General features: G+C 42.7%; 1 pseudogene; it reads left to right on the top strand.

The window, feature by feature from the left end:
* The first annotated feature begins 38,456 nt into the window (after positions 1-38,456).
* Positions 38,457-48,136, top strand: LOC147465004 (uncharacterized; annotated as a pseudogene).
* The last annotated feature ends 23,953 nt before the right edge of the window (positions 48,137-72,089 follow it).

Here is a 72,089-nt window from a genome sequence, read left to right as displayed (position 1 = left end):
GTTGCTTTTGATTTTGTTCCTCCTCTCCTCTCTTCTCTTCTGCTCTGTTGTGCGGTGTTTCCGGGTGTGTGTAGGCAGGTGTGTCCCCCCGAGGGTGTGATGTGCAAAGAGAGAGAGAGAGAGAGAGAGAGAGAGAGAGAGAGAGAGAGAGAGAGAGAGAGAGAGAGAGAGAGAGAGAGGTGACTCGTGTGCAAGGGAAACATGAAATTGATGTGTTTATGGGTGTGAGGTAGATTGTGGTCTGCGCGAGTGTGTGCGCATTGATTTGGGTGTACTTGCAAGTTCGTTTGAGAAAAGTGTGTATCTGTGTGTGTGATTCTGTGTGGTTAGGGGTGCGGATTAATCCTTGGGCAATAGAGAGGCAAGTTTGGAGTGTACTGGGTTTGTTCCTCCTTTCCATCAATGGTGCCCCCGCTGAGGAGCTATCTGAAGCTCCTTGGTAGAAGCTAAAAACAGAGTTTGAAGTCGCCAAATGCTTGGCAAATGGTCAATGTAAAGAGTGCAATTGCAAATTGATCGAGATGGCAAAGCCAAGCATTGGCCCCATTTTCACAGGTATTGAAGATCCAGAGGATTGGGCAACAGATTTTGAATTGTGGATGATGTCAATGCGTAGATTGATAGATGCAAAAAAGCTGTAGATGGTACCATTATTGCTACAAGAACAAGCAAAGACATGGTTTAATGGTTTAGGTAACGATGATTGAAGTTCATGCCGAGAGCTACGAATGCAGTTTTTGAAGCGATTTCGGCAAACGATCTCTCCTGAAGAAACCGGTGCTAGGTTGAAGGCGATGCATCAGAATGTCAGTTAAAAAAATTCCTTTTTTTTTAGCAATTTGAAGCATGTTGGAAGCCTGAATTGGTAAATTGGGGATCATCGAGCTTGTTCATAAATAAGCTCAAAAATTTGGAACTTCCGATATTCTAGCACGGGGTCTTCCTGCAACACCAATGCAAGGAATTTGGATAAGCTACCTACGTACCTTTAGTTCCTTTTAAATATTCAAACAATACGACTTTATTTCCCAGTCTAACCTAAGCTTAGCTCTGATACCAGGTGTGAGGTCCCCACCCCATCGTCTCAAACGACGGATCTGATGGTAAACCTGGTGGCCACTAGATCTGTTACGAAATAAGACGTAGCTAAATAGATAATTGAGTAGATTACTTAATGGAGAGAGACAGATTTATATACACGAGATTATAGAGTAGAGAGAGAGAGAGAGAGTACACACGATATATGTGGTTCACCCAATGTGGGCTACGTCCACGGGAAAGCAGCCACTCAATGGATTTAGTACTTCAAAACAAGAAGTAGATTACAAAGGGATTATACCCTTAATAGAGCTCCCGCCTTGCTTCACTCTCACCACCTCACACTCACCTTGTTGCATCAACTTCACACTATGAAATGTGTGTAGAAATGGCCTCCTTTTATAAGCCAAAAGGGTTGCCCTCTCTTATGAGAGACAGCCATGTGTAGCCGCCCTTGTGCGAATAAGTCCAAATCGGACCCTCCAATCCGCCCATGTGTGGCCGCCCTTGAGAAGACAAGTCCGCTTTTGAATTCCGCCACCGGCCATTGAATTCGGCCATCGGCCACCGGCCATTGACTTCCGACCACCGGCCACCGGCCATTGAGTTCCAACCACCGGCCATCGGCCATTGACTACCGGCCACCGGCCAATCGACCGGTTGTTTTCTGACCACTTTCCGGCCGCCGTCCGGCCATAATATTCCGGCGAAAAAGAATATTCCCGCGAAAAAAAAGTCTCGCGGGCCTTCGCCCCTGAGGCCTTTAAAGTTGCCCCTGATTCTTGTCCGTGAAAATTTTGGTTTCCGGTGAGTGATTTTCCTTCACGCACGATGGCTTCTCCTCATAATGGGGGCCTTACAAATGTGCGCTTTTACCACAGAAAATTACAAGGGTAAATTAGGCTCCATACTTAACAATCTCCCACTTGGAGACTGATCTCCAAACCAAACCTGTGACTGCTTTGCATTCTGGCTTCTTATCCTTGAATGCCCCTTGAAGATGAGCAAAAGCTCAACTTCTCCTTGTTGACCACCTTTGTAAACATGTCTGCAGGATTTTCACTTGTATGCACCTTTCCTAGCTTTAGTTGTCCCTCTTCCAAAAGAGTGCGTATGAAGTGATATCTCACCTCAATGTGCTTTGTCCTTGAATGAAAGGCTGAGTTCTTCGCAAGATGGATAGCGCTTTGGCTATCACTGTACAAGACACAATTGTCTTGTTTGAATCCAAGCTCTTCTAAGAATCTGTGAAGCCACAGAATTTCTTTGCTTGCCTCCGTCATTGCTACATACTCTGCTTCTGTGGTAGAAAGTGAAACCACTTTCTGCAGCTTTGAAGCCCAGCCTACTGATGTGCCTCCAACCGTGAACACATAGCCAGTAGTGCTCCTTCGAGTATCTTTGTCACCTGCCATATCTGCATCAACATACCCTTCTAGAAAAATATCAGTTCCTCCAAAATACAAAGCATTTGTTGTTGTCCCTTTTAGATACCTAAGTATCCACTTCACAGCTTGCCAATGCTCTTTACCTGGGTTGTCCATGAACCTACTCACAACTCCCACTGCATGTGCAATGTCTGGCCTTGTCCAGACCATAGCATACATTAGAGAACCTAACGCTGCAGCATATGGAACTTTAGACATATAGGCTATCTCCTCTTGTGTCTTTGGACACATATCCTTCGTTAGTTTAAAATGACCAGCCAAAGGTGTAGAAACTGGTTTTGCATTTTGCATTGCAAACCTTTCTAGTACCTTCTTGATGTAATCTTCTTTAGATATCTTTATTGTCTTCTTCGTCCTGTCCCTTGATATTTTCATACCAAGTATCCTCTTTGCAAAACCTAAATCTTTCATTGAAAAATATTTGGACAGCTCCTCTTTTAGGTCTTTGATGTCCTGCATGTTAGCACTTGCAATCAACATGTCATCAACATACAACATTAGGATGATGAATTTCCCATCTCCCAAATTCTCCGTGTAGACGCAGTGATCCGAGTTGCATCTTGTGAATCCATGATCCAACATCCATCGATCAAACTTCAAGTACCATTGTCTTGATGCTTGCTTTAAACCATACAAGCTCTTCTTTAATCTGCAAACCATTTTCTCTTTACCTTTTACTTCATACCCCTTTGGTTGAAGCATGTGGATTTCCTCCTCTAAGTCACCGTGAGGGAATGCCGTATTTACATCCATTTGCCCGAGATTTAGATCATGAGCAGCCACAAGGCTTAAGACAAGCCTAATTGAGTTCATTTTTACAACAGGAGAAAATATTTCATTGAAGTCAATACCTTTCTTTTGAGAAAAACCTTTTATTACAAGCCTAGACTTGTACCTTTTCTTCCCACCTTCTTCTTCCTTTAGCTTGTACACCCATTTGTTTTGAAGTGCCCGCTTACCTTTAGGCAGCTCAACCAACTCCCATGTTTGGTTGCGATGTAGTGAGTCCATCTCCACTGTCATGCTCTTCGTCCATTCTTCTTTGGATTCATGTTGCATAGCTTCTTCATATGATTCCGGCTCTCCAGAATCTGAGATCAAGAGATGGTTGAAGGAAGGAACAAACCTTTCTGGAGGTCTACTTGCTCTTGTAGATCTTCGGGGAATAGGTTGAGGCTCCTCATTTGGTTGACGTTGTTGCACATTGTCACCGTTTGCAGTCCTTGAGTCTTCACCGTCCTCAAGCTCCATGTATTCATCACCTGTTTCTTTTGTTTGTTTTCTTTCCAAGTAATCTTTGTACATATTTTGTTCATTAAAAATTACATCCCTACTCCTTAAGATTTTACCATCTTCAGGATTCCATAGGCGATACCCAAAGTCTCCTTCTCCATAGCCAATGAAGAAACACTTTTTGGACTTTGCATCTAACTTTGATCTTAGGCTTCTATTTATGTGCATGAAATCCTCACACCCAACCACTTTGAGAAATGCATAATTCACCGGTTTACCTGTCCATGCCTCTTCTGGAACTCCCCCATCCAATGCCGTTGAGGGTGACCGATTGATTAAGTACACAGACGTACTTACAGCTTCCGCCCAAACCTCAAGCGGTAGGCCTGCATGTAGCCTCATGCTTCGTGCTCGTTCCATGATTGTCCTATTCATCCTTTCCGAAATCCCATTTTGTTGAGGTGTCCTTGGGGTTGTCCTTTTCCTCCGAATGCCATTGCTAGTACAAAAGCTTTCAAAATCTTGGCTGCAATATTCGCCTCCATTGTCGGATCTGAGGCATTTAACCTTGGTACGTGTTTCATTCTCCACAAAGGCTTTCCACCTTTGAAATATGGAAAATACATCGGATTTATTCTTCATGACATAAACCCATGTTTTTCTAATCACATCGTCTATGAATGTTACATAGTACAATGAGCCACCAAGTGATGGTGTACTTGTAGGACCCCAAACATCATAATGAACCAACTCAGGTTTTTTATTTTTTCTTTCATTTCCTGATTTTTGAAATTTTACCCTCTTTTGTTTACCATAAACACAATCTTCACAGAACTCTAAGTCCACTTCTTTCAAACCTGGTAGAAGCTTCTTTGTTTGAAGGATTTGCATTCCTTTGGCACTCATATGCCCAAGTCGGTAGTGCCACACCGCACTGTCAACTTCTGTAGTTGCTGCACAAGCTGAAGGTTGCGTGCTAATAGTACACAAGTAAAGTGTACCGACTTTTTCACCCTTGGCAACCACCAAAGATCCCTTTGAGATCTTCCACCGTTTGTTTCCGAATGCAATGTTGTGACCTTCATCGTCCAATTGTCCTGTAGAGATCAAATTTTTGCGAAGAGAAGGAACATGCCTAACATCTTTAAGCTTCCATTCATTTCCGTTAGTAGTTTTGACAGAAACTGTACCTTTGCCGACAATCTCACAAGCTTCATCATCTCCCAAGTATACATACCCAAAATTACCTTTGGTGTATTCTTGGAAATGTTGCTTGTGTGGTGTCGCATGGAATGAAGCCCCGGAATCTACTATCCAGGAATTAGACACATTGTCTAATGAGAGAATTAGAGCATCTTGCTCTACTTTACCTGCCACATTGGCCTCCAATGTTGGCTTGTTGTCTTGAGACTCTGTCTCCTTCTTCTTCTTGGACCAGCAATCCTTCTTTACTTGGACCTTTTTGCCACAGTTCCAACATTCAAGAACTGACTTTGTGCGTGACTTGCTCCGCCTTGAGCGATCACGACCCTTTTGGTTTTTGAACCTCTCCTTAAGCCTTCCTCTTGTTTCCACTGATAGTGCAGCACTTGATGATTCTCCTGTGCTTCTCCTTCGCATTTCCTCGCTTAGGAGAACACCCACAACATCATCAAACTTAAGAGTATTTGTGCCAGAGATAGAATTACTTAAAGCCATCACAAGGCTGTCCCAACTATCCGGTAGAGATGATAATATAAGGAGAGCTCGCACTTCGTCATCGAAATTGATTTTCACTGATCGAAGTTGACTTATGTTTGTGTTAAATTCATTTAGGTGTTCTGCAACTGAACCATTCTCTGCCATCTTTAGATTGAACAAGCGCTTCATAAGATATACCTTATTGGATGCCGATGGTTTCTCGTAGAAGTCGTCAAGTGACTTCATCAAGTCCTCCGTGGTCTTCATCTCCGAAACATTGAAGGCCACCGTTGACACCAAGCTTAACCGGATTGTTCCCAGTGCCTTTCGATCAAGGACAATCCATGCTTCATCTGCCATTGTTGCGGGCTTCTTCGCAAGACCGCCTAGTGGCAAATATAGGTCCTTCTGGTAGAGATAGTCTTCAATCTGCATCTTCCAATGTTGGTAGTTTTTTCCGTTGAACTTCTCAATCTTGAGCTTCCCTTCCTCCACCATAACTCCCACTCAATTCAAGGAATCCTTTCCTTGAGATAATTTATCTACGAGCAAACCTTGCTCTGATACCAGTTGTTAGGAAATAAGACGTAGCTAAATAGATAATTGAGTAGATTACTTAATGGAGAGAGACAGATTTATATACACGAGATTATAGAGTAGAGAGAGAGAGAGAGAGAGTACACACGATATACGTGGTTCACCCAACGTGGGCTACGTCCACAGGAAAGCAGCCACTCAATGGCTTTAGTACTTCAAAACAAGAAGTAGTTTACAAAGGGATTATACCCTTAATGGAGCTCCCGCCTTGCTTCACTCTCACCACCTCACACTCACCTTGTTGCATCAACTTCACACTATGAAATGTGTGTAGAAATGGCCTCCTTTTATAGGCCAAAAGGGCTGCCCTCTCTTATGAGAGACAGCCATGTGTAGCCTCCCTTGTGCGAATAAGTCCAAATCGGACCCTCCAATCCGCCCATGTGTGGCCGCCCTTGAGAAGACAAGTCCGCTTTTGAATTCGGCCACCGGCCACCGGCCATTGACTTCCGACCACCAGCCACCGGCCATTGACTTCCGACCACCGGCCATCAGCCATTGACTACCGGCCAACCGACTGGTTGTTTTCCGACCACTTTTCGGCCGTCGTCCGGCCATAATATTCCAGCCTTTAAAGTTGCCCCTGATTCTTGTCCGTGAATATTTTGGTTTCCGGTGAGTGATTTTCCTTCACGCACGATGGCTTCTCCTCATAATGGGGGCCTTACAAATGTGCGCTTTTACCACATAAAATTACAAGGGTAAATCAGGCTCCACACTTAACAAGATCTACAGCGGAAGCAAACAAAGTGGTTTATGGTTCATCTAGCGGACGACCTCTCATCACAAAGTGAGTCGAGTTTGAGCCTACTAGCATCGAGATCTAGTTCCACCCCGCAGGGGAAGCGTGATTAACTTATCTAGCGATCCAAGAGGAGAGACGTCCCGAGTGCCTTTTTTCCCATGTTTCAGAGGCACGTACACTTGAGGCTTTGCCGCTCTTGGGGCAATGAGTAATACTAGCGTCGATTTATAACACTATTGGGACGGAGAGTTCCCGACCAATCAGGACCACCCTTCTCATAGGCATTGTCAACCCGAGCCAAGGCCCCACTTTCCACCCCATACTCACACTTCCTTTGTTACCTAATTACTACCACAATGGTTGTTCAACATATAAGTTCTTTGTTTATTTTTCTGATTCACAAGTTCTTTAATACAGCCCTTCAACCAGTATTGCAAAGCGGCACCAAGACAGTAATCTAGTAAAAATTCACTTAAAAACTCATTCATTTAAAGTTCCAATGCTCTGGAGGCACGAAATCCCCCAGCGAGTGTTTTCTCCACCCTTTGTCGCCTAGTAGCCCATACAACTAGGTTGTCCACCGCTTAACCAGCAGTCGTGGATTCAAGAGCCCTTAACCAGGAACTCTAGCTCCTGTGAATAACAGCTGGTCCCTGTGATCAAGAGGGGGTTCGGGCTAGATCAACATTGGAATTGAAAATGAACTAGCTGAGCTAAATTTTCCCTAGCAACCAATCTGTCCTACTTCAGACAGTATATTTCGAAATCATTCTTTCCTACTTGAATATAAAATACAATTAATTTAAATGCGGTGGTTTTCGTTGGTTTCCAACATGTTGGGAAATGTGTTTTTCATCTTACCTTATCGAATGCAAAGTTCCTTTAACAAACTTGAATTAAAACTTGACCTACCTCCACAATTTTCTCGTCATTGCTCCGTGAGATGGCCCGTACTTGGTCGACCATGGGAGCTTTTCCCTTTCCATTATTGTTGCTTGTCCCCGCCTCGCGGTCGTGGGAACCACCGAAACGAGTTCTCTTTATCGGGGCCATTTTATACTCACTACTTAATTGACAACTTGGAAAAAGAGAGCTAACATTTGAGAGTAACATACAACCATGATGACGGATTAGTTTCAATAAGCAAATCCCTTGTACGAGAGGTTAGACTTACTTCAAGACATAGAGAATCCCGATAGCACCATATGGGAATAGGCCCTAAGGTTAATTACTTGACCTAAATAATTATGAAATTCAGATTTTTACTCAATCAGTTCTACTAGAGATGAAATAGACGTGCTTAATCACTTCTTAATGCAAGTAGAGAATTGCAGATTTACTGTATGCATAAATGAGAGGATTTCTCCCTTCTTAATAATTAATGATGGATTAATTTCCCCTAATTAAATCCTAATCCATGAGAAATTGATCCTAAATTAATTATTTACACATTATGGAGTAATAGAATGCAATGGACCATTCCCACCTCAAGGCTGACTTGATTTTTAATCACAACGGTGACTAGTGGATGATTCCTTAAATATGCATTAAACTATGATAAGAGTGACTAATTGCTTGCATAATTACTAATTAGATTAAGATTTATGCAATAGACCATGGATACGGAAAATTAGAGAGTATCTAATGAGTATTTTGACTATGATTATGCATACTAGATGCGGAATTGAGAGGATATTAGAGAGGGAATTACAACAAGCATGAATTAAATCGAAAATTACCGAGGTTACGGCTGAATTCCTCTCAAAATTCTGATGCAAGGGCCTCCTTGAGACGAGAAATGGGCAGCACTAGCTCCTCTTCCAAAGACTATGTCTGCCGGCAGCACCTCCTCAAGGTGTGTGTGTGTGTGTGTGTAGGAGTGTGTGTGTGTGTGTGTAGCATATATGTGTGCTTGTGTGTGTGTGTGAGCATGATCTTATATAGGTTCACAAGCTGAAAAATTCAAATTTGCCTGCTATATGCATCTGGAGGAGTACTCACTTCATGCATGGCAGCTCTAGTTGCATACTTACCAAGTGTCCCGACCTGCATAAGAGCTCTCTTAGTCTCTCTCTCTCTTGCATGGGAAAGTAGCCCATGAGTCCTGTGAGTGTGTGAGGGCGCCCTCTTATTGCCAAACTCAGTCTACAGTGGCCTGGAGCCAGTTCCCACACAGCCCCCGAGTCTCGGTGCCTCCCCGTACAACTTTAAGAAAATTTAATTTTAGCCTAAGACGGGCAATATGAATCAGAATTTAATGTCGAAACTTGCTATACTAAGCTCTAACTAAGGTGTATTAACTTGGGTACCTGCCATATTTAGCAGTCCCCGGCGTCCGAAAATGCATTTTTTTCAAATTTGGGGTATGGGTGCAGTTTTTCGAGACGGTCAAAACTGACTGGTCGGGTGACCAAAAACTTACTATTTTTGGAAATTTTCCACAAAAATTATTTTAATTCACTTTTGGAAGCTTTATGACATTCTAAACATCATGGCATCGACAAATTTTGGAAAACTGCTAAAAATAGTAACTTTTTCATTATGATTGTTTCATGGTACAATGGTGTTCTTTTAGCCCGGGGTCAGAGACCTTATATCCTCCCCAACGTGAAAAATTTGAGATGTCCTCATCTCAAGAATACATCTAGATAAACTCTGTGCTAACTATTTAGTTACATATATCCTTTGTCTAAAGTAAAAACATCCTTTGATAATAGAATAGTCTTTAGCTTTATGCGTCTTATTCTGTTGAACTTTGATGAGATCTTGGTGCTTGAATTATGGCTCACTAGGATTAGTAGTTGCAGCATACACAGCTGCTCTCTCATCAGCTTCATCGCCCACAATTGGTTGTCTCACTGCGGCATTAGCGAAAGCTCCGCTTCCTTGTCCTATGTTTCCTCTTCCTCGACCTCCTCTTCCGTTTGGTTGACCTCGCCCGTTGACGTTCAGAGGTACATTATTAGCACCGGATGTTTGGGAAATCCTTTTTGGACATCGGCTTTTGTAATGTCCATACTCCTGGCACTCAAAGCATCTTATATTGGGAAACTCGGTAGCTGCCGTAGTAGCTACTACCGGATGATGGTCATATGCAGGGTTGATTGGTCTGTTACTCCAGTTGTCTGGCCTGACCCTCTTTGACAAATAGTATTGACTGTCCTGGGTAGTCCTCTGAATCTCTTTAGCTAACGGTTTGGCCCTTAGCAAGGCATCTTGCAGAGTTGCTGGCCTGAGAGCTTCTAGTCGGTTGTTCAAGGGGTCGATGAGTCCTTGGCAAAACCGTGCTACTTGCTCTTCCAATGTCATCCTAGGAGCATATCTCCGAAGTGTGACGAACTTTGAGTAGTATTATTCGACAAAAGAAGTCAACTGGCGAAGTGAGAAAAACTCATTCATCTTCAAGGCTTTGTGAGCAGGTGGTAAGTATCGCTTCATCATAGCAGCCTTGATGTCTTCCCATGACTAGCAAGATCCCTTGATATGCAAGTCCCTGCAATGTTGCTTCCACCATATCTTGGCATCGCCAGACAAGCGGAACATTGCAAGCATGGTTTGATTCACGGGTTGGGTTCCCGCAACTTCAAAATAGTCGTCCATAGCCTCTATCCATACTTCCGCATCTCTTTCCACATTTGCCCCCTCGCCCTTAAAGAGTGGAGGTTGGGCTTGCTTAAGAAGGAGCTTCTTTTTCTGCGCCGTCGAGTAGAGAGCAGCAGGCGGTGCCTACATGGGTTACACGAGATTCTTAATACGATTACTTGGATTTCAAATAGACACGAGACTTAAATAAAATTCAAGATCCCACTTTATCAAGAGATAGAGACTCAGAGACAAAAACACTTTATTGATGAAGATTTATTATAATCAAAACCCCTCAAGGTTTAGGATAACTCATGATCAATTTATTACATGGCTTTTGGAATGCTTATAAGATACGCCTAGCAGGTTGCATTGTCAGGTTCACATGATACTCTACTTCATTCGTGAACTAGTTCCTATACTCATCTTTTAGTGGATAGTAAACTATGGTGTCGAGTTGGGATAATTCTTTTGGTACTCCAAAAGTTCTAACTCTGTTTGCTGGGATTTCATTAGTGACCTTCTCCAAAAGCCACTCGTTGAGGGTTTGATTGGTGCCGTCAGAGACAGTCATGTCCGTACATGCAGGCAGCAAGTAGAATATCTGCACCACCCTCAATTCTTATCCCCAACGTATTTTCTTCAAATCGGAAGCCAGGCATCCTAGCTTCCGAGCGTTGATATAGTAAACCCCTCCTTCATGTGTCCAATCGAGCCCCCATCCTCTCTCGATGCAAGTGGAGTGCGGTGTATGAACCTTCAGCAGCATCTCGATGACATCTCACCTGAATTGGTAAACTGGGGATCGTCGAGCTTGTTCAAAAATGAGCTGAAACACTTGGAACTTCCAATATTCTAGCACAGGGTCTTCCTACAACACCAATGCAAGGAATTCGGATCAGCTACCTATATACCCTTAGTTCCTTTTAAATATTCAAACAATACGACTTTATTTCCCAGTCTAACCTAAGCTTAGCTCTGATACCAGGTGTGAGGTCCCCACCCCGTTGTCTCAAATGACGGATCTGATGGTAAACCTGGTGGCCACTAGATCTAAAGAGGAAGCAAACAAAGTGGTTTATGGTTTATCTAGCGGACGACCTCTCATTACAAAGTGAGTCGAGTTCGAGCCTACTAGCATCGAGATCTAGTTCCACCCCGCAGGGGAAGGGTGAGTAACTTATCTAGGGATCCTAAGACCCACCTTCGAAGAGGAGAGAAGTCCCGAGTGCCTTTTTCCCCATGTTTCAGAGGCACGTAGACTTGAGGCTTTGCCGCTCTTGGGGCAATGAGTAATACTAGCGTCGATTTATAACACTATTGGGACGGAGAGTTCCCGACCAATCAGGCCCACCCTTCTCATAGGCATTGGCAACCCGAGCCAAGCCCCCACTTTCCACCCCATACTCACACTTCCTTTGTTACCTAATTACTACCACAATGGTTGTTCAACATATAAGTTCTTTGTTTATTTTTTCGATTCACAAATTATTTAATACAGCCCTTCAACCAGTATTGCAAAGCGGCACCAAAGCAGTAATTCTAGTAAAAATTCACTCAAAAACTCATTCATTTAAAGTTCCAATGCTCTAGAGGTACGGAATCCCCCAGCGAGTGTTTACTCCACCCGTTGTCACCTAGTTGCCCATACAACTAGGTTGTCCACCGCTTAACAAGCAGTCATGGACTTCCACCGCTTAACTAGCAGTCGTGGATATCCACCGCTTAACCAGCAATCATGGATTCAAGAGCCCTTAACCAGGAACTCTAGCTCCTGCGAATAACTTTGCGAGCTGCCCCCTGTGATCAAGAGGGGGTTCGGACTAGATCAACATTGGAATTGAAAATGAACTAGCTGAGCTAAATTTTCCCTAGCAACCAATCTTTCCTACTTCAGACAGTGCATTCTTTCCTACTTGAATATAAAATACAATTAATTTAAATTTCGTGGTTTCCGTTGGTTTCCAACATGTTGGGAAATGTGTTTTTCATCTTACCTTATCGAATGTGTTTTTCATCTTACCTTAACAAACTTGAATTAAAACTTGACCTACCTCCACAATTTCCTCGTCATTGCTCTGTGAGATGGCCGGTACTTGGTCGACCATGGGAGCTTTTCCCTTTCCATTAGTGTTGCTTGTCCTCGCCTCGCGGTCGCGGGAACCACCGAAACGAGTTCTCTTTACCGGGGCCATTTTATACTCACTACTTAATTGACAACTTGGAAAAAGAGAGCTAACATTCGAGAGTAACATACAACCATGATGACGGTGTGAGCGGGATGAAAACACACACAGCGCCTCTATAACGACCCGACACACACTCTTGGGATGATACACACACACACATTATGGGGCACCACTCGGCTTACACAACCAGCCTGGCCGAGACATTAACCACACAGACAGAGTGAGAAGAGAGAGATTTCCCACTTGCCCACTCAACACTCACACATACACACTCACACACACACTATCAATTCAGCTCAAAGGAGGAAAATTGCTATTGTTTAGACTCCATGAAGCTCAGCCCAACACCAATGGGGCAAATAGTTTACACAGTATTGAGGAAATACACCAGATACAACCACAAAGTTAAGCAGAGGCTTCACTCACTTGAGAAGATTACATAGAAAAACAACAGAAAATATGTGAGGAATTTCGCAAAATGGATAGCTCCATTGCGTCCGGAACGCCCAAAAACCCCACCCTACAATGTCACAGTGCTCAAATCCGACCTCGGATGAGCAGTTTAGGACCAAAAAATGCTCCAAAAACAGCAAAACACGCTTGCGGCTGTTCCTCCTCTCTTCTCCACGTTTTTTCTGGTCTTCTCTCAGTTTTTTCAGTTCCCACACTTAGATTTATTAGTTGGGCACTCGTGGCCTTTTAGATGACCTCAAACGGACCCCGAACAGGCCAAAAACTGACCTCGCAGTGCATAGTTGTCACCTTTTTGCATCATCCGCACACCTGGCACTCAGTTTTTCCAAATAATGCATCCTGCAACCACGTGAAGTGGTCCCAAAAAGTGTTCCTCATGATGACCTTTCTGCATAAGTATCACAAGAAAACACCCACGTCGTGTCCATACTTCTCCGCGTGCAAGTATTGACCCCGTTCGACCTCCTGACGCCACTCGATGCCATCTGACGTACCTGCTTACCTCATGTCATCGGCCCGCGGATAGCTTCCTCGAGAAGTTTTACGCACTACCAACTCCTCCTTATTGTAGAAAAAACACAGTGATACTGGTAATAGTGAAAATCGATGCACTATGTACACCCTGTCCTACCTGTACACATGTGGGCCCCACGTAACCACCTGGCTAAGGAAAATGGGCAAACCTTTATTCGATGCACCATGCATGTGTATGTACATATGCGCAATACCTTGCTCCAAAAAACTCCTAACATAATTTGCCCATTCCCTAGCCTGCTAGATCATTCATGATCAGCAGCAGCAAAGAGAGATATGAGACTCGCCGCATCACATGTCTCCTCATCCTTCACCAATATTGCTTACTCCACAGACAGCTCATCTTGCTCCACCATCATTAACCTGGCATGATATAAGTTAAGACGCAATCCATTTACCCTTGACTTATGTAGAATCCATTCCAGGTTAGCCAACTGATATGTACCATTTGGAAAACACTCCACTACCTTGAAAGGGCCTTCCCACTTAATCTGAAACTTCTTTTGGAAGGTGTTGTCCAGCTTACTGTTGTAGCGCAAAACCAAGTCATGTTTCTTGATACCCTTACTTTTGACCTTTTCATTTATCTTTGCTAAAGCCTTATCCTGCATCTGCCCATAATGCTCTAATGCGCTCATCCTATCCAATTGGACCTCTTGTAACTGCAAGAGCCTCTCTTTGAATGCATCACTAGGCGGCCCAAGCAACTTCTCTAACATCTTGACCGCAGGCAACTCTACCTCCACAGGCAATAGTGCTTCCTTTCCATACACCAAATGAAATGGAGTAAACCCTGTACCTATCTTCACCGAAGTACGGTAAGCCCATAATGCACTAGGCAATTCCAAATCCCAATTCTTTCCTTGCTGCTCTGTCACTTTAGAAAGAATTTGTACCAACTCACCATTGAATCTTTCATTTAAGCCATTACACTGCGGGTAATAAGGAGTGGTATGTTGATGCCTAATCTTCATCTTTGCACATAAAAAATCTAGTAGTTTAGCTCTAAAGCCAGGCCCCTTATCTGAAAGTAGCTCTAATGGCACCCCAAACTTGCAACATATTTCATCGTACACAAATTTTGCCACATCCTTTGCAGTGATCTGTTTTACTGCTATAGCCTCTGTCCATCTAGAGAGATAGTCGACTGTAGTCAAAATATAGCTTTTGCCCCTGCTTGTGATAGGTAACGGGCCTATTGCATCAATCCCCCACTTTTCAAACACATCAAACGCCATAATGGTTTTTCGTAGCTCTGGCTTCAACACTCTCTTCCCAAATGCTTGACACCTATTGCAAGACCTACACCAATGGTGAACATCCTTGTGCAAACTAGGTCATACATACCCCTCTTGCAAAATCTTATGCAAGGTGATCTTTAGAGCAAAATGGCCACCACATACGCCTTCGTGATTCTCTTCCAACACTCTGTAAAGCTCCTCCCGCAAGGTACACGTCTCAACACGAGATCATCCCCTTTCATGTATAAGACATCACCAATCAATTTGTACCTGTATGCTCTACGCACAAAGCCATACTTCTTAGACTTTTGAATCTCCTTTGGAATGATTCCTGTTAGCAAAAACTCCTCTTCTTGAGCCAAACTTTCTCAGCCATGATAAACATGTAAAGTGGTCCTCAACACAAATAGCTCCCCAATCATGCCTTGAGCTGCTTCATGTGCCTCTCCATTTAGAGCACGTTCAATGTGTTTGATGATCCATGCTTCGAAATTTTTTAACAAGCCTTTAATTCTGAAGCACATTTCCTTCAATGAGGTGTTCTTGCTCTTCCACACACCCAGCACTTGCTTCACCACTAACAAGGCATCACCTTTTATGCTCAACCTTCGAACCCCATGCTTCAAACAAATGTGTATTCCGACTTCCAAAGTAGCATATTCAGCCTCATTGTTACTATGAGCATCCAATTTGAACCCTCTCTTGCATACTAGCTTCCCCTCTGGATCATAAAGTGCTATACCCCCTGAAGCTGCATCATGGCTCTTTCTGTATGAACCACCAAAGAACAACACATGTGCATTGCTGATCTGTGGCACTTCTTCAACTACCTTTCTCACCACCTCTTCCTTAACAATAAGGGGATTCTCCTTGTAGGTCAACAAATCAGCTAGGGTAGCCCTTGTACTATCTTCCACTAGAAAAGAGAACTCAAACTCTTGCAGCTCAATTACCCATTTCTGTACCACATTTGACATGTTAGTACCATTAATTAACTGTGGCAAAAAGGCATAACTCGTCAAGAAAAAAAAAGGCCGTGGTAGCAAGTAATGACGAAATCGTCGACAAGCAAATATTACACTGGCCATCACTAGCTCTACTTTCGAGAACTTTCTCTCCGCTACCAACTTCACTCTGCTTGCACAATACACTGGCCTCATATAATGGCTGCCCTTCCCCTTTTGCAATAGCATGGCTCCAATGGCATCATCCCCTACTGATGGATTTACATAAAACACTTTCTCCCAATCAGGAGCCTGCATGGCTGACAACCCCCCTAACACCTCTTTCACCTCTTGAAACACTTCTTCACACTTGTCATCCCATTGCAATGGATTGTGCTTTGCCACTTGCTGTAATGGATAAAGAAGCTGCGAAGACAATGGAATAAACTGTGCCATGTACTTCACTTTGTGTATAAAAGTTTCCAATTGCTTCGTACTCGTAGGTGATGGAAGAAGAATAATAGACTTAACCTTGTCTGGATCAGCCTTAATGCCATTTTCTAACACCATGTGGCCCAATAACTTCACCCTTGGCTGTGCTAGATGACATTTCTTTGGATTTAGTTGTCCTCCACATTCATCATATCGAGCCAATACCATCTGCAACTTCTCATGGTGTTCAGCCCTACTGCTATAAACACTGAAGTCATCCATAAAAGCTTTAACACAACTACCAATGAATGGTTCCAACACCCAATTTGCTCTCTCTTGACAGAAGGAAGGTCCATTTGACAACCCAAATGGCAATACTGTGTAGCAATAGCAGCCCCACGGCGTAATAAAAGTGGTCTTTGTGCGGTCTTTCAGAGCAATCTTCAATTGAAAATAGCCTAAAAAACCATCACACACACTGTACCTCTCATAACCTGCCACTGAATCCAAGATCTGATCGATGAATGGAAGAGGATATGGGTTCTTCTTAGTGGCTGCGTTTAAGGGTTTAAAATCTACACAAATTCTCCACTTCCCATCCTTCTTTGGACTGACTACAACTTGACTCACCCATTCTGTGGTCTCCACAGGGACTATGAACCCTGCCTTCAACAACTTGTCCACCTCTTCTTGCAAGGCTTCCATTTGCTCTTGACCCATCCTTCTTAGCCTTTGCCGCACTGTCTTAGCACCTTCTTCCAGCTCTATATGCATCTCTTCGCCCTTGATCCCTCCGATCTCTTCATATGAAGTAATGAACAAATCAGGAAAACTAGCCAGCATGTGCAAATATATATCCTTCTCCATAGCTGAGAGGCCTCCACTGATCATTTGTGTCATCAAGTCCTGCTTCTTTGACAACTCAACCTTGGTTTGCATCAGCCCTTTAATCACTTCATAAGGGCCTTCACTTTCATCTTCAACCTCATTCGCAAATGCAACTAAACCAAACTCGTGGATTTCTTTGTCCATCAAAAGAAATGCAACATCAGCATCCTCATCACTGTTGGTAGTGCTATCACTGTCCTCATCTGTCACCATGGAAGAGTCTTCATCACTAGACTTATCCTCATCTTCATAAATCTCCTCTAATCGTTTCCTTGTTTCCATATTATAAAGCTTCTTGGTACCTGTCTTTCCATAGAGGCTAATCGTACCATGTCGCCAATCTTGAACAGCTCCCACTACACGTAACCATGGTCTGCCCAGTATAATAGGATATGCTCCCAACCCTGCTGGCATCACATGAAAATCAATCACTGCCTTTGCATCATATGCCTCCACTTCTAAGCTCTTTACAACACCCAAGCATTTTACTTTTTGATGGTTTGCCAATCTGATCCGAAAACCTGACACCCCAGCCACTGTGAGACCCATCTTCTCAATGCATGAGTGTGTTATGACACATATTTGGGCTCCGCCATCCACATAACCTTGTCCCAAAATTTTCCTTTTATGCCACACATCTACTATTGGACAAATGTCTGGTAGATCATCCATTGCCAACACCTTTACTGAACCTCTCTCTGGCTCTTTCTCCATTGGGTTAACCATCCTCTTCCACTGTCGCTTTAGCTTAGGCACCATCTCTATAAGCTGCCCAAAAGTAACATCTGCCTTCCTGCTCGTCAGATCCTCCTTCAAGTCATAGCTTAATTGCCCATCCCCTAGTGGAAAATCTGAAACATGAAACTTTCGACGAGCTCTCCTTTTCCTCTTGGCCTTGACATCCTCGCCTTCATGGCTCTTTCCTTTCTTCTTACTAGGACCTGGGGCACTTCTTCCTTCCTTATCCTCAGTGGTCCTCTTCCCAATAGGCATCACTAATGTATCCTCTAGCTTTGATGCCTTCTCCAAGGTGACTACACTTAGCACTTTTGTCTTTCCCTTTTCCTCCTGGGTCAGTCCACTGGTTCCTTCGTCTCCCTTAATTTCGATGCCATAATCATTTGACCTAGTTAGCACCTGTCTTGGCAATGGATACATGTCTCCCCCCATCCTTGGTGGCTTATCACATTGCGGGCTGATGTGACCCAACTCTCCATAATTATAACATGTGGGCGTCTGCCTCCAAAACCTACCATTGCTTTGTCCAACACCATTCCTAGGCCTTTCTTCACCTGCTGGCTGATTTGCAAACCTCCCTCGACCTCGATTATTTCCCACTTGACCTAGCATGTTTAGGCTGAGATTCTTCATCAAATCTACCATTTGCCTCATGTCTTGCCTTAGCCCATCATCTTACACTGCTGTAGTGACCACTGCTGGCATAACTTGAGTAGTAACAGGAACCACTGGTTCGTGATGAACCCCTGACATGCGACCTTGTAAAGACTCTATAGGCTGAAATTCAGACCTCATGGGCAAAGACTCCACCCCTAACTGGCTCATTTTCCTCAACTTCCACTCTTTGTTCCTTGCTACCTCTAGTGCATCTCCATATGTCCTAGGCTTCTTTAGCTCCACTCTCCAGCGTATATTCTCCCAAAGACCAGCCAAGAACCTGTCCTTCTTCATCATGTCAGGCGGGGGTACCTGTGGTGCTAAGGCCTTGCACATTCACTCCCATGCCAATGAAAACTTACGTATGTACGCATCTACTGGCTCACCTTCCTTTTTCACCAAAGCCTGTACTTCTTGCCACACTTTGTCAGGATCTTCTATCTTCACAAACTCCACTTCCAACCCATGTCGTAGATTGTCCCAACTCAATCTTACAGGTGGATCCGCTACACGCAACTCCTCTTCAAATGCTTTGGACCAAACTCATGCATCACTCTTCAAATAAATTTGGAGAACACGTAACATCTGCGCAGGGTCATGAATTTGGTTGCTAATGCAGGCAACCTCCATCTTTTCCAGAAAGTCTTCCACATCTTCATCACTTCTTCCATGAAACTCCGGATAAGAGAAAGCCACGGCTACCCAAGTTTCAATGCTTTGAGAACCCCTTTGAACACACGTGCAAGAACCCAAAACTTTTGACTACCCAATCCCCAGAAACTTCAATGGAGCTCAACTTTAGATAAGGACAAACACATGCACATCAAATGAGTTTTCATAGTTGATCATCGGAATTACAACAAGCAAAGGACATTCCAAGATCTCTCGTAATCTTCTTGGCCCGAACATAAAGACTATGCGCTGCTGGAAAAAAATCTTCCTGGACACATGAACATTTATCTGGATTCTTTGAGTTAAATGAAATGGAGTGAATTGAGGGCCATTTTGATCATCCATTAAAGCCAACCATGAAGCTCCCAAGAAGGCACACCTGACTTAACCTTTGATTTTGCCAAAATTTCAGCAGCATAACACCATAAATGGCTCAAAAGACCAAAAAACCAGCCATCATAACTTGGAAAAATTTTGGTAGAGTTTCCCCAGAAATAGAGCAGTAGACTGTATATGTATGCATAAATTGTCAACAATAGAACCCGAGAATCAAGTAGGACTCACTAGTACATAGCCTATGGCGAGGTCACAAAAAGGGTGCTCCAGCTACCTGTATCACCGAAAGGATCTCCACATTTGAGAATCACCCAGCTCAATAAAAACCTCACGCTATCGACCCTCACACGAAGGCTAATGCAAATCGCGTATAGTCAAGTCTCAGAAATGACTATCTTCCAGACCAAGTCTTAGAAATGGTTGGGACTGCCAAATACAACCAAGTATGGCTCCACAAATGCGTACAATGGCAGTTTCCACAAGTAACATACAATCCAGTAGACAATGCACTCAAATAGGCGCCAAGTGATGCATACCCACAACAACTACAAGTGACATCACTGCTAGTATATCACTGTACTCCAGCTACCTGTACCTGTGTGAATCACCTCTACCTGTACCTATCCCTATAACCTGTAACCTGTAACCTATAAGCTGTAACCTGTAATCCCCAATCTCGAAGCTCGAAGCTCGAAGCTCGAAGCAGAAGGTACTCGAAGAAGATCCTCCGTGGGGGCGCCAAAAGAATGTGAGCGGGATGAAAACACACACAGCGCCTCTATAACGACCCGACACACACTCTTAAGATGATACACACACACATTATGGGGAACCACTCGGCTTACACAACCAGCCTGGCCGAGACAGGAACCACACTGACGGAGTGAGAAGAGAGAGATTTCCCACTTGCCCACTCAACACTCACACATACACACTCACACACACACTCTCAATTCAGCTCAAAGGAGGCAAATTGCTGTGTCTAAACTCAATGAAGCTCAGCCCAACACCAATGGGGCAAATAGTTTACATAGTATTGAGGAAATACACCAGATACAACCACAAAGTTAAGCAGAGGCTTCACTCACTTGAGAAGATTACATAGAAAAACAACAGAAAATATGTGAGGAATTTCGCAAAATGGATAGCTCCATTGCGTCCAGAATGCCCAAAAACCCCACCCTACAATGTCACAGTGCTCAAATCCGACCTCGGATGAGCAGTTTAGGACCAAAAAATGCTCCAAAAACAGCAAAACACGCTTGCGGCTGTTCCTCCTCTCTTCTCCACGTTTTTTCTGGTCTTCTCTCTCGTTTTTCAGTTCCCACACTTAGATTTATTAGTTGGGCACCCGTGGCCTTTTAGATGACCTCAAACGGACCCCAAACAGGCCAAAAACTGACCTCGCAGTGCATAGTTGTCACCTTTTTGCATCATCCGCACACCTGGCACTCAGTTTTTCCAAATAATGCATCCTGCAACCACGTGAAGTGGCCCCAAAAAGTGTTCCTCATGATGACCTTTCTGCATAAGTATCACAAGAAAACACCCACGTCGTGTCCATACTTCTCCGCGTGCAAGTATTGACCCCGTTCGACCTCCTGACGCCACTCGATGCCATCTGACGTACCTGCTTACCTCATGTCGTCGGCCAGCGGATAGCTTCCTCGAGAAGTTTTACGCGCTACCAACTCCTCCTTATTGTAAAAAAAACATAGTGATACTGGTAATAGTGAAAATCGATGCACTATGTACACCCTGTCCTACCTGTACACATGTGGGCCCCACGTAACCACCTAGCTAAGGAAAATGGGAAAACCTTTATTCGATGCACCATGCATGTGTATGTACATATGCGCAATCCCTTGCTCCAAAAAACTCCTGACAACGGATTAGTTTCAATAAGCAAATCCCTTGTACGAGAGGTTAGACTTACTTCAAGACATAGAGAATCCCGATAGCACCATATTTGTTCTATGGGAATAGGCCCTAAGGTTAATTACTTGACCTAGATAACTATGAAATTCAGATTTTTACTTAATCAGATCTACTAGAGATGAAATTGTTACCATATATATGTGGTAGTGATGTGTGTGAACACACTAGGACCGCCGGGGCATTTTTTCCCTCTTTAGGAGGTTTTTTCCCCCGTGCATTGTATATACGCCCATCACTCTAGGGCTATCTATCTTTCCATTGCACACTAAGTAACACACTCTCTATTGTGTGCCTTGAGATTCCTTCGTCTTCTCCAAGCTGTGTGTGTTTCTCTGCAACCCTAATTCCAACAATTGGTATCAGAGCAGGTCACGTCCTCCCGGGCTTAGTCGCCAGCTGCTCCACCACACACCTGCTCACTTTCTCCGATTTCAGTGAGCTTTGGCGAGCGTTCGCAGCTCAGAATTTTGATTTGGGCTCATTTCGGCCTCCGTTTCCACTACAGGCAGTACTGCAGAGGCTATTTCGTCATTTTGTGCAGATTTTCTGTCAGTGCCGTTTTCTGCATAACAGGTGCCTTATAGTCTTCTACGGTTTGTGCTATATAGCACAAGTTGTTCCCGCTCCATTTCTCCTATTTTCGGACAGTTTTCACATCAGGTGCAGCATTTACCATGGCTGACAACAACAACACAGATGTGTTCAAGATGTTTGCTGCTGAGGACAGGTTGGATGGGGACAACTACCCTATGTGGGCTTATATGATGCAACATGTTCTTGTGTCAAAAGGTGTCTGGAACATTGTGTAGGGCATTGATGTACGTCCTGGTTCTGAAGATGTAGGCGATGTTGAGGATGCTGGAAGGATTGCAGCTGTTAGAGTTGTTTTGCCTATGGCAGAACAAGCTCGTTGGGATGTTAAGGATGCACAGGCTCATGCATTGATTGCGTTGTCTGTGAAGCGCACCATTATTCCTCACATCCGTTCAGCAAAATCTGCAAAACAGGCTTGGGATATTCTAGCAGGTCTTTATGCAAGCCGCAATGAGGCTAAAATTGCTTTGCTGCGTAAAGAGCTAGAGTCGAAGATTATGCATGAGGAAGATGATATGGACACTTTCCTTGCTAGTGTCAAGGATATCAATGAGCAACTCATTTCTGCAGGTAAAGTCATTTCGGACAGTTCCCTTGTGCAGACTGTTCTTGATGCCTTACCAGATTCCTACCAGACTTTTGCTAGTACTTGGAGACTCATGACCCAAGGAAATCCTGAAGTTGTCAAGTTTGATGCATTATGCACATTGTTGTTGCAAGAGTCACTTTCTAGAAAAAACAGGACTAGGCAGCGTGCAATTGAACAGGCTTTTATTGCTTCTCAAAGAAAGGGTGGTAACAGTAATGCAGCCACTTCTTATGGTTCTGCTGTGAGTGGCAAAAATTCTGTTCCTAATGCTTCTACTGGCAGCACTTCGTCTGGCAATTCTGGTGATAAGGGCAAAAAGAAGATGCGTTGCCATTATTGTAAAGCCAATGATCACTTGATCAAGTCGTGTCCTAAGTTGAAGGCCAAAGAGGCTAAGAAGAAAGAGGGTGGTTCCACTGCAAATGCTGGTTCCACTACAAATGCAGCCATTGTTGAGTCTTCTGTGAAAGGAGATTGTGATGCTGATGTTGATGCAGAATGGGCTTTTAGCGCAGAGTGCACTTACAATCCTGCTGTCCATGATGCATGCTTGTCAGTTGCTGCAGATTCACATGTGTGGTATTTCGACAGTGGTGCTACAAAGCACATTACCTCACATCGTGAATTGTTTACCTCTCTCGAGTCTGTCCCTCATGGGAATTCAGTCACTTGTGCCAACAACGCCTCTTATCCAGTTCAGGGAGTTGGAAAGATTGTGCTCACTGCTGCTAATGGCAGTTCCTTCACACTTGTTGATGCACTTTATGTACCTGGGATCAAGAAGAATCTCTTGTCTGTATCCGCACTTGCTAGACTTGGACTTGAAGTCAAATTTGTGGATGACAGATGTACAGTTCATGATCTCAGTTTTGGTGATGAAATTGTTGCATCTGGGCTTTTGTGCCGTGGGCTGTATAAGCTCACTTTGTATGACAAGTGTGGACAAAATTTTGCGAATGCTGTTGCAGATTCAAGGGCTATTTCAGATGCAAAACTTTGGCATGCACGTTTTGGTCATCTGAATTTTGCCAGTTTGCTGCGTTTGCAGAAATCTGATATGGTTGCCTCTTTGCCGCCTCTTGAAGCACCTGTCAAACATGTTTGTGAAGGCTGTATTCTGGGTAAAATGCAGCGTTCTAAGTTTCCAAAGGATGGTTCAGTTAGGGCCACATGCAGGTTGCAGCTTGTGCATAGTGATGTTTGTGGGCCCATGCAAACTCCGTCCTTGGGCAATTACCTGTACTTCGTGACTTTCATTGATGATTACTCCAGGCATGCATGAGTATTTCCGCTTAAAGCGAAGTCCGAAGTTTTTATGTGCTTCAAACAATTTTTGGCTATGGCTGAAAATGTCTCAAAATGTTCTATGGGCACCCTCCGTTCCGATCGAGGGGGGGAGTATATGTCTCATGAATTTAATGCATTTCTGGCTAGTCGTGGGATAAAACACCAATGTACAGTGCCTTATACACCTCAGCAAAATGGTGTTGCTGAGAGGAAAAACAGGTCACTAACGGAAATGGCACGATGTATGGTCAAAAGTCAAGCTTTGCCGCATTCCTTTTGACTTGAGGCCATCATGTGTGCCACTTATGTACTTAACAGGTGTCCTACGAAAGCTTTGCAGTCTATTACTCCATATGAAGCATGGCATGATAGAAAACCTTCTATTGAGCACATGCGTGTTTTTGGCTGTTTGGCATATGCTTTGGTGCCACAAGTGCAGCACAGAAAATTGGATGATAAGGCTTTCAAATGTATTTTTGTTGGTTATAGTGCTGAAAGCAAAGGTTACAGGTTGTATCATCCGCAAACAAAACGTATTCTGGTTTCACGGGATGTAGTGTTTGTGGAAGACTCTGTTCAGCCCTTGCTATCATGTACTAGAGACAGTAATGTAAGCTCACAGGACATTTATGACACTTTGTTGCCTCTTTTCAGTGGTGGAAATACGAATGTAAGTTCCAATGAGGCAAATGTACAGCCTATGGGGGTTTCTGAAAATGTTTTAGAACAGCCTATTACTGATGCAGATGTACATGATGTACTTGATGAGGAAAGGGCTGAAAATGAGCAGGCTAGAGGTATGCCAAAATGGCTGGTGCACACTTTGCGTGACAGTAAATTGGATGCACCTTTATCTAGTCGTACTTGTTCAGGCTTTTGATGAAGCACAGAATTCAGAAAATTGGATTGCTGCCATGAAATCAGAATATGATGCACTTATAGAGAATGACACATGGACTTTATGTGATTTGCCTCCTGGCAAAAAGGCCATTGGTACAAAGTGGGTTTACAAGTTGAAACGCAAGCCGGATGGTGAGATCGATCGCCATAAGGCTCGACTTGTTGCAAAGGGTTATGCACAACAAAAAGGCATAGATTATGAAGAGACTTTTGCTCCCACTTGTCGTATGACTACTGTGCGTTTTCTATGTGCATTGGCAGCTCATTTTGGTTGGGATGTACATCAATCAGACATTGTTACTGCTTTCTTGAATGGTGACATATTTGAGGAAGTTTATGTAACGCAGCCTCGCGGTTTTGTCATAAAAGGACAAGAGGACAAAGTGTGCAAATGTAAGAAGGCTTTGTATGGGTTGAAGCAATCTCCTCGTGCTTGGTATGAGAAAGCTGACACTCATTTGGTTAAACGAGGCTTTCGTAACAGTCCAACAGAAAGCACATTGTATGTAAAGCGTGAGGATGATGTATTTCTCATTGTGGTTCTTTATGTTGATGATTTGCTGATCACTGGACCAAATGAGAGACATATTGCTGAATTTAAGGAGGCTGATTTGAATGCTACTTTCAAGATGAAAGATTTGGGGCTGTTGCATCATTACTTGGGTATACAGTTTAAGCAGTGTGATGGTGGTATTGCCTTGTGTCAGAAAAGTTACATAGAGACATTGCTATGTAAGTTTGGACTTGAGGATTGCAAACCTATTGCCACTCCCATGGAAACAGGTTTGAAGTTGAGTCTACATGATGCTGGCGATCCTGCTGATGTCACTCTTTACCAAACTGCTGTTGGCTGCCTCATTTATGTATGCAACACGAGGCCAGATATTCAGTTTGCAGTCTCGCAGGTCAGCAGATTTATGCATAGCCCAGGGTCTAAGCATTGGCAGGCTGTCAAGAGGATTTTCCGCTACCTTAGTGGCACTTTACATCTTGGCTTGTTTTATCCCAAGGGGGGATCATTGCCGCCAAACTTACATGCTTTTTCGGACTCAGATTGGGCTGGTTGTTTTGACACGCGAGTGTCCACAAGTGGTTTTTGTTTCATGCTTGGCAGTTCATGTATATCATGGTTGAGCAAGAAGCAACCTACTGTGGCCACTTCGAGTTGTGAGGCTGAGTACAGGGCAGTCTTCACAGCTACGGTTGAGTGTGTATGGCTCAGACGCCTTATGGCTGACTTGGGTGTTGGATAGGACACTGCCAACACTATCTACACTGACAGTCAGAGCGCATTGGCAGTTGCGAGGAACCCAGTTTTTCATGCTCGCACAAAGCACATTGAGGTGCATTACCACTATGTCAGGGAGAGGCTCTCAGCAGGAGAGATCAGCTTGGCTTATGTGCCAACACAGGACAACCTTGCAGATCTTTTCACAAAGGCATTGTCTCGTGAGAAGCTTGAAGCTTTCCGCAAAGCTTTGGGCTTACTCCCCTTTGTGGACTGATCCTGTCCTCAGGGCATGGCACTTCCCTTTACTCATGTGCCAGCTCTCGTTCACCGCATCACTCCAAGGGGGATTTGTTACCATATACATGTGGTAGTGATGTGTGTGAACACACTAGGACCGCCGGGGCATTTTTTCCCTCTTTAGGAGGTTTTTTCCCCCGTGCATTGTATATACGCCCATCACTCTAGGGCTATCTATCTTTCCATTGCACACTAAGTAACACACTCTCTATTGTGTGCCTTGAGCTTCGTTCGTCTTCTCCAAGCTGTGTGTGTTTCTCTGCAACCCTAATTCCAACAGAAATAGACGTGCTTAATCACTTCCTAATGCAAGTAGAGAATTGCAGATTTACTGTATGCATAGATGAGAGGATTTCTCCCCTCCTAATGATTAATGATGGATTAATTTCCCCTAATTAAATACTAATCCATGAGCAATTGATCCTAATTTAATTATTTACACATTATGGAGTAATAGAATGCAATGGACCATTCCCACCTCAAGGCTGACTTGATTTTTAATCACACCGGGGTGACTAGTGGATGATTCCTTAAACATGCATTAAACTATGATTAAGAGTGACTAATTTCTTACATGATTACTAATTAGATTAATATTTATGCAATAGATCATGGATACGGAAAGTTAGAGAGTATCTAATGAGTATTTTGACTATGATTATGCGTACTAGATGCGAAATTGAGAGGATATTAGAGAGGGAATTACAACAAGCATGAATTAAATCGAAAATTACCGAGGCTACGGCTGAATTCCTATCAAAATTTTGATGCAAGGGCCTCCTTGAGACGAGAAACGGGCAGCACCTTCCCTCCTAGCTCCTCTTCCGAAGACTATGTCTGTCGGCAGCACCTCCTCAAGCCAAGCTCCCATACCCCTCTTCTCTCGTCCCCACCCCATGAAAACCCCCTCTTAGGGAGGGAGTGATAAAAGGCATTGGAAAAAGTAAGAAAAAAAATAAAGTATGATTACGTAAATATATGAGAAAAGTAAAATAGGCCACCTCATGCCTACGGGGTAGCCCATCCCCACCTTGCCTCCTTTTTCTTCACTACTGTCCCGCCGTTTGTCCCTTTTCCTCTCCTCCACTCAAAAGGTCAACCCCTCTCTCTTCCCCTTGTCCTTTCTCCTTTCTCTCTCCCCTCAAGCTACCCCACCTATCACCAATAATGCATTCTAACTCACCAATAATGCACCTTAACTCACATGCAACTTACCCTATCTTCCAAAATAGTATACCCCACCCCCCCCCTTTCTCTCTCCTATCATATCCCATGACCCAAATATCCCCCTCTCTCTCTAAAGGGCGCCATGTCTCTTGTCTTGTAGCTAAATAACCTCCCCCACACTCACACACACTCAGTTTCATTGAAAAAGGTGCCCACAGACCCATCCCCACCCGGTGGTTACCTGATTTTTCTTGTGTTCACACACATCTGCACACAGATTCACCTATGAACACACTCTCCTCTCTCCCCTCTTGTAATTACTTTATTCTCCATGTCACCTCTCACTTTTTTTCATCAACCCATCTCTCTCTCTTAGTCTCTCTCTCATGAGACTGCTGTTCTGGCACATATACACACAGCCAGACAAGTGGGGCCCACAATCACATGGCCTATGTAGATAATGATTTCTTCATTTCTAAATTCTAGAATTTCTCCCCCCTCCTCCCCTATATAAAGAGGGGTCACCATCACACTAAGCATACACACAACATCACCAAAGAGTACACTATATGCATTGTGTGTGCCTAGTGCACACACACACACACACACCCACACCCACACCATCACCATCACCGCAATCACCATGCTCGTCTTGAGCATGACCTCTACAACCTTGGGCTATGGAAGATGAAGGGCAACTAAATTAAGGATGATGGCCATAACCCTTGTGCGAGTCTTCGCCATCAACTCTCACCTATCCGCCATGTGCTCTACCACTCTCTCCCTTCTCATTCCCCTACCCTATGCTCCCCATTTCATCGCCCTATTCTCTAAATAAAGCTTGAGGTTTTGTGAGTATGTTTTCTTGCAATGTTTTGCCCATGTGAGGTGTGCGGAATCGCCACCTACTCTTGTGTTTGGAGTGAGCTTGTGTATGTGTGAAGGGTGTGCGGATTCGCCATCCTTTTGTGGTGCCTAAGTACTAAGCCGCTATACCCCCTCCCTTTCTCTCTCTCTCTCTCTCTCTCTCTCTCTCTCTCTCTCTCTCTCTCTCTCTCTCTCTCTCTCTCTCTCACTTGATCTCATTCCCTTTCCTCTTCATCATTACTCCCAAGCATCCATCTCTCTTGGATGAAAACTTTGTTATGGTGGTGTGTTGTTTGCGTCCTAGTCGCTGAAGCTAGGTGGTGCCCCCTGTTTGCTTTACCATGACAGGCTCGAGGCACGCCATTCGGTCCCCGGTGTTTTAGAGGCCGTCGGGGTTCGGGGTTCTCTTTGCTCCCATCATTTGGTGCCCCCACTGAGGATCTTTTCATGAAACCCTTCAGTTTACAAGACTGAAACCCCTAAACTATTGTGAATGGATGAATGGCTAGCAGGATTTGCTAACTGGACGACAGAAGAAGAAGAGCTCCAAGCACAACTAGACGAACTCCGCATCTCCACGAAGCTCGAGTGGCAGGCGTAACGGTAATCGATTTGCAGTGGGAGAGTCAACCAACACACCAAACCCAGTGAATATACATAGCCCAAGTGCCAAGAAGAAGAAGGAGAAGGTCGAAACCATGTACACAATCTACAACCAACCCACAACAACAAAATGGAAGGAGCTCTGCACAATACAGAATTAACACTATTCTACTTTGAGAATCGGGTAACTCAAGTCACCGAGGTAATTATCACAGTCAGTTTTCAAGTCGCACATGATGCTGCAGCACAGATAACGGAATCATTGGCTCACACTCTCACTATAGAAACTAGGGATCTACTAAGTTTGTTTCAGGAAAGAACACCACCCTCTCCCACAAGCTTGGACAGTGACTAAGCACCTATAAGCTTCACATGAATCAGTACAACCTACCTCGAGACAAATCACACATACCAACACGTGTACGCTCAATCAAGGTAATACTGGACTTGAAGGCTCACTATGAGCACATCATTGACACCATGCTAGGTGGGGAGCGGTTTTTTGAGGTTCTTGCATCAGATCAACCATTTGTCTTACCTTTGGTACAAGGCAATGTACCGTTTGAAGTTTTAATCTATGTCCTAGTATAAGAGGGTGTACACGCCTCCTTGTAAAGAAGAAAAAAACTTTTGCAAGTTAAGCAGTGTGTCTTTCTAGCTCTCTCTCAGTAATCATGGCAAGTGTAGCATTTCCAACATTTAAAGGAAAGAAGAGGGAGGATTTGGTAACAGACTTCCTAGATGACTTTGAAGTAGCATGTGTAGTAAGCAACAAAGATACGGATGAATCCCGGGTTAGAATCTTTAAGCATCTCATGAAGTTAGAAGCTAGATCATGGTACAATGCACTTCCACAAGCAACCAAGGATGACTAGGAACCCTTAAAAACCTCTTTTAAGAGGCGCTTTGGGGGAGGTACCACTTCAGAAAAGTTGTGGGACAAGTTGAGAGACTTGAAGCAGGAGGGTCTTTTAGAACATGCCACCTATGAGTCCAAATTTGTGGATTTGTGGGAACGGTGGGTTGAGTCACTGGCAAGGGGGGAAGCTGCACCCGATTTCCTAAAAAAAGATCGGTTCACGCATGGCTTATGGCCGCTTCTCAAGGAGAAGGTGAAAGGTAGATTCCCGGCTACGTACGAGTTAGCCGTTGAGATTGCTCGCCTTAAGGACAAGAAGCTGCGAATGAAAGCCAAAGAAACCGAGTCAACAAAAACAGCAACATCACGTCGACCAGTAACTACGACAACCACCATTCCACCACCACCACCGACTCTTGGGGTAAGAGATGACCAACAAGATATGTTGGCCCATATTACTGACCAACTGCAGAATTTTTCTGTCCACTTAATACAGCAAGGGAGGAGTCAAGAAAGTAATCAAGACCCTGGAAGAGCATGACGACAAAACAAGGAGTATCATTGCTACAACTGCGGAGAAGACGGTCACGGTATGTACTATTGTCCCAAACCACGACAAAACTATAATAGAGGAGGTAGGAGGAACAAATTGTCACCCCCTAGAGAAAGAACACCCCCACCTCGAGCACCAGCCCCACCAACACAAATTCTACGTCCACCCCAGACACCACTACAAGCATCCATTCCACCTCTTCCACCAGCCCCACCACCTGATCGCCCTGTAAACATCATAAGGCTAGAAGAGAAAGGAAAATCCATAGTAGTGGATCCACCCAGAGCAAAGGAGAGGGACAAGGGTAAGGAGAAGGTAACCTTTTTAGAACCCCTTGAAGCCATGACTGTGAAAAGAGCTAGGAGGGAGAAGGCTACACAATTAGATGATGAGAGAAGCATGAGAGGAGAAACTAGCAAGAGGCCATCCAGGCCACGACGGAAATTGGGCATCACCGACTTCCAGCTAGGGGAAAGTTCTAAGTCCTATGATCTAACATTGGATGTGGCAGAGCAAGGACTGAAGATTACATGGCCACAACTGCTACATCTTGTACCTAAAGTAAGGCGACAATGGTCTAAAATGGTAAGTACAAGACGCTCCAAAACAAAGGTAGCCGAAGCAATTTCGGGATGCAACATGGATGACATCCTTCCAATTATCGACGTAAACATAAAAGGAAAGAGGGTTGGAAACACCTACATTGATGGAGGTGCACAAATCTGTGTAATGAGCGAAGCTATGATGCTTCGATTAGGGCTCGAGGTTGACAGGCCTTCTCAATGCAAGGCAAAGATGGCAAACAACGCAAAAGTAAAGTGTGTGGGTGTGGTAAGTGCCGTGAAAATCAAAGCTTTCAACACTGAGGTAGAGGTAGATGTTTTTGTAATGCCTACTAAGGGGGAGGGCTATCCACTAATTTTGGGAAGGCCATGGTTGATGGCCATGAAGGCAAAACAAGACTGGGGTATTGGCCTTCTACGCATGACCAGTAAGAAAGGGGAGACAATCTACTACGACATGAGGATTGGCAAGCAGAAGCAAATGAATCTGGAAACATCGGCATATGAAACCACTAGCGAATCTTCCAGTTCTGAGGAGGAGACCACATCCACCGACGAAAGTGATAGTTCCATTGATGTGATGGGTATCGTTATGAAGAATCCACAAAGGGTAAGCACAACTGGTGATCCATCACCAAAAGGGCAACCCAATGAAGAGGAGAGAAAATCACCTGGCCTAGGAGGAAGTATGTTGAAGGGTATGTTGTCTACGGACCACATCCACCGACGAAAGTGATAGTTCCATTGATGTGATGGGTATCGTTATGAAGGATCCACAAAGGGTAAGCACAACTGGTGATCCATCACCTGGCCTAGGAGGAAGTATGTTGAAGGGTATGTTGTCTACGGAATTAACACTTGAGGAGAAAGATAGTTTTTTGCAAATGTTGATGGGATTTCCTAACCTGTTCATTGACAACTATGAAAGAATCACAGGCATTACAGTGGTGGAACATCGTATTAAGATGAAGGAAGGGGTAAAACCAGTTGTGCAAAAGCTACGACGACTGGGGGTCATACAAGAAAAGGCACTCTTGGCCGAGGTAAGGAAACTGCTGGAGGCGGGATTCATCTATCCTGTAGAAAACTCAGAATGGGTGTCACCCGTAGTGGTGACGCCTAAAAAGAATGGTAAGTGGAGGGTCTGTGTTGACTATAAACCACTAAATGCAGCTACAAAGAGAGACCACTTTCCTCTCCCTTTCTTGGATGAAATTCTGAATGAAGTAGCGGGTTTTGAATGCTATACCATCTGTGATGGTTATTCAGGATACTTTCAAATACGCATAGCCTTGGAAGATCAGCTAAAAACCACTTTTATCACGCCATGGGGTTGTTTTGCATACAGGGTTATGCCATTTGGTCTCACAAATGCACCCGCCACATTCCAAAGATATGTCACATATGTTTTTCAACCGTTCTTTGGAACATCCATAAGAGTGTTCATTGATGATTTTTGTATATATAGCTCCCGTATTCACATTTAGAAAAGGTAACTGAAGGTTTGGCCAGGTTGCAGAGCCTAGGTGGGCAATTAAATGTGGATAAATGCCACATTGGGGAGAGTAAAGTCATTCTACTAGGCCATGAAATTTCAGCAAAAGGTATCAACGCCGACCCAAGTAAGGTGTCCGCACTCATAGCCCTACCTTCACCAACGACCGCACGTCAACTGGTCTCTTTTCTACAGAAGGTGAGGTACTTAAGTAGATTCATACATCTACTATCACAACTTGTTCTACCACTGCAACAACTCACTCAAAGATCAACTTTCACTTGGGACGAGGAAAGCGAACATCATTACAACAAGGTAAAGGAGGTCTTAGCCACTCTACCAACTATCTCACCACCTAAGTGGGATGAAAAATTCTATGTCACCTCAAGTGTTGGTGATGACTCATTGGGGGCTGTGCTAATCCAAAAGGATATGACGACATCTTTCATGAGGCCAATCTACTTCTCTAGTCGAATGATGATAGCAGGAGAGAAAGGTTTCACCCATGTGGAACACTTAGTCCTAGCTCTTAGATTTGCAACTACAAAGTTTAGGTCATATTTGCTGCCTAAGCAATTTGTGATTCTAACCACGGATGAAATATTTCCCTATGTTGTACAACACATGGATGTGTCTGCTAGAATTACTAAATGGCTAGTTTGTCTGCAAGAGTTTGACTACACGGTACAGGTAGAAAGCACGACAAGGGCAAGTTTGGGGGGACTCATGACCTACCAAGTCTTTGAAGGGAAGGAGAAGCAATCTAAGGGAGGAGAAGTCCGATTACCTCCATTACCATCTCATTGTAGAAGGAGCATACTCTCTCTACTTTGATGGAGCCTACAAGCGAGTGTCTGACAAAGCAGCTGCAGGCATAGTGGTCTTTGATGACAAAGGGACAAAGGTATTTTTGTTGGGCCAATTGTTAGATTCACATTCTAACAATGAAGCTGAGTATGTAGCACTAACCAAGGGTCTACAATTGTGCGTCTCGCAAGGTGTACAACGCCTTAATGTATTTGGGGATGCTCTACTTCTGGTAAGGCAAGTAAATGGAGCATGGACATGCAAGAATCCTAGTTTAAGGACTCACTTAAGTGGTGTAAAAACCTTGTTGGGTAAGTTTGAAGAAGTTCAAATACACCATATCCCAAGGGCTCAAAACCAAGAAGCAGATGCCCTAGCAAGTGAAAGACTACAGGAAGTGGTGGTTGGAGCAATAAAGCTAAAGCTCCCTCTATTTCAAGGCAGTGATGCCTTGCCTGACATCATGCTTTTTTGGAAACAGGAGAATGCCCATTAGATTTAACAAAGGGACAAAAGCAATGGTTGACGCGGAAGGCCACAAGGTATCAACTCATCAATGACGGTTTGTACTGTAAGGGTAAGGACCAAATACTCAGGAAGGTCCCTCTCTCTCAGGAAATCACGGGAGTAATTGCTAGCTGTCGCGACAGGGTTTGTGGTGGTCACTTTGCCCTAGACATAACAAGTAGGAAAATCTTGCAAGCAAGCTTCATATGGCCTAGCCTCAACCGTGATGTACACCACTGGTGCAAAACATATAAGTTGTGTCAAAAGGTCCGCACTAGATCACTTATGCCTGAACCACAGACACCTATTCTCTCATATGGCCCATTTGAAAAATGGGGTATCGATGCCATTGGGCCATTACATAGGGCCAACTCAAGAAAATTCTACATTATCATGGGGGTCGACTACATGACTAGATGGCCAGAGGCTACAGCCACCACTAGAATCACAGCAGTAGAGGTAGCTAAATTTATCTACGAGCACATATGGTGTAGGTTTGGCACACCTTTAGAGATCATCTCTGATAGAGGGCCAAGTTTCAGAGTAGACTTGGTAGGAGAATTAATGCAAAAACTGGGCATTACAAGGAGGCACTCTTCACCATATTACCCTCAATATAATGGCCTAGTTGAAAAGGTAAATGGAATGGTTTCTAAAATTATTACCAAGCAGGTAAACAATCATCCTGGAGACTGGGATAAGTATCTACTACCAGCTTTATGGGCCTACAGAACTTCATTTCGTACATCCGTGGGATTCACACCGTATCATCTAGGATTTGGTAAGGAAGCAATCTTGCCCATTGAAGTGCAACTACAAAGTCTCAGAGTAATGGCAAGCCAGCTTCAACAACCCAACATGCATTTGAGAGATCACATCATCAACTTGGAAAGACTGTAGCTGGACAGAGAAGAAGCAATAAATTATTATGCAGCACAAGCAGAGCATAGACAGCTTAGCTTTAACGAGCATCTCCGGAAAAAAGAATTGAAGAAAGGAATGTTGGTGCTCCGCTACGACAATCGCTTCGACACGTGCAAAGATAAGAAACTCCTGCTCCGATGGGAAGGCTCTTTCATCATCAGGAAAAAGTATGCCAATGGAAGCTACCTGCTTATGGAGGCTGATGGAAAACTTCATAAAACCAGGGTAAATGGTTGGCGACTTAAACCTTATTTTCTTCGATTTGACCAGGCTCCACCAATTGACATTCCAGATGAGGACACACCATCAGCCGCCACCTTCGACGATAATGATACAACAGATGAGCTAGAGACATGAATGCCTCTAGCCAAAAGGGGAGGGCTAATGATGGGGGCTTTTCACAAGCCAAGCTCCCATACCCCTCTTCTCTCGTCCCCACCCCATGAAAACCCCCTCTTAGGAAGGGAGTGATAAAAGGCATTGGAAAAAGTAGGAAAAAAAATAAAGTATGATTACGTAAATATATGAGAAAGGTAAAATAGGCCACCTCATGCGTGTGGGGCAGCCCATCCCCACCTTGCCTCCTTTTTCTTCACTGTTGCCCCGTCGTGTGTCCCTTTTCCTCTCCTCCACTCAAAAGGTCAACCCCTCTCTCTTCCCCTTGTCCTTTCTCCTTTCTCTCTACCCTCAAGCTACCCCACCTCTCACCAATAATGCATTCTAACTCACCAATAATGCACCCTAACTCACATGCAACTTACCCTATCTTCCAAAATAGTATACCCCACCCCCCCTTTCTCTCTCCTATCATACCCCATGACGCAAATACCCCCCTTTCTCTCTAAAGGGCACCATGTCTTTTGTCTTGTAGCTAAATAACCTCCCCCACACTCACACACACTCAGTTTCATTGAAAAAGGTGCCCACAGACCCATCCCCACCCGGTGGTTACCTGATTTTTCTTGTGTTCACACACATCTGCACACAGATTCACCTATGAACACACTCTCCTCTCTCCCCTCTTGTAATTACTTTATTCTCTATGTCACCTCTCACTTTTTTTCATCAACCCATCTCTCTCTCTCTTAGTCTCTCTCTCATGAGACTGCTGTTCTGGCACATATACACACAGCCAGACAAGTGGGGCCCACAGTCACATGGCCTATGTAGATAATGATTTCTTCATTTCTAAATTCTAGAATTTTTCCCCCCTCCTCCCCTATATAAAGAGGGGTCACCATCACACTAAACATACACACAACATCACCAAAGAGTACACTATGCACTGTGTGTGCCTAGTGCACACACACACACACACCCACACCATCACCATCACCGCAATCACCATGCTCGTCTTGAGCATGACCTCTACACCCTTAGGCTATGGAAGATGAAGGGCAACTAAATGAAGGATGATGGCCATAACCCTCGTGCGAGTCTTTGCCATCAACTCCCACCTATCCGCCATGTGCTCTACCACTCTCTCCCTTCTCATTCCCCTACCCTATGCTCCCCATTTCATCGCCCTATTCTCTAAATAAAGCTTGAGGTTTTGTGAGTATGTTTTCTTGCAATGTTTTGCCCATGTGAGGTGTGCGGAATCGCCACCTACTCTTGTGTTTGGAGTGAGCTTGTGTATGTGTGAAGGGTGTGCGGATTCGCCATCCTTTTGTGGTGCCTAAGTACTAAGCCGCTATACCCCCTCCTTTCTCTCTCTCTCTCTCTCTCTCTCTCTCTCTCTCTCTCTCTCTCTCTCTCTCTCTCTCACTTGATCTCATTCCCTTTCCTCTTCATCATTACTCCCAAGCATCCATCTCTCTTGGATGAAAACTTTGTTATGGTGGTGTGTTGTTTGCGTCCTAGCCGCTGAAGCTAGGTGGTGCCCCCTGTTTGCTTTACCATGACAGGCTCGAGGCGCGCCATTCGGTCCCCGGTGTTTTAGAGGCCGTCGGGGTTCGGGGTTCGCTTTGCTCCTGTCAGTGTGTTTGTAGGAGTGTGTGTGTGTACTTAGTGTGTGTGTGTCTGTGTGTGAGCATATATGTGTGCTTGTGTGTGTGTGAGCATGCTCTTATATAGCCTCACAAGCTGAAAAATGTGAATCTGCCTGCTATATGCATCTGGAGGAGTACTCACTTCATGCATGGCAGCTCTAGTTGCATACTTACCAAGTGTCCCAACCTACTTAAGAGCTCACTTAGTCTCTCTCTCTCTCTCTCTCTCTCTCTCTCTCTCTCTCTCTCTCTCTCTCTCTCTCTCTCTCTCTCTCTCTCTCTCTCTCTCTCTCTCTCTTGCATGGGAAAGTAGCCCACGAGCCTTGTGAGTGTGTGAGGGCGCCCTCTTACTGCCAAACTCAGTCTGCAGTGGCTTGGAGCCAACTGGAGCCAGTTCCCACACAGCCCCCGAGTCCCGGTGCCTCCCCGTACAACTTTAGGAAAATTTAAGTTTAGCCTAAGACGGGCAATATGAATCAGAATTTAATGCCGGAACTTGCTCTACTAAGCTCTAACTAAGGTGTATTAACCTGGGTACCTGCCATATTTAGCAGCCCTCGACGTCCGAAAATGCATTTTTTTTCAAATTTGGGGTACGGGTGCAGTTTTTCGAGACGATCAAAACTGACGGGTCAGGTGACCAAAAACTTACTATTTGGAAAATTTCTACAAAAATTATTTTAATTCACTTTTGGAAGCTTATGACATTCTAAACATCATGGCATCGACAGATTTTGGAAAACTGTTAAAAAATAGTAACTTTTTTCATTATGATTGTTTCATGGTACAATGTTGTTCTTTTAGCCCGGGGTCAGAGACCTTACAGAGGTTTCCATTTTATGATGTGCCTGTGTCAGTGGTGGAAGAGCTTCTCAATGAGGATAAGCCTCTTGTCGAAGAGAGTCGGTGTGCTAAAGAGGTAGCAGATGTCGGGTTTCCAGAGCAGCATAAAGAGGTAAAGAAGTATGTTCTTACTGATATTGTCCATGAAAAAGTAGTAGATTGCAGTCAGTTTGCCGATACCAAAAGCTCAAAAGTGGACAAAGAGTGTGTGCCAAGCCAAGGTGGTGGCCAACTTTTCATGGAGCAGAAAAAAAAAGAGGATGAAGATGCAGACACAGAGTCAACCTATGGCAAGGATGATGATGATACAAGCTCCGAGTTTTGGGAGACTAGCAAAGAGGAAAGCCTGTATGAAGACTTCATATCCTATGGCGAGCAAACTGATTCCGATGAGGTCAAGCCGGTAAGAGTAAAGATTCCTGACTATGTGTATGAAGACATGTCGATTGGAAATGTAAATGAAGAGCAAATTGAAGAGCCGAAGTCTGCAAAAGAGGATATGCAAGTAAAAGTGGTGTGCGGTATCTTATTGGTATTTATGTTCCTAAAGGTAGCCATCGACTATGCTATAGTGGTGCAACAGGTACGAGGATTTTTCAAGAAGAGTGTTGTTGAGGTGACCAGTCTAACCTGTGATGAAGATGAAGTGGATCCATATTCGAGCTTGGTAGAGACAAATGGTGATGAAGCTGAACAAAGTGGGTATGTCCATTCCTACAAGGAGGAGGAGTCTATTGATGCTATGCTCCAGGATGAAATGGTATGGGGTGAGCTTCCTTCTTTTTTGTCTAAAAATATGACAATAGAGCATGTATTAGAAGAATTGGTTCATGAAGATGATGTGCGAGAGGAGTTAGTGGATCCCTATGTCTCTACTTTCTTGGATGGTCCTGAAGAGGAGGTTCTCGAGGCTGCTAACAGGTATGCAAGGGAAGATGAAACTGATGCAGGTAGAGAAGCCTTTGATCAAAGAGTTGGTATTGCTGCTTGTACCAAGTGAAGATCCACGTGCTATGGCTGTGAAAAAGCTTATAGAAGTGGTATGTGCTTCACAGGTGATGAGTATGTTTATGGATACAACTATGCAGTGGGCTATTCAACAAGTACAAGAGTTCGTGGAGGAGATTTCCATCTTCTATGGTTGGGAAGGTATGCCCGATAGGTTCGAAGCGGGTGACGATATGGATGGTTCATCTGTTGAACAAGATGGTGAGCATGATTGTGCTCAATTTGAAGAGGGTTGGGTGCTTATGGATGCATGGAGCAGTGAAGGAGTGATGTGTGCATTCTATATGTACCATTGGTTATGTGCATGGGTGCAGTTTTACAGGAGCTACTCCAGATGAATGGTTTCAATCAGGGTTATGTCTTTGATCCAGGCGGAGGCTTTGCTATGATGCAAGGGTTGGGCATGTTGGAATTAGGGTTGCAAAGAAACACACACAGCTTGGAGAAGATGAAGGAAGCTCAAGGCACACAATAGGGAGTGTATAACTTAGTGTGCAATGGAAAGATAGATAGCCCTAGAGTGATGGGCGTATATACAATGCTCGGGGGAAAAAACCTCCTAAAGAGGGAAAAAATGCCCCGGCGGTCCTAGTGTGTTCACACACATCACTACCACATGTATATGATAACAAATTCCCCCTGGAGTGATGCGGTGAACGAGAGATGGCACATGAGTAAGGAAAGTGCCATGCCCTAAGGACATGATCAGTCCACAAAGGGGAGTAAGCCCAAAGCTTTGCGGACAGCTTCAAGCTTCTCACGAGACAATGCCTTTGTGAAAAGATCTGCAAGGTTGTCCATTGTTGGCACATAAGCCAAGTTGATCTCTCCTGCTGAGAGCCTCTCCCTGACATAGTGGTAATGCACCTCAATGTGCTTTGTGCGAGCATGAAAAATTGGGTTCCTCGCAACTGCCAATGTGCTCTGACAGTCAGTGTAGATAGTGTTGGCAGTGTCCTGTCCAACACCCAAATCAGCAATAAGGCGTCTGAGCCATACACACTCAACCGTAGCTGTGAAGACTCCTCTGTACTCAGCCTCACAACTCGAAGTGGCCACAGTAGGTTTCTTCTTGCTCAACCATGATATACATGAACTGCCAAGCATGAAACAAAAACCACTTGTGGACACTCTTGTGTCAAAACAACCAGCCCAATCTGAGTCCGAAAAAGCATGTAAGTCTGGCGGCAATGATCCCCCCTTGGGATAAAACAAGTTAATATGTAAAGTGCCTAGACCCTGGGCTATGCATGAATCTGCTGACCTGTGAGACTGCAAATTGAATATCCGGCCTCGTGTTGCATACATAAATGAGGTAGCCAACAGTAGTTTGATAAAGAGTCACATCAACAGGATCGCCAACATCATGTAGACTCAACTTCAAATCTGTTTCCATGGGAGTGGCAATAGGTTTGCAATCCTCAAGTCCAAACTTACATAGCAATGTCTCTATGTAACTTTTCTGACACAAGGCAAATACCACCATCACACTACTTAAACTATATACCCAAGTAATGATGCAACAGCCCCAAATATTTCATCTTGAAAGTAGCATTCAAATCAGCCTTAAATTCAGCAATATGTCTCTCATTTGGTCCAGTGATCAAGAAATCATCAACATAAAGAACCACAATGAGAAGTACATCACCCTCACGCTTTACATACAACGTGCTTTGTGTTGGACTATTACGAAAGCCTTGTTTGACCAAATGAGTGTCAGCTTTCTCATACCAAGCACGAGGAGATTGCTTCAACCCATACAAATCCTTGTTACATTTGCACACTTTGTCCTCTTGTCCTTTTATGACAAAACCGCAAGGCTGCGTTACATAAACTTCCTCAAATATGTCACCATTCAAGAAAGCAGTAACAATGTCTGATTGATGTACATCCCAACCAAAATGAGCTGCCAATGCACATAGAAAACGCACAGTAGTCATACGACAAGTGGGAGAAAAATTCTCTTCATAATCTATGCCTTTTTGCTGTGCATAACCCTTTGCAACAAGTCGAGCCTTATGGCGATCCATCTCACCATCCGGCTTGCGTTTCAACTTGTAAACCCACTTCGTACCAATGGCCTTTTTGCCAGGAGGCAAATCACATAAAGTCCATGTGTCATTTTCTATAAGTGCATCATATTCTGATTGCATGGCAGCCATCCAATTTTTTGAATTCTGTGCTTCATCAAAAGATAGAGGCTCCTCAACATTATGTAAGCTAGACACAGCCAAAGCATAACAATCTGATACATAAGATGCATGGCGAGAGCCTGAACGAGTACGACTAGACAAAGGTGCATCCAATTTAATGTCACGCAAAGTATGCACCAGCCATTTTGGCATACCTCTAGCCTGCTCATTTTCAGCCCTTTCCTCATCAAGTACATCATGTACATCTGCATAAGTAATAGGCTGATCTAGAACATTTTTGGAAACCCCCATAGGCTGTACATTTTTCTCATTGGAACTTACATTCGTATTTCCACCACTGAAAAGAGGCAACAAAATGTCATAAATGTCCTGTGAGCTTACATTACTGTCTCTAGTACATGACAGCAAGGGCTGAGCAGAATCTTCCACAAACACTACATCCCGAGAAACCAGAATACATTTTGTTTGCGGATGATACAACCTGTAACCTTTGCTTTCAGCACTATAGCCAACAAAAATACATTTGACAACCTTATCATCCAATTTTCTGCGTTGCACTTGTGGCACCAAACCATATGCCAAACAACCAAAAACACGCATGTGCTCAATAGAAGGCTTTCTATCATGCCATGCTTCATATGGAGTAATAGACTGCAAAGCTTTCGTAGGTCACATGTTAAGTACATAAGTGGCACACATGATGCTCGGGGGATTCACTGTGTTTTTCCGTACGGTACCACGTGAGTGTACAATAGGGGGTTTTTAGATTTTGTACATAAGCGTATACAATAGGGGTAGCCCCTCATTATTTCATACTCATATAGTACACATAAGGGGGGGGCTACATTCAACTACCTGAGCCACCTTAAATACATTAGTAAGTCTCTCTCTCTCTCTCTCTCTCTCTCTCTCTCTCTCTCTCTCTCTCTCTCTCTCTCTCTCTCTCTCTCTCTCTCTCTCTCTCTCTCTCTCTCTGCCAAGCTTGTAGCCAAGCTCAAACCCCTCTAATTTGTCAAAATTCCCAAAATAGCCTTCAAATTTTTAAAATTCCCAAAGTACCCATGTATCTATTTTGATCAGATTGATCAAGCTTTTCTAATTTTTATTCCTTTTTGACAATTGAGATGCATTTTTGAGTGGTTAGCATGTAATTTGTCACATATTACCTCACAAAACAAGCGATTATGTCCACAAAGATAACACATAAGTGTAGTCATCAACAAAATGTCAATCATTGAAGTCGGTTCATGGGCATCGTGGGGTTTTTTCGGGACCGCGGCCTTGTGTGTAACGCTCTTGGCAAGCGATTGCATCACTGTTTGGAAAAAAAATTTATTCCTTTTCTTGAGTTTGCCAAGAGGAAATTTTAGAAAATTACATTTATTTTTCAGGTTGTTACACTATTTTTCTCTATTTTGGGATGGAATTTCTCCTTTTCTCCCTGTTGCTATCAACCGGCAATTTTGAATTTAAAGCGGCACGATATTAAGTCGAGACACATTTTTCTCGATTGATGATTGCATCTGGGCGGACAGAAGTGGCAGAAGGAGAGCCCAATTAATCCTCGCTTGCAGAATCCTAGCATTGTGTCGTGCAGTGCTCAAAATAAACTTTTTTCCAAAAACATGGCAAACCTGCATGTGTGAAACAACAGAGGTAAATTGACAAAATTTGAAGGTTTTTACACCAAATTAGAATGCAATGTTTAATTACAACCAAAGATAATATGTAGTTAACTTTTGCTTAATTGTGATGAGTGAAAGTGCTCTTATGCTGCCACACGTTAGTCGAGAGCGAAAGTAAGAAAATTTGAGCCCTTTTGCCAAGAGAGCATGAGGAAAACCGAATGTCCTTTAATCTCTCCTTGCTCTCTTCTTTACGCAAGCATTAGCCCACTCCTCTAAGTCTTTCCCTGCTATGCTTTGTACAGAATTTGTTGCTTCCACACAATTTACTTCTTTACTGATTTATGCACATGAATTGCCCTTAAATTCCCTTTGTACATGACCTACCCCTTGCTTTATGCAATCCACCAAACTTTGTTTGTGTGACAAAGCCTTAAATATAAGGGAAATATTCAATATATCATTGACTGTCGAGTCTCGATGAGGATGAGAGAGAGAGAGAGAGAGAGAGAGAGAGAGAGAAGAAGAAGAAGAAGAAGAAGAAGAAGAAGAAGAAGAAGAGTATTTTAACGTCGTAGGAAACTATCCCTAGAGATCTCAAAGATCTATTCGACGAGGAGAGTTGAACTCAAGACCTTTTATTCAAGAGGAAAATGTTGTGAGAGAGAGGGAGAGATGCTTGCAGATAGGGCTTTGGGTTTTCTCACCTTCAAATATAAAATTTAGTGGTAAATTTGAAAATTGTGGGACTACAGTAAACCTAGGTTTTTTGGCCTGCCCAAAGGGCAAAGGCTATAGTGATGCCTTCTCTTTTTTGCTGACTAAAATAGAAAAAAGATTGAGTTGTATTTTCAATGGGCAAAAAATACTGATTGGTTGAAATAAGATAGTGGACACTCATTTAAATGAAATCTCTGTACATCTCTTGAGAGACACGTCTTGAGATTTGAAATATGAAATACCAAGGAAAAGATTTTGGGGTGCATTTGAAAGCATGAAACGAGCTTAAAAGTTAAATGATAAAGACTTAGCAACGATGAGAGGGAATGATAAAGACTTAGCAACGATGAGAGGGAGTGTAAGTTCAATGATACCCTAGGCTACTTTCGAGTACTCCCCCACTTATTATTGCACAGATTGTGACGATGGTATGTAGAGTAACGAATTAGAGATATAATTTCCTAGAGGCTAGGAATCCCCATCTTCTCACGTAGGTCCCAGTGCCCACAACTCCACTATTGGTTGCATAGATCAAAGTTTGACCACCCTGGACCTTTGTTGTTTTTTCTCGTCAATCTCCACGCTCTAGCTTATGAGGGTTTCTCTGGTGTTGGTTGTGGGGGCCATTGCAGAGAGGTGTACCAGGAGAGGTTGCACTAGGGGCCATGGCGGCCTCCGGTTGCAACTCCTACATGACAGGTCTTGACGGGAGTCGATAAGTGTCCCACCATTCATAGACATTGAGTGGGAGATGTTGAGCTTGCACCCTAGTGCTCTTATCACACATAGCTCGACAATGTTAGTGCTTTTAATACTACTATGATCATCTACGAGATGGGCATCTTTGCCCAATACTAGAGCGGTAGCAAGAGGAGAGGGCAAAAGGGCGTTGTGCCGTGAAAGCAGCGATGGTGGTGTGGTGATCAAGCTCGCCATAACTGCTATAGAGCTGTACAAAATGGAGGAGGATGATGCCGAGCTGACAGGGGATTAGGGGAGCTATGATCTTCTGCAAGTAGTATGGAGATGCCGAGCTGACAGGGGAGGGAGAACTTGCCTTCACCAAAGCCCTCGACAATGCCAGCAGAGCCCGGGAAGCTGCAAGGGCCATGGATTTCATGGATACATGATGCCTTTTGATTCTAGCATCTTGTCATTTGCACTTCTTTGCACTCTCTCTCCCCATCCTCTCTCTACAGCAGTGCCATTCGCACCCCCATGCCATCCTTGAGAGAACCATACTAAGGCTGTGAGGCTTGATTAACAAAACGGGGCCCGTCTCTTTCTTTCAAAGAGTGCCCTGACTACTGTAGGGATTGGAAGGCTGTGCCGCTTTGAGCTCCATGTTCTTGCTCTACTAGGTATGTATTGCTTCTGCATATGCATGCTTTGCACACCTGGCCTAAGAAGTGTCTGCGGTTGGGAAGAAGGGGATACAGTAGGGCTGAAACTAGCCGTAAAAGAGGGTAGACGGTGGGTCTTGACAGAATGGTTGTCCAAAAACTGCATGTAGAAACCAGCAACCAGAAATCACACAAAATTGCAGGATTGCAGAGCAAGCACCGCATGGAGAGTAGAGTAGAAGCATAGTCAAGTGAGTTCGTTCCATAACTGTGGCCGCATAGAAGATGCATGTCTCTTTGTGACAGGTTTCCACTTCAAGAGGTTGCAGTATACGGTGCAGGTGTAGGGGAGGCGGTCCTTTAGAAGTATAAGTATTTTTTCTTTCTAGAGCTAAGGCGGCTGAATGACTGGGAGACAAAAGAGGGCGAGACAAGGAGGTAAATTTCTCCGATTCTACATGATTGCCTACAGCACCAAGACTGATCTACAACTTGTTGCATATGCCTGTTAGTAATCACTCTGCTGACTGATTGCTTGGAGGCAGAGGAGTTGGGTTCTGAAGGAGCATTGAGCAAGCATGGGATAGAGGCTTGGCCATATAGTTGGAGGTGATGTTGAGGCTATGCCAGCCAGAGAAGAGCTCTTCGAGGAGGCCATCAGGTATACTGAGAAACATATGTAGACTAGCGTGTTAATCTTGTGTGAATTTATCACTTTCTTGTGTTGATATTAAGTGCATATATTGGGGTCGTGTGTGTGTGTAAGTTTTGTGTAGCAATGCCGGAAATGGTTTTGGAGAACTTGCATGGGTTGGATGTTGTGTAATGAGATCTAAAGCAAGAGAGCATGCTCATCTTTGATGTTGGTCATGTTCTTGTCAACTTAGACATGTTTTTACAGCTATCCAAAAATGATGCCAATGTTTGCCACCCAAACTGAACCGATCAGGAGATCAAGATAGACAAGAAGCATGCACCTCCAAAGTTGGCCCAGATCAAGCAATTGTGCGGCCCATCATTGGTTTGCAAAAAAATGCAAGCCCTCCATCCCACCATGATCAGATTTTGTGCACGTGCAGTTTTTTGTCGATGTTTGAAACTTGTGCTTCTTTGACAACTTTGAGAGTATGATGCCTATTGTGGCCGCTTACAATGGTCCATGTGCTTTGTATTGCAAGGGATTCTCAAATCTAGTAAAGTTTGAATCCGATACCCTTGTGTAGTAATTCATATTCATTTGGTTGATCTGCATGTGTGTGACCTTTGTAAGGATCTTACTCATCTTCAGTTTTTTACTAGGCTTATATCTTTCTAGCCTTTGGCAGGCCTTGTGATTTTATCACTTGTTTACGAGCACTGTCTGCTCTTCATTGAATTTGGGCATCAGTGACAAGGTGCTTCTCTCCCCCGCGAGTCGCAGACCCTTCGCAGATGAGGTGCTGGGCCTCTCCCGCCCCCTGGCCGAGCTCTCTGCTAGCTCCCACAGCTGCTTGGTGTCTGCGTGCAGTACTGTTGCACCCTCTCAGCAGCAGTAGCACCCTGCAAGCGGCATCTCTCCCCTCCCTTAGAGCCTTCGACGGGCCTCCGACCTGAAGTGAAGGTATTAACAAATTGTGCGATTTTTTGAAAAATTATTAACTGGTCGAACAAGTCGGAATGGAAAAGATGACAATGGAGGTTGTTACTTACTTTATCATCGAACTGTGCATTCTGCATGACAGAACTTGCATTATCATTGAGCCAAAAGAAAGAAGGAAAGTACAGTAATGAGATTTGATTAGGTTCAATCTGCATTTTTATGTAGTACATTCCTCTTCAAAGATATCTTTTTCATGTCCTTTCAGGGCCTCCTTTCCATCTCTTAAATCTTAAACTCATGCAAGTCTACATTCAGTGTCAAGAAGAGTAAGAGTTGCTGTGCGACTTAGGCCCAGGAACTCTGAGGAGCTAAAAAATGATGCTGATTTTGTTGATTATGTGGAGTTGATGCCAGAGGTCTTCTTCTCATTCCCTACCTTGTTGCTTCATGGGAAACTTTATCGGCATTAGCTCAAGATAGGTTCTATATTGTGCCAATGCCTTGTCTTAATCGATCTGTCTTTTGCACTTGTCACAGCTGAAGCGATTGAAGCTAAGGAAGAATAATTGGGACTGTGAGACGTTCCAGTTTAATGAGATTTTGAATGAAACTGCTTCTCAGAAACGAGTCTATGAAGTAGTGGCAAAGCCTGTGGTTGAGGTCCTTCATTGCCCCCTGCCATTTTCAACCCATTTTATTCAATAGATAGTGTTATAGACAGGGAAATAGAGTCTTTGGGTGCTTGTTCTTCGTGTCTAAAGATATTTGCTTAGATGTTGGTTTGGCTTGTTATAGTGGCCTATTTTGCAAGATATTTTGTATGTTATGTTTAAAACTCTATCTGATTGTATATACTTGGCATCCCTCTTCTCTTTGCTTGCAGAGTGTGCTATAGGGGTATAATGGCACTATCATGGCATATGGTCACCGACCGTGGAATCATGGTTCGAGCCATGGAGGATATTCTTGCAGATACATCTTCTGAGCAAGGTTCAGTAACAGTCTCATATCTGTAGGTGACTGCTTTTGGCCTCAGTTTACTCTGTACATGTACATGCTTTGTGATCTCCTTAAACTAAAGCTACCTTAAATGGGCCTTAAATACATTAGTCTTCTTGAATGTTTGTGTTCCTAGAGAAATGCCTTTCACCTGTTAGTTTTGCAACGATGTACTGTGGTGCGTAGTTGTGCTTCATTTTGAACTTGTTAGGGAGTATAAAATTAATCAATTAGCTTCAAAATTCAGATGGCTGAACTTGAAAAGTTTTTAGGATGGTTTTCTTACTCTAAAAGGAGGCGCACCTCCCAAACAGCCTAATAGTGGTTTATAGTGTAAACCTTTTAATGAATCTTTGAGTTGCAAATACTGCTTTTTTGGGCCAATGATTCGCCCCACCCTTCCTATATCTGGCTAAACATACAACTGTCCAGCTAAAGATGAAGTTTTTGATGTTATGCAACCAAAGACAAATAACAGACTGCTGGTGGAGGTGTCAAGCAATGATTGTTAAAACATCCAGTCTAAAATATTAAGAGGCTCTAAGGCAAGCTTATGGTGACTCCTATTTGTGAAGGTCATGTCATCTATCATACAATTTAACATAGACTCTGGTGTTATATTGTCTACATAATTGCAGTTAGTTATACAGACCTTCGGGAATGATGCATATCACCTGTGCTGGTTTGATGTTTGAAGATATGCCAGAGAATTTGCATTTAATTCTTTGGATGTCTTTTACCTAGAGGCGTTGCCTCATGAGACTCAAGCTTCGAAATGTTGCACTGTAGGGTGTTGGTGGGGTTTCCCTTGCCTAGGTTTTACTTCTCTTTGGGGCCACCACTAGTTCCTTTGCCTGTCTGCACATATCGGAGGTCACAACAAGCTTTCCGAGCACTTGTAGTGACATAACTAATGGTGTGTGCATTAGTGAGCTGGGTGGAAATGCAAGGCCTCATAGCGTCACCATCATCGAATTCGGTGCAGTTGGTGATGGAGTTACCATTAATACTCATGCGTTTACAAATGTCATCTTTTACCTCAACTCTTTTGAGGATAAGAAGGGTGTCCAGCTCTATGTTCCTGTTGGACGATGGCTGACGGGAAGCTTCAAGCTGATTAGTCATCTTACACTGTTTCTGGACAAGGACGTTGTCATGCTAGGTTCTCAAGTATGCTCTCTCTGTCCCATCCCCTACCTTGTTTTCTCATGTATGATACTCATTACATTTTCTTGGTTTCTCAGGCACTCAATAGCCCTTAGATGAGACAATTACTACACTTTTATTTATGGCAACCATATGAGGGATGTATACGGTGTCAGGAGTTTTTTGGAGCAAGGGATTGCGTATATGTACATATACATGCATGGTGCATCAAATAAAGAATTGTCCATTTTTCAGAGCCAGGTGGTTACGTGGGGCCCACATGTGTACAGGTAGGATTGGGTGTACATAGTGCATCGATTTTCACTATCATGAGTACCAGTGTGTTTTTTCTACAATAAGGAGGAGTTGGTAGCACGTAAAACTTCTTGAGGAAGCTATCCGCGGGCCGACGACATGAGATAAGCAGGTGCGTCAGATGGCATCGAGTGGCGTCAGGAGGTCGAACGAGGTCAATACTGGCACGCGTAGAAGTATGGACACGACGTGGGTGTTTTCTTGTGATACTTATGCAGAAAGGTCATCATGAGGACCATTTTTTGGGGCCACTTCACGTAGTTGCGGCATGCATTATTTGGAAAAACTGAGTGCCAGGTGTGCGGATGATGCAAAAAGGTGACAACTATGCATTGCGAGGTCAGTTTTTGGCCTGTTCGGGGTCCGTTTGAGGTCATCTAAAAGGCCAAGGGTGCCCAACTAATAAAGCTAAGTGTGGGAACTGAAAAAACTGAGAGAAGACCAGAAAAAACGTGGAGAAGAGAGGAGGAACAGTCGCAAGTGTGTTTTTGTTGTTTTTGGAGCATTTTTTGGCCCTAAACTGTTCATCCGAGGTCGGATTTGAGCACTTTGACATTGTAGACTGGGGTTTTTGGGCGTTCCGGACGCAATGGCGCTTTCCATTTTGCCAAATTTCTCACAGATTTTCTGCTGTTTTTCTGTGTAATCTTCTCCGGTGAGTGAAGCCTCTGCTTAACTTTGTGGTTGTATCTGGTGTATTTCCTCAATACTGTGTAAACTATTTGTCCCATTGGTGTTGGGATGAGCTTCATTGAGTCTAAACAATAGCAATTTGCCTCCTTTGAGCTGAATTGAGAGTGTGTGTGAGTGTATGTGTGAGTGTTGAGTGGGCAAGTGGGAAATCTCTCTCTTTTCACTCCGTCTGTGTGTTTCCTGTCTCGGCCAGGCTGGTTGTGTAAGCCGAGTGGTGCCCCATAGTGTGTGTATCATTCTAAGAGTGTGTATCGGGTTGTTATAGAGGCGCTGCGTGTGTTTTCATCCCGCTCACATTCTTTTGGCGCCCCCACGGAGGATCTTCTTCGAGTACCTTCTGCTTCAAGCTTCAAGCTTCGAGATTCGGGGCTACAGATTACAGGTTACAGGTTACAGGGACAGGTACAGGTACAGGTGATTCACACAGGTACAGGTAGTTGGAGTACAGTGATATACTAGCAGTGATGTCACTTGCAGTTGTTGTGGGTATGCATCACTTGGTGCCTATTTGAGCGCATTGTCGATTGTACGTTACTTGTGGAAACTGCCATTGTACGCATTTGTGGAGCCATACTTGGTTGTATTTGGCAGTCCCAGCCATTTCTGAGACTTGGTCTGGAAGATAGTCATTTCTGAGACTTGATTATACGCGATTTGCATTAGCCTTCGTGTGAGGGTCGATAGCGTGAGGTTTTTATTAAGCCGGGGGATTCTCAAATGTGGAGATCCTTTCGGTGATACAGGTAGCTGAAGCACCCTTTTCGTGACCTCGCCATAGGCTATGTACTAGTGATTCGTAATTGATGCTCAGGTTCTATTGTTGGCAGTTTATGCATACATAGATAGTCTATATTTTGGGTTCACACTGCTCTACTTCTGGGGAAACTCTGCCAAAAATTTTCCAAGTTATGATGGCTGGTTTTTTGGTATTTTGAGCCATTTATGTTGTTATGTTGCTGAAATTTGGGCAAAAATCATAGGATAAGTCAGGTGTGGCTTCTTGGGAGCTTCATGGTTGGCTTTAATGGATGATCAAAATGGCCCTCAGTTCACTCCTTTTCATTTAACTCAAAGAATCCAGATTAATGTTCATGTGTCGAGGAAGATCTTTTTCCAGCAGCACATAGTCTTTATGTTTGGGCCAAGAAGATTGAGAGAGATCGTGGAATGTCCTTTGTCTGTTGTAATTCCGATGATCAACTATGAAAACTCATTTGATGTGCATGTGTTTGTCCTTATCTAAAGTTGAGCTCCATTGAAGTTTCTGGGAATTGGGTAGTCAAAAGTTTTGGGTTCTTGCATGTGTGTTCAAAGGGGTTCCAAAGCATTGTAACTTGAGTAGCCATGGCTTTCTCTTATCCGGAGTTTCATGGAAGAAGTGCTGAAGATGTGGAAGATTTTTTGGAAAAGATGGAGGTTGCTTGCATTAGCAACCAGATTCATGACCCTGCGCAGATGTTACGTCTTCTCCAAATTTGTTTGAAGAGTGATGCACGAGTTTGGTCTAAAGCATTTGAAGAAGAGTTACATGTGGCTGATCCACCTGTAAGATTGAGTTGGGACAATCTACGGCATGGGTTGGAAGTGGAGTTTGTGAAGATAGAAGATCCTGACAAAGTGTCGCAAGAAGTATATGCTTTGGTGCAAAAGGAAGGTGAGCCAGTAGATGCGTACATACGTAAGTTCTCATTGGCATGGGAGCGGATGTGCAAGGCCTTAGCACCACAGGTACCCCCACCTGACATGATGAAGAAGGACAGGTTCTTGGCTGGTCTTTTGAAGAATATACGTTGGAGAGTGGATCTAAAGAAGCTTAGGACATATGAAGATGCACTAGAGGTAGCAAGGAATAAAGAGTGGAAGTTGAGGAAAATGAGCCAGTTAGGGGTGGAGTCTTTGCCCATGAGGTCTGAATTTCAACCTATAGAGTCTTTACAAGGTTTCACGTCAGGGGTTCATCATGAACCAGTGGTTCCTGTTACTACTCAAGTTATGCCAGCAGTGGTCACTACATCGGTGCAAGATGATGGGCTAAGGCAAGACATGAGGCAAGTGGTAGATTTGATGAAGAATCTCAGCTTAAACATGCTAGGTCAAGTGGGAAATAATCGAGGTCGAGGGAGGTATGCAAATCAGCCAGGAGGTGAAGAAAGACCTAAGAATGGTGTTGGACAAAGCAATGGTAGGTTTTGGAGGCAGACGCCCACATGTTACAATTGTGGAGAGTTGGGTCACATCAGCCCGCAATGTGATAAGCCACCAAAGATGGGGGGAGATGGGTATCCATTGCCAAGACAGGTGTTAACTAGGTCAAATGATTATGGCATCGAAATTAAGGGAGATGAAGGAACCAATGGATTAACCCAAGAGGAAAAGGGAAAGACAAAAGTGTTAAGTGTAGTCACCTTGGAGAAGGCATCAAAGCTAGAGCATACATTAGTGATGCCTATTGGGAAGAGGACCACAGAGGATAAGGAAAGAAGAAGTACCTCAGGTCCTAGTAAGAAGAAAGGAAAGAGCCATGAAGGCAAGGATGTCAAGGCCAAGAGGAAAAGAAGAGCTCGTCGAAAGTTTCATGTTTCAAATTTTCCACTAGGGGATGGGCAATTAAGCTATGACTTGAAGGAGGATCTGACGAGTAGGAAGGCAGATGTTACTTTTGGGCAGCTTATAGAGATGGTGCCTAAGCAATGGAGAAAGAGCCAGAGAGAGGTTCAGTAAAGGTGTTGGCAATGAATGAGCTACCAGACATTTGTCCAATAGTAGATGTGTGGCATAAAAGGAAAAATTTGGGACAAGGTTATGTGGATGGCGGAGCCCAAATATGCGTCATAACACACTCATGCGTTGAGAAGATGGGTCTCACAGTAGCTGGGGTGTCAGGTTTTCGGATCAGATTGACAAACCATCAGAAAGTAAAATGCTTGGGTGTTGTAAAGAGCTTAGAAGTGGAGGCATATGATGCAAAGGCAGTGGTTGATTTTCATGTGATGCCAACAGGGTTGGGAGCATATCCTATTATACTGGGCAGACCATGGTTACGTGCACTGGGAGCTGTTCAAGATTGGCAACATGGTACGATTAGCCTCTATGGAAAGACAGGTACCAAGAAGCTTTATAATATGGACACAAGGAAACGATTAGAGGAGCTTTATGAAGATGAGGATGACTCTAGTGATGAAGACTCTTCCACGGTGACAGATGAGGACAGTGATAGCACTACCAACAGTGATGAGGATGCTGATGTTGCATTTCTTTTGATGGATAAAGAAATCCAGGAGTTTGGTTTAGTTGCATTTGCGAATGAAGTTGAAGATGAAAGTGAAGGCCTCATGAAGTGATTGAAGGGCTGATGCAAGCCAAGGTTGAGTTGTCAAAGAAGTAGGAATTGATGACACAAATGATCAGTGGAGACCTATCAACTATGGAGAAGGATATATATTTGCACATGCTGGCTAGTTTTTCGGATTTTTTCATTACTTCATATGAAGAGATCAGAGGGTTCAAGGGCGAAGAGATGCATATAGAGCTGAAAGAAGGTGCTAAGCCAGTGCGGCAAAGGCTAAGAAGGATGGGTTAAGAGCAAATGGAAGCCTTGCGAGAAGAGGTGGACAAGTTGTTGAAGGCAGGGTCCATAGTCCCTGTGGAGACCACAGAATGGGTGAGTCCAGTTGTAGTCAGTCCAAAAAAGGATGGGAAGTGGAGAATTTGTGTAGATTTTAAACCCTTAAACGCAGCCACTAAGAAGAACCCATATCCTCTTCCATTCATCGATCAGATCTTGGATTCAGTGGCAGGTTATGAGAGGTACAGTGTGTGTGATGGTTTTTCAGGCTATTTTCAATTGAAGATTGCTCTTAAAGACCGCACAAAGACCACCTTTATTACGCCATGGGGCTGCTATTGCTACACAGTATTGCCATTTGGGTTGTCAAATGGACCTTCCTTCTGTCAAGAGAGAGCAAATTGGGTGTTGGAACCATTCATTGGTAGTTGTGTTAAAGCTTTTATGGATGACTTCAGTGTTTATAGCAGTAGGGCTGAACACCATGAGAAGTTGCAGATGGTATTGGCTCGATATGATGAATGTGGAGGACAACTAAATCCAAAGAAATGTCATCTATCACAGCCAAGGGTGAAGTTATTGGGCCACATGGTGTCAAAAAATGGCATTGAGGCTGATCCAGACAAGGTTAAGTCTATTATCCTTCTTCCATCACCTACGAGTACGAAGCAATTGGCAACCTTTATACACAAAGTGAAGTACATGGCAAGGTTTATTCCATTGTCTTCTCAGATTCTTTATCCATTACAACAAGTGGCAAAGCATGATCCATTGCAATGGGATGACAAGTGTGAAGATGTGTTTCAAGAGGTGAAAGAGGTGTTAGGGGGGTTGTCAGCCATGCAGGCCCCTGATTGGGAGAAAGTGTTTTATGTAAATCCATCAGTAGGGGATGATGCCATTGGAGCCATGCTATTGCAAAAGGGGAAGGGCAGCCATTATATGAGGCCAGTGTATTGTGCAAGCCGAGTGAAGTTGGTAGCGGAGAGAAAGTTCTCGGAAGTAGAGCTAGTGATGGCCAGTGTAATATTTGCTTGTCGACGATTTCGTCATTACTTGCTACCATGGCCTTTTGTTTTCTTGACGAGTTATACCTTTTTGTCACAGTTAATTAATGGTACTAACATGTCAAATGTGGTGAAGAAATGGGTAATTGAGCTGCAAGAGTTTGAGTTCTCTTTTCTAGTGGAAGATAGTACAAGGGCTACCCTAGCTGATTTGTTGACCTATAAGGAGAATCCCCTTATTGTTAAGGAAGAGGTGGTGAGAAAGGTAGTTGAAGAAGTGCCACAGATCAGCAATGCACATGTGTTGTTCTTTGATGGTTCATACAGAAAGAGCCATGATGCAGCTTCAGGGGGTATAGCACTTTATGATCCAGAGGGGAAGCTAGTATGCAAGAGAGAGTTCAAATTGGATGCTCATAGTAACAATGAGGCTGAATATGCTACTCTGGAAGCCGGATTACACATTTGTTTGAAGCATGGGGTTCGAAGGTTGAGCATAAAAGGTGATGCCTTGTTAGTGGTGAAGCAAGTGCTGGGTGTGTGGAAGAGCAAGAACGCCTCATTGAAGGAAATGTGCTTCAGAATTAAAGGCCTGTTAAAAAATTTCGAAGCATGGATCATCAGACGCATTGAACGTGCTCTAAATGGAGAAGCACATGAAGCAGCTCAAGGCATGATTGGGGAGCTATTTGTGTTGAGGACCACTTTACCTCTTTATCATGGCCGGGAAAGTTTGGCTCAAGAAGAGGAGTTTTTGCTAACAGGAATCATTCCAAAGGAGATTCAGAAATCTAAGAAGTATGGCTTTGTGCGTAGAGTATACATGTACAAATTGATTGGTGATGTCTTATACATGAAAGGGGCTGATCTTGTGTTGAGACGTGTATCTTGGCGGGAGGAGCTTTACAGAGTGTTGGAAGAGAATCATGAAGGCGCATGTGGCGGCCATTTTGCTCTAAAGATCACTTTGCATAAGATTTTGCAAGAGGGGTATGTATGGCCTAGTTTGCACAAGGATGTTCACCATTGGTGTAGGTCTTGCAATAGGTGTCAAGCATCTGGGAAGAGAGTGTTGAAGCCAGAGGTACGAAAAATCATTATGGCGTTTGATGTGTTTGAAAAGTGGGGGATTGATGCAATAGGCCCGTTACCTATCACAAGTAGGGGCAAAAGCTATATTTTGACTGCAGTGGACTATCTCTCTAGATGGGCAGAGGCTATAGCAGTAAAACAGATCACTGCAAAGGATGTGGCAAAATTTGTGTATGATGAAATATGTTGCAAGTTTGGGGTGCCATTAGAGCTACTTTCATATAAGGGGCCAGGATTTAGAGCTAAACTGCTATACTTCTAATGCGCAAAGATGAAGATTAGGCACCAGCATACCACTCCTTATTACCCGCAGTGTAATGGCTTAAATGAAAGATTCAATGGTGAGTTGGTACAAATTCTTTCTAAAGTGACAGAGTAGCAAGGAAAGAATTGGGATTTGGAATTGCCTAGTGCATTATGGGCTTACCGTACTTCGGTGAAGACAGGTACAAGCTTTACTCCATTTCATTTGGTGTATGGAAAGGAAGCACTATTGCTTGTGGAGGTAGAGTTGTCTGCGGTCAAGATGTTAGAGAAGTTGCTTGGGCCGCCTAGTGATGCATTCAAAGAGAGGCTCTTGCAGTTACAAGAGGTTCAGCTGGATAGGATGAGTGCATTGTAACATTATGGGCAGATGCAAGATAGGGCTTTGGCAAAGATAAATGAAAAGGTCAAAAGTAAGGTTATCAAGAAGCATGACTTGGTTTTGCGCTACAACAGTAAGTTGGACAACACCTTCCAAAAGAAGTTTCAAATTAAGTGGGAAGGCCCTTTCAAGGTAGTGGAGTGTTTCCCGAATGGCACATATCAGCTGGCTAACCTGGATTGCGTTCTATATAAGTCAAGGGTAAATGGATTGCGTCTTAAATTGTATCATGCCAGGTTGATGATGGTCAAGCAAGATGAGCTGTATGTGGATCAAGGAGTGTTGGTGAAGGATGAGGAGACTTGTGACGCTGCGAGTCTCATATCGCTTTTTGCTACTGCTGATCATTAATGATCTAGCAGGCTAGGAGATGGGCAAATTATGTCAGGAGTTTTTTGGAGCAAGGGATTGCGCATATGTACATATACATACATGGTGAATCAAATAAAGAATTGCCCATTTTTCAGAGCCAGGTGGTTACGTGGGGCCCACATGTGTACAGGTAGGACAGGGTGTACATAGTGCATCGATTTTCACTATCATCAGTACCAGTGTGTTTTTTCTACAATAAGGAGGAGTTGGTAGCGCGTAAAACTTCTCGAGGAAGCTATCTGCGGGCCGACGACATGAGATAAGCAGGTACGTCAGATGGCATCGAGTGGCGTCAGGAGGTCGAACGAGGTCAATACTGGCACACAGAGAAGTATGGACACGACGTGGGTGTTTTCTTGTGATGCTTATGTAGAAAGGTCATCATGAGGACCATTTTTTGGGGCCACTTCACGTGGTTGCGAGATGCATTATTTGGAAAAACTGAGTGCCAGGTGTGCGGATGATGCAAAAAGGTGACAACTATGCATTGCGAGGTCAGTTTTTGGCCTGTTCGGGGTCCGTTTGAGGTCATCTAAAAGGCCAAGGATGCCCAACTAATAAAGCTAACTGTGGGAACTGAAAAAACTGAGAGAAGACCAGAAAAAACGTGGAGAAGAGAGGAGGAACAGCCGCAAGTGTGTTTTTGCTGTTTTTGGAGCATTTTTTGGCCCTAAACTGTTCATTCGAGGTCGGATTTGAGCACTTTGACATTGTAGACTGGGGTTTTTGGGCGTTCCGGACGCAATGGCGCTTTCCATTTTGCCAAATTTCTCACAGATTTTCTGCTGTTTTTCTATGTAATCTTCTCCGGTGAGTGAAGCCTCTGCTTAACTTTGTGCTTGTATCTGGTGTATTTCCTCAATACTGTGTAAACTATTTGCCCCATTGGTGTTGGGCTGAGCTTCATTGAGTCTAAACAACAACAATTTGCCTCCTTTGAGCTGAATTGAGAGTGTGTGTGTGAGTGTGTATGTGTGAGTGTTGAGTGGGCAAGTGGGAAATCTCTCTTTTCTCACTCCGTCTGTGTGTTTCCTATCTCGGCCAGGCTAGTTGTGTAAGCCGAGTGGTGCTCCATAGTGTGTGTGTATCATTCCAAGAGTGTGTGTCGGGTCGTTATAGAGGCGCTGTGTGTGTTTTCATCCCACTCAACGGTTATCAGACTTTAGAATATAGTATGATTTATATTCTCAAGACATTCTATATGTCGGATACCATACTTGAGGTTGATTATGATGTAAGGTCAGAGTAATGTGTCCAACTTGCTGAGGCAAATCTGTGCTCAAAAAGGACTTAAAGAGTCTAAAAGATTCTGTACAATTTGAGTTGAGCTCTTGTTTAGCTAATATGGATTGTACCTGATGGGGAACAAAAGAACATGCTTCTTGTGACCTTTAAGTATTATTTTCAACTTGAAATTGGCTGGCCACTCCCTTGAGAAACTTGCGCTCCTCCTTGGCTATTGTTGAGTCTAAATTTCAATTTGTCGTAGACAGAAAGCATGGTAAATATGTTTGATCATATCTTACACATTGTACACCAAGTAATGTTTGAGTATGAAAGTGTGGTAAATTTACCATATGAGTATGAAAAAAACTATGCACAGGCTAATATTGCTAACATCTCTATCCATTGTTGCATGCCCTGTATGGGGTTTTTATCGAGTTAGAGATGTAGACCATGTTCCAGATGTGTCTCTCTAGTATTTATGGTGTTTTTTTCCAGGCCAACATTTAGTATGAGGAGTTTCTTGAGGAAATTCTGGCTCAAGGAGTCAAAATGTGGGGTTTCAATGCAGAGATTGGCTGGAATTCTACCCTAGACCATACATTGGTTGGCAAAGGGAGCCACCATGAGACCATAAGCAACAACAAAAAGTTGTAATGAAATCCATGCATGCTCCAACCGAGCCATGGCATCCAACCCTAGACCATACATTAGTTGGCAAAGGGGCTACCTTGAGACCATAAGCAATAACGAAAAGCCAAGACTCTCTTGACCCTTGGGGTTGCCACCAAGGATAAAGCCCTTATGGGCCATAGTGTTAAGGTTAAGGATAGCAAGACCAACACCAGGTGGCTTAAGCAGAAAAGACATTCTAGTTCTTTAATAGTCCCTTCATTTAGGAGCCCTTTAGGAGGAGGACTTGCAAACAAGGAATATTGGCTTTAAACTCGGATATGTGAGTATTAATTATCACAACACTTGGAATATACTTGCAAACAGGGATTATTCGCTTTAAACTTGGATTTGTGAGTATTGACTATAGATTTTTACCTTTAGTTCTTCTAGCTATCCATAAAGCTTTCTTTTCTATGTAGTTACAAATTTTATAGTCTCAATTTTCCACATGGTCATATGGCTTGACAGGGTGTATTATCTTGAGCTATAGTTTCGTGCCAAGACACTTCTAGCATACCTTGGGTCTGTGTGTCACACATACATAGTGTCTTTATTTGTATATAATTACAAATATAGTCTCAATTTGTCACATGGTCATATTGCTTGACCGGGTGTGCCATCTTGAGCTATAGATTTTTACCTTCAGTTCTTTTACCTTTCAAAGTGATGCGTCACATTAGGTTAATATAGGATACTTTTGTAGCAATCCATAAGCTTTCTTTCTATGTAGCTACAAATTTTATAGTCTCAATTTCCCACATGGTCATATGGCTTGACCGGCTGTGTTATCTTGAGCTATAGTTTCTTGCCAAGACACGTCTAGCATACCTTGGGTCTATGTATCACACATACGCAATGTCTTTATTATGCAGCTCATACCACCACTCTGAAGTTAGATTACTTTGACTCTATTGAGAATGTGTTTGATTTTAATGTGTAAGACAATCCTTAAATCCCACGTGGGAGCCCAAGATGAGGTGGACAAATTTTTTGGAAAAAGAAATTATGTGATGAAAATCCCATGTGGGAGCCCAAGAAAAGGGTGTATTGATTTTTTTTATAGAAAGAGATCTCTGTAAAAAGGAGACTCTGGCAAAATTTTTAGGATTTATATTTTATGTGCAAACTCAAAATTAAATATTGATGGTGCTTTTATAAAAGTGCATTTTGCTTAAGCATAGACGTGCATTCATATCACATACACTTGTTTTTGTTCAAAAAGATTAATCTTTTAATGGGTTTTTTTGTAATCTGTTTTGATTTGATGAGTGAAGTTTTTATGGTTATTTAAGAGTATGCATTATATGTTATTTAGAGAACAATCCATTTCATATGTGTGCTTTAAATCCCATGTGAGAAGCCTACTAAGTAGATGGCTAGTATCATATATTTTGAGATTGAGATTTGTATTAGTTTACAAGGCAAATGCTATTTGTTTTTTGACAAATTACATTGAAACGATTGGTTTATTTTAATTTTTTATTCATTATTTTTGTTTCTTTTCATGGTTTGTTCTCTTAACATCTATTGCAAATGAAAACACACTACAATGTACACTTCTGTTCATTTGCAGTTCAACATGTATTTTTGCAAAAGAATGTGCTTCTAAATTTTTTATGTTACAAGTATACATAAAATAGTGGGTCATTACATTCCGTACGAAATCCGTATGAGGGGGGTTGGCTCATTGTGAGAACGTCCGTATCTTGTCCGTATGTGGGGGGGTAGGCTAGCAAGTAAGATACCGTATATAGGGGGGTTTCTATAATTTTGATGTACGTAGTTGACATCTCCCCATTACTAATAGTGAATCCCCCGGGACATGATGGCCTCAAGCCAAAAAGAATGCGGCAAAGCTTGACTTTTGACCATGCATCGTGCCATTTCCGTCAGTGACCCGTTTTTCCTCTGAGCGACACCATTTTGCTGAGGTGTGTAAGGCACTGTACATTGGTGTTTTATCCCACGACTAGCCTGAAATGCATTAAATTCATGAGACATATACTCCCCTCCTCGATCGGAACGGAGGGTATCCATAGTACATTTTGAGACATTTTCAGCCATAGCCAGAAATTGTTTGAAGCACATAAAAACTTCGGACTTCGCTTTAAGCGGAAATACCCATGCATGCTTGGAGTAATCATCAATGAAGTCACGAAGTACAGGTAATTTCCCAAGGACGGAGTTTGCATGGGCCCACAAACATCACTATGCACAAGCTGCAACCTGCATGTGGCCCGAACTGAACCATCCTTTGGAAACATAGAACGCTGCATCTTACCCAAAATACAGCCTTCACAAACATGTTTGACAGGTGCTTCAAGAGGCGGCAAAGAAGCAACCATATCAGATTTCTGCAAATGCAGCACACTGACAAAATTCACATGACCAAAACGTGCATGCCAAAGTTTTGCATCTGAAATAGCCCTTGAATCTGCAACAACATTTGTAAAATTTTGTCCACACTTGTCATACAAAGTGAGCTTATACAGCCCTACAAGTCCAAGTCTAGCAAGTGCGGATACTGACAAGAGATTCTTCTTGATCCCAGGTACATAAAGTGCATCAACAAGTGTGAAAGAACTACCATTAGCAGCAATAAGCACAATCTTTCCAACTCCCTGAACTGGATAAGAGGCATTGTTGGCACAAGTGACTGAATTCCCATGAGGGACAGACTCGAGAGAGGTAAACAATTCATGATGTGAAATGTGCTTTGTAGCACCGCTGTCGAAATACCACATGTGAATCTACAGCAACAGACAAGCATGCATCATGGACAACAGGATTGTAAGTGCACTCTGCACTAAAAGCCCATTCTGCGTCAACATCAGCATTACAGTCTCCTTTTACAGAAGACTCAACAATGACTGCATTTGTAGTGGAACCAGCATTTGCAGTGGAACCACCCTCTTTCTTCTTAGCCTCTTTTGCCTTCAACTTAGAACACTGCTTGATCAAGTGATCATTAGCTTTACAGTAATGGCAACACATCTTGTTTTTGCCCTTATCACCAGAATTTCCAGACGAAGTGCTACCAACAGAAGCATTATGAATAATATTTTTGCCGCTCGCAGTAGAACCATAAGAAGTGGTTGCATTGTTGTTACCACCCTTTCTTTGAGAAGCAATAAAAGCCTGTTCAACTGCACGCTGCCTAGTCCTGTTTTTTTTGGAAAGTGACTCTTGCAACAGCAATGTGCATAATGCATCAAACTTAACAAATTCAGGATTTCCTTGGGTCATAAGTCTCCAAGTACTAACAAAAGTTTGGTAAGAATCTAGTAAGGCATTAAGAACAGTCTGCACAAGGGAACTGTCTGAAATGACTTCACCTGCAGAAATAAGTTTCTCATTGATATCCTTGACACTAGCAAGGAAAGTGTCCATATCATCTTCCTCATGCATAATCTTCGACTTCAACTCTTTACGCAGCAAAGAAATTTTAGCCTCATTGCGACTTGCATAAAGAACAGCCAAAATATCCCAAGCCTGTTTTGCAAATTTTGCTGAACGGATGTGAGGAACAATGGTGCGCTTCACAGACAACGCAATCAATGCATGAGCTTGCGCATCCTTTACATCCCAACGAGCTTGTTCTACCGTAGGCAAAACAACTCTAACAACATCAATCCTTGCAGCAAGACCTGCAACATCCTCAACGGCGCCTACATCCTTAGAACCAGGATGTACATCAATGCCCTGCACGCGAAGCAAAGACAGTTCCTTGCTGGCTTGCCGGCTCTAGCCCAAAAAAGTAAAAAGTAAAAAATGCCCTGCACAATGTTCCAGCCGCCCTTTGACACAAGAATATGTTGCATCATATAAGCCCACATAGGGTAATTGTCCCCATCCAACCTGTCCTCAGCAGCAAACATCTTGAACACATTTGTGTTGTTGTTGTCAGCCATGGTAAATGTTGCACCTGATGTGAAAACTGTCCGAAAATAGGAGAAAAGGAACGGGAACAACACGTGCTATATGGCACAAACCGTAGAAGAATGTAAGGCACCTATGATGCAGAAAACGGCACTGACAGAAATTCTACACAAAATGACGAAATTGCATGTGCAAACCTGTCTGTAGTGGAAACGGAGGTCGAAATGAGGCCAAATCAAAAATTTGAGCAAACCAAGGTCTACAAGCTGTCCCAAAGTATTTGTCGACCTGTGAACGCTCACCAAAGCTCACAGAAATCGGAGAAAGTGAGCAGGCATGTATTGGAGCAGCTGGCGAATAAGCCCGGGAGGACGCAGCCTGCTCTGATACCAATTGTTGGAATTAGGGTTGCAGAGAAACACACACAGCTTGGAGAAGATGAAGGAAGCTCAAGGCACACAATAGAGAGTGTATAACTTAGTGTGCAATTGAAAGATAGATAGCCCTAGAGTGATGGGCGTATATACAATGCTCGGGGGAAAAAACCTCCTAAAGAGGGAAAAAATGCCCCGACGGTCCTAGTGTGTTCACACAAATCACTACCACATGTATATGGTAACATGGCAACCTACATGAGGGTTGACATGAATAAAACTCTTACGTATGCTTTTTATGTTCACACAGTGTTCTCTAGATGTTACAGTTTGTAGCTGAATAAAGGCTTCTTTTGGTTGAACATAAATATTCGACGAGGGGTTGGGCAATGATGGTGCAGCCAAAGTGTGTCGACCCTAGTAGAAGGTGCAGACAATGATGTGTATGCTCATAGGTGCAGGCATGGGTGATAAAGCAAGTATGAAGGCCCATCAGAAGCAGGGAGATCTAGAAAGGGTATGTTTTATGTGGTTATGAAGGCCTAAGCGTGGAGATTCAATGCTTGAAGAAAAGGTTTTTACATGTGAAAAGGCTCTTAGGACATGCAATGCAACTTGGGTAGAGGAAGACATGTGGTGAGTGGAAGAAAGGAAAGTGTGGGAGAGACTTCACACCTCTGCATGAGGGAGACCGAAAAAGTTTCACTGTAAAATTTTTGCAAAACTGGTTTTTTGTAAAAATTGATTGAGAGGGAGAAGGAATAGGGCGTTTTCATCATTTTTGCGTCTCACGCACATAGGCAAATTTTGCATCAATTAGCAGATATATAAGTTTTTGTACTTTGATGTATTTTGGAGGGCGACAGACATAACAAAGAGGGAGAGAGATTTGTTTGTTGTATGCTCCACCATAGCCCATCAATTGAAGAAGAAGCAATCTCTGGCTGTGTTGCTTTTGATGTTGTTCCTCCTCTCCTCTCTTCTCTTCTACTCTATTGCGTGGTGTTTCCAGGTGTGTGTAGGCAGGTGTGTCCCCCCGAGGGTGTGATATGCAAAGAGAGAGAGAGAGAGAGAGAGAGAGAGAGAGAGAGAGAGAGAGAGAGAGAGAGAGAGAGAGAGTTGATTGTGTGCAAGCAAAACAAGAAATTGATGTGTTTATGGGTGTGAGGTAGATTGTGGTCTGTGCGAGTGTGTGCACATTGATTTGGGTGTTACTTGCGAGTTTGTTTGAGAAAAGTGTGTCTGTGTGTGTGATTTTGTGTGGTTAGGGGTGCGGGTTAATCCGTGGGATATAGATAGGCAAGTTTGGAGTGTGCTGGGTTTGTTCCCCTTTCCAACGTCCATTTGGACGTGTGTGACATACGTATTCCCTAAATCCAAACCCTCGAATTCTTGAGTGTGAAGTGGGGGTTTATGTTATTGCTAGCATTGAGAGTATTGCCTTCATGGTTTATGTTATTTAAGATGAAGTTTATGCGATTTGAGAAGAATTTGTTGTATAGATGCAACAAAATGAGAGGATGTTACACATGTTTGTTCTAGCTAATTTGCACCCTTAGTGCAAAATTTAGTTTTTGCTTTCTTGTTTATTAATTTGGCTTGAAGCATGAAGTTGGCCTGAAGCTTGAATGTCTGGTGAAATTTATCATTAAAAAAACAATAGACTATCCATCAGTAAGAGTGTAAATGATACAAGTGAAAACAATGCTCATGGTTCCTCAAGTACAAAGCATGCTACTTGTTTACATATTTTTTTTCTTAAATAAAGTGCAAAGCATGTCATTGATCGATTGCAACGAACCGCTCTTTGGCTGACCGGTACTTCTTTGGCCTCTTTGGTAAAGTTGCCATGCTTCCTCATATAAGAAAAACCAAAATTCCGTAGAAATCAGCATTTTTTCTAGTTGTCATCAAAAACACAGTCGAGGTGAAGGCATGCTAATTGTGTAGAAACTCTACACCCAATGGGCTTCATGTTGTATACATAGCATACACAAGCCATGAAAATGAACTTATGATGCAAAACATGGGATTTTATGCTCAAAATAGGAGTTTAGAAAAAAGTTTGAAGGCTTTCATTTGAGGCTAATCTAGGCTCAGTTATTGGAATTTGAATACAAGCTATTTTCAAAATGGTGTCTAGAGCTTGTGTATCAATCCCGGTGGCAAATTGAGCACTCGATTACAAATTAGGCTCATTAATTTAGGGTTGTCAATCACTGAATAGAAAAAAATGATTAATTGTTGGTCAAATTATATCCAAATCAAGTGAGACTTGATAGGTAGGTTGAAAACATCAAAACCAAGCTACAAGAACCTAAACAACCAAAAATTTGGTGGCATGGATTGAATTCGTTTGTTTGGGTCTCAACCTTGCCTCATTTATGTTTTGTGCTCTATGTTGATGGTTTCTGACATTCCCATGCATCTTCAGGTGGTTTAGAATATACCTCTCATAGCTGTTGAGGTGTACACATATCTCTAGATTTACCATGTTTAGGGTTTTTTGTCTTGAAATTGATAAAAATGGGACAACTCTAGTGAGGTCTACTAGGCTAGATTGGGTCTCTTTATCATGCCGGACATGATGGCAAAGCCAGATTTAGGGTTGGATATCATTTGCACAAATCTCAATGCCTTTGGCTAGGTCTAAAATCTTGATGTAACTGACTATGTACCTTTTGGCATGTTTTTCAAGCTCTTATGAATCCTTGGTTCAAATTGAGAGCGGGGGGATAGGATTGATTTACACCAGCTTTGGATGGGTCAAAATTGGATGAGTAACGAAAGTGTAGGTTGATTGGGCACATAGTTTGAAAGTCAAACTAAGACACAGTGATGGTACATCTAGTTATCAACATAAGTGGTTCCTTCGTACGTTGCCAGTCACTATGCTACACACTCTTTGACTAGTATTACTTAGTTAGATCATGTGAGAACTAAAATTTATATGTAAGATAGGGATATGATAGTTTTCTTCATTGATTGTCATATAAGCATAAAAAGGGGGTTATATTTCTTAATATGAGTCGTATATAGGGGTTTTATCAAAGTTGTATGCTCGCAGGTGGTATCCCAATTTGTATATAGAGTGAATCCTTTGGGGCGGAAATAGCCTTCTAGTCTATGAAAACATTCTCTAGCTTTTGTTTTGGAATTCCCCTTTAATTGTATTTTGTTTGAAGATAGCTTGGACTAGCTTGGTCTCAGTTTTATACATTTGTTTGAGGGGAGGTGTTTGAGTGTCTGTTGATTAAAGATAGTTTGTCTCCTGGATTGGGGATGGTCTCCTGGATTGGAGATGTTCTTTTTTCTCTTGGATTAGAGTGTTCCTGAGATTTCATTTTCTTTAGTTTTGTCCTGGTTCAAACCTCAAGGGGAGGATTGTAAAGTGTGAGCTTTGTCCTAGAGTACAAGAGTATGAGTTAAGGAGAGGAAAGGCGGAGTTATCCCACATGCAGTGGTGCAAGGCTATAGAGCTACTTAAATTTCATTTCATTTCATGAATAAATACAAGTCTATTTTGCTTTACATCTCCCTTGTTTATGGTGATCTTTTGATGGCTTAACAAATACTCAGGATCGTGTTTATGAGTCCAAGTTAATTGATCTCGGAACCTAATTCGCTTGAGTGATAATCTAGCCAACACACACTCACTTGTGTTCACAATGGAGTCCACACTGTAGGGCTCATTTTTCTGGACTTCCTCATTAATGTATCCATTGCAAGTTTTATGAAGGATAGAGAGGTATAAGATACTGTCGAAAAAAAACTTGTGTATTGGTCTACGCCTTGAAGTACAACAAATTCTTGCAATGATCAAGCTGCCTTGTGAGCATAACTATCACCTTCTATGATTTGCTACTACATGCTCCCTTGGGTTTGAATGTAGGGCTCCCACCTGCAAGAGAAGTGTACCTACCAAATGGTTGTGCAACCCTACAACGCAAAGACATCCAATCACACCAAAAACTGGTAATATAATCAATTTTGAATGTATGATTGCTAGCTAGCAGATAGGGAATGCTAGCTACTATTTTGGGTATGCTTGTAGTAGGTACATACAATTTGCAAGCTAGCACACTAGGTAGGATAATTAGAATAATGGGTATGCTAATTAGTATATTGGGCTAGCTAGCTAGTACATATTGGGCTGGCTAGTTAGTACATTATATTTGCAAGTTAGCATAATGGATCTTCTAGTTAGCATACTAGGATTGCTCGCTAGTACATTAGGTCTGTTTACAAGAATATTTGATATAGTAGTTAGCATACTGGGCTAGGTAATTAGCATACTGGATATGCTAATTTGCATACTCTACTGGTTAGCTAGTACACAGGATATGCTAGTTAGCATAAGGGTTGGCTAGTAAACACATTGGATCTACTTGTTAGAATATTAGGTATCTAGTTAGCATACTCAGCTTGCTAGCGAGCATATTGGGTATGCTAATTAGAATACTTGATTTGTGGATTAGGATATTGGATATGCTAATTAACACATTGGATATGCTAGTTAGCATATTGGGTTGGTTAGATAGTGCATTGGATCTACTAGCATTAGGTGAAATTTGGACTCACAAAGGGGCCCTTTAAGGAGTTTGACTTTATCTCACTCTACCAAAATGGGCGCATGAATTATTTTTTGCAAAAAAAATCCAAAGTTGGCGGAGGTTTGACAGTTAGAATGTCCTCTTCAAGCTCTATCTACTGATATATATCACGACAGAGTTGTCACATCATGGGTGAATAAAAAAAGAATCTTCTAAAATATGAGTAATCTCATGGCGTGTTATATATCAGTAGATAGAGCTTGAAGAGGTCATCCTAATTGTCAAAACTCCGCCAACTTTGGAGTTTGTTTGCAAAGATTTATCCATGCACCCGTTTTGGTAGAAAGAGGTAGAGTCAAACTCCTTAAAGGATCCCTTTGTGAATCCAAATTTCACCTAATGTTAGCATATTGGGTATGCAAATTAGAAAATTGGGTATGCTACCTACCATACTTGGTATGATTATCAACATACTTGATATGCTAGTTAGAATACTGGATTGGCTAATTAGGACAGTGGGACTGCAAAATAGCATTGTGGGTATGCTAGTTAGCATACTGGGTTGGCTAGTTAGTACATTAATAGTGCAAGTTGAGATTTTGGGTATGCTAGTTAGCATATTGGGTATGCTAATTAGAAAATTGGGTCTGCTAGCTAGCATACTAGTTTGGTTGGTTAGTACATATTGGGTTGACTAGTTAGCATACTGGTGGGTATGCTAGTTAGCATACTGCATATGCTAATTAGAAAACTAGTCGTGCCAATTGGCATAAAATTGTACTAACTAGGATATGATCTAGAAAATATAACATATTAAATTATATGATAATTAGCATACATTGTATGCTATTTAGTATATAGAGCATGATAGTTGGAATTCATGATATGCTAAGCAGCATATGTAGTTAGCATGTTCAACTTATTACATATGTTCTTAGCGGATCGCCATGATTGGACTTCTTCAGCATAGCTGTCTGGCACTAACATAATGTCAATACTTAGGGAAGTGACTCAAATGGGGTACGGAGACTCTTGAGGATGTCATCCTCAAGAAGTGAACCTACAAAACTAAGCTATCATCAACACTAGAAAATCTATCACTCTCCACTCTAGAAAATTTGTCTATGTCATATCTCACTGCTCTAGGTCATCACTCCATTTTTGTCGACCAAATGAACTCGGAATGCAATGTAACTTTAGAAAGAGGTATAATAGGCTTAAGGTCTCTATCCTATAGAGCTTGGAGGTAATCTAACAAGGTACCAAAATCACAATCCATCATGGTTAAAGTCCTGAAAAATGCAATAGAACTATCCAAATAGGTCACCCTATATTCTAGGAACACTCTCTTGACATTAAAATGTATTAAAAAAAACCATGTTTGCACTCAAAACTGTAAATTTAGCTTACTGACAGGTAACCGTAAACCACAACAAAGTTGAGAATGATAACACTCAAATGAAAGAACATAAGAGAAGGAATTCCATATATTCATATATACGTACTCTCACTCTAAGCATCATATATGTCAAAATTTGTTGTTATGGCTCATTATTATGCCTAATAAGGACTAAATCCTATTAAAAAATAACAAAAAAACAAAAAATTAGGCGACAAATCACGCTTTGTACACTATATACATAATTTCTCAACATCTTGCAGCTTTAGATCTTGCAATAAGCTGCCTAAGATATTGTTACTCCCCCCTTCCCATTCTGAGTCATCTTGAACAAAGGTTTGTGCAATGTGCATGAGCACGAACAACATGTCTATGCAAGGCTGTGGAATGTGGCCCTATTATGCAAATGAAAGAGATGCATTGGGTAATAATATGTCCCGGGGAGATCACCTAATAAAAATGTAACCTATCACATGAGTTCAACAGAAGGGTATTTAAAGTTCTTGAAACTTACGGAAATATATATACAGAAGGGTATTATTTTTTCAAATTTGAAAAAAACTTACAGATTTTAAAATAAAAGGGTGTATTATATTCCTTAAAAAATTCACAGATAAGGGGTTTTACAAACATGTTTTGAACGCACTCGATATGGTAGTTTTGCACATAGTGAACCCCCCGAGTAATATGTTGTGCAATATGTTGGTACTAAACCAATTATTTAGTGGTTTTTGTAGGCAAGGTTCCAGCTAAACTGCATTTTTTAAATAGAAGCTGATGAAAATGGCATGCCCTTTCCTTGATGGTTGGTTTTGTGAGTCCTTTTGGTGGGATTAGAACTTGGCTTGAATTGGCTTTTGGTACCCACTTATATTTTGGTTGTGGAGGCTACAAAGGTGGTTGTTGTTTTGGTTGCTTGGGTCTTCATTGCCAAGTCAATTTGTTGGGGGTTTGCTTCTCTGATTTGGACTTTGGAATCCATTTATACTTGGTTTGGTTAAATAGATAGTTGGTCTGCTGTGTGGATTTGTGCTTCCAAGTATAACAACTTTGAGTGAATTTGTTTTCTCTTGATTGTGGCTAGATTGAATTGAAAGGCTGATTTAAATTTGGTGGCTTGGGTAGCTATATTTGCTTTGCTTTGGTCTCCATTATTGATTTCTTTAACCAGACTAGCTTGATTGGTTTTCCATGGTCTTGTGTAGATTGTTTAGGCTTCCATGCAGGTTGTGGTTCTAGTTGTACTAGCTATACATTCCAAATATGATATGTTGGTCCTAAGGGAGTGACATAAGTGGTGCCCTGAAGGTTGAATTTTAAGGTGTCATTTTTCCAATCTGGAATCGCTTTGTACATCCTCACCCATGAGACTCCCAAGATAATTGCTTCATTAAGATTAGTATCTGTCATTATATGGAATGGACGTAGGTAGTGATGGTCGTCAATGTTGATTGATACATTGGCTTGATCTAAGCTAACCATCATGCCTTTCTTGGCTACATTGAGCTTGATTTTTTTTGGCATCAATATCTCATCTGACATCTTGATAGAGGAGAAATACTTCATGGCATTGACTCACATACCATTTGTTGATCCACCTGTCAGCTGGACATTGATTCATACATCCATACCTCCAAGCCAATTTGGCACTGTCTGAATTGCTTCAATATGAGGTGATGGGGTTTCCAGTTGTCAAATTTAAGCTGTGTTTTTTTGTTCTTTGCACTTTAAAATTTGTAACTTTGCTTCCTCCTTAGCATGGTCTAGGATGGCTTGAGCAAGTTGCTTCCGTTTTGTTGCTTGATGAATCTTTTTTAGCATGTCAACAATTAGCAGTAAATGATATTTCTTTAATCTACAACCATTGATCTAGTTAGGCATCTCTCTCCCTCTAAGGTTGCAAGTTTTACATCTCCACTAGGTGATATATCACTAATCACAAATGGGCCCCTACCTTGCTTTTTTTATTTTATGGAGTGTTGTTTCAATATGTAGACTAATAAATAGTCCCCCTTTTGAACTCCTTGATTATCATAAGCTGATCATGAAACTCTTTCATTTGTCATTTTTGTGCATAGATAGCAGGCCTTAGCTCTGAGTCACAATTCATCTAACCTTGTTAGTTGGACAACCTTGTTAGATAGTTTTTGGCTACTCGTAGTGTAGAAACCAAAAATTCTATGGGCAATATGGCATTAATTCCAAACACCAAATTGAATGGTGTTGTCTTAAGTTTTTTTGTATGCTACCTGATATACCCAAAGATATGCATGTAGCTTTTGGTCCCAGTCTGCTTGCAATTTGTCTACAATTTTTGTGAGCACTGTGAATAGAACTTTGTTTGTGCTCTCCGCTTGTCCATTTGTTTGAGGGCGATATGGCGTTTGGTTTTGAATGAATCACCATGAATTCTCTTAATAGGAATTCAATCATGTCATTTATAAATTGAGATCGAGGGGGGAGGGTCCACTTAATAATTATGTGACTATCACGTGAGTGCAGCAGAAGGGATTATTAAATTTCATTTTTTCTCACATTTTCACATACAAAAGGGTATCGTAAAATAGAACTTGGAAAAAAATTTATAGATTGAATAAGAAAAGGGTGTATTTTATTTGTAAAAAAATCATAGATAAGGAGATTTAGAAATAGTCCCTGAATGTATTCAATTTATACATAGCGACCCCCCCCCATCCCCCCCCCCCCCCCCCCCCGAAGAAAGTGAGTCCCTCGATCGCTCAGTATCTCAATCAGTAGCCCATATCTAGTGAAGATATTCTCATACAAGAGTTGCATTGTCATTCTTGCATCATTTTTTTAATTGCTTTGGCGTCTACCTACTTGGTTAGATAATATGTGGCCACTATGGCTATATTGAGAATGCATCTTATAAGCAAGTGGTGAGATCGGTCTAACAAATTTTATCCCCCACTTGGCAAAATCCCTTGCTCCCATAATAGGTCTTAATCAAATTTTGTCTCGTTTCATAGCTAATTTGGTGCATTGTCATTTGTCACAACATTTTACATATTACTCGGCATCCATGAATAGGGTCGGCCACCAAATTCCTGCAAGAAATATTGATTTTGCAATTTTATCTTCAAAAAAATATCCGCCCGCCTTTCTAGCATGTGCTTGCTCTTTCAATGGCAGAAATGTGTAAGTTGTTATCACTTCCCCTCTTGTAAAGGTGGTCTTTAATTAGCATGTAGTTTTCATCTTTTGCCTGAATCAACTTCTGTCTAGATTAACTCGTCTTTTCTGGCAAAACTCCCTTTTCTAGGTATTCCCCGGTGTATTTACTTCACTTAGGTGTAGCTGTTACTTTGAATAGTGCTGCATGTTTGATAGGTGCTTGGATTGCACAAGTTTCAATACAATAGTGCTTGATGATTCACAAAGAATACAAATTTATTGGTGAGAAGGAGGTGTTAAAACTTTTTAACGGCATAGACTCCCAATCCTTCTCTGTCCATGTTGTGTAATTTCTTTCCGCACCATTAAGTTATCTGCTGGAGTAACAGATGGGAAAATCCATATTTTTCTCTTCACGCTGCACTAGGATCCATCTGAATGCGTATGATGATGCATCTATGTGGACATGAAACAAGATGGTAGGCTAATTAAAGCTTCAAACGCTATCAAGAAAGCTATAAGCTTCCTTGCCCTCAACTCTCTCAATCACATGATTTGTAATAGGTAAGGGATAATTATCTCTAATTGTGGTAATGTTTAACTGTTTGAGATTTATACAAACTCTCAAATTGCCATTCTTCTTGTGCACTACCACAATTGGCAACACCCAATCTAAGTGTTCAATCTCATAGATAAACTCCGCTTCTTTAAGCTTGTCTATCTCCTCCTTGATTTTTTTGCAAATGTTTCAGTATAGGGATGTTGTCTACAAGGTTTGGCATCACCCTTAAGGAGTATTATATGCTAGAAAATTCTAGGATCGACTCCCTTAAGGTCCTTGTAAGACCATGCTAAGTGGTAAAATGAGATTCAAGATGAAATTTAAGCCCAATGGGAATTTTTCACAATTATAGGGATTTTTCATCGTTCATTTGGGCTTTTTGAAGGCAAAAAAGGGCATGTTTGGGCTGAAAATGACCAAAAATGGTTTAAAATGACCCAAAATTGATCAAAAATGGCTCAAAATGCCACATCACTCACGGCTCCATGACTATGAGGAGTGAGGGAACATTTTAGAACATCAATATCAGCACTATGAGCTCCTATGGGAAGGGATACAGAGCCTCCACGTATGGTATGCTAG

This window comes from Adiantum capillus-veneris, chromosome 1 (genome assembly GCF_014529385.1).
Source record: "Adiantum capillus-veneris isolate H3 chromosome 1, ASM1452938v2, whole genome shotgun sequence".
Lineage (NCBI taxonomy): Eukaryota > Viridiplantae > Streptophyta > Polypodiopsida > Polypodiales > Pteridaceae > Adiantum > Adiantum capillus-veneris.
This window is presented reverse-complemented; position numbering and strand designations above follow the sequence as displayed.